This window comes from Muntiacus reevesi, chromosome 7 (assembly GCF_963930625.1).
Source record: "Muntiacus reevesi chromosome 7, mMunRee1.1, whole genome shotgun sequence".
Lineage (NCBI taxonomy): Eukaryota > Metazoa > Chordata > Mammalia > Artiodactyla > Cervidae > Muntiacus > Muntiacus reevesi.
In genome coordinates this window covers 57,254,674-57,315,621 of record NC_089255.1, presented here as the reverse complement: position 1 = coordinate 57,315,621, position 60,948 = coordinate 57,254,674, and the positions used below count along the sequence as shown (strand labels likewise).

At 44.2% G+C, this 60,948-nt stretch overlaps 1 protein-coding gene across 1 annotated transcript; it reads right to left on the bottom strand.

The window, feature by feature from the left end:
- Positions 1–389: 389 nt before the first annotated feature.
- On the bottom strand, positions 390–44,819 carry TNFAIP8L3 (TNF alpha induced protein 8 like 3). Its single transcript, XM_065940044.1, has 2 exons — positions 44,526–44,819; positions 390–1,886 (listed from the first exon to the last, which is right to left on the bottom strand). The coding sequence occupies exons 1-2, from the start codon at positions 44,575–44,577 to the stop codon at positions 1,324–1,326; spliced, it is 615 nt and encodes a 204-aa protein (XP_065796116.1). The 5' UTR covers positions 44,578–44,819; the 3' UTR covers positions 390–1,323.
- Between the last annotated feature and the right edge of the window lie 16,129 nt (positions 44,820–60,948).

The following is a 60,948-nucleotide window of genomic DNA, read 5'->3' as shown; positions in this document are numbered from 1 at the left end:
GGCTTGAGCTAATGTAGTATTTTTGCATTATCATCAGATACCAGAGAAGCATAACAGGACAGAGGTGATGCTGAATGGGCAAGTCTCTTAAGGTGATATCTTCCAGACAACATTATAAGGCAGTAAATACTTTGTGTGAAAGTGAGGCTTTAAGACACATGGGGAAGGAGGTCACAATGTCCATAACTAGCTCCCCACTGAGCAGGGGCACAGGTCTCAGCTTATACCTGCTCCCCAGGGGTACTTTGCCTTAGGGTCTGAGTGCAAAGCTCTTACTCTTTATTTTCTTCCTCGTTTCAATCCCATCATTCTTAATACCATATCTAACTCCAAGGAATTTGATTTTTGAATCACAACTCAAAAACCTCTTGTTTGAAGGATAATTCCAATTTATTAACAAACCAGAATAAACAGCACAAAATGACTGTGAAAGACCAAGAAAGACAGACAGGGGTTCATTCAGCCCAACTCTCCTGTGCATGCTGGGATAAACCTTCCCTGTGCCTCTTGGATGGTGCCCCTTAGATGGGGAAGGCCTGTCCTGCAGGAGCAGGGTGAGCACGGTTCTTCTCTGCTTCTGCCTCCTGTGTGGGAAACTCTCTCTCTACTACCCCACCCCCCAGAAAGTTCCCCTCTGCAGGACCATAAACCTGCACATCTAAGACTTGAAAAACATTTTTCCACTTTGCTGCTATAGTTTTTCACACCTTTGGATTAATTTTTGTGAATGAAATTGTGTGTTTGAAACAGCACATCTCGACACATTGCAAACCCAGCCTGTTAGAAACTATTGTTCTTTCCTCCACTGCCTCATAGTCTAGATGCAGGTTGATCCCCACAACATGCCAAAGAGAAACTAGTAAGACCTCATATTAGAGTTATTAAAAGCATGAACATGGTCTCATTTGATCCTCACAGCAACCTGGGAGGTAGGCAGGTGGGCACAATGGTTCCAGGATCCAGAGAACAAAGTCATAACTGATGGAGTTGGGAACCAAATCTATGTACTCTGACCCCTGGTCCAGGGCTCCTTCCACTCCACAAGGTGAACTGGGCTCACCCTGGTGAGCAGGGTGGTTTTTCTGCTCAGGAGAGGTGAGATGTCCTTTGGACTTGCAAACAGAGGAGATTTTAAGTACATACCTCAGCAGATAGCTCAGAAGATAAACACACCTGAGCTCAATCTAGCATCAACATCAGAGGGATGAACAAGACAGACATAGGCATCTTTGACAAGGGTTTCTTCTTGTTTCCTGATTCTCATGTGGAACACACTGGGTGCTGTAACATGAATGCAGCGAAGTCCAGGAGGAGGGAAGGCATTCAGAGGACTTTTTCATCTATCAGTTTATTGATTCCCTCACAGATCTTCTTGAGGTTGGGCCTACAGTCTCCATCAAGGCTATAAAGGGTGGAAAGGAACTCCACATCGGCAAAGTGGTTGAAGACATGATTGATGCGTCCGTGGGTCCTGGGTGTCAGGTGTCGCTGCACCAGTTCATGCACCAGGTCCTTGCACTCGTGTAGGAGCTTGGAGAGCACGTTTCGATCGAAGGTGTATTCCACCTCATAGAAGCTGACGATGGTCATGGCGGTCTGGTTCAGCTTCTTCCTAAACTTCTCCACTATAACAACTTCCTCTGGGCTGAACTGGTTGTTCCGGTAGAGGATCCCGATTTTGATTGCCACCTTGATTAAGTCTTTCATGATCTTGTGGGCTTCCTTCTTGTTATGTATGTGCTCTTTGGTGACTTTGTAGAGCTCATCAAAGATCTCGCTGCTGGTATCATCAATCAGCATGTTGGCCACAGTTTTGCTGGCTATTTTGCTCAGAATTTTTTTCTGGGCTTGAAGGGCAAGGTTCTTTGAACTAAAAACATCAGGACCTATGGGAAGAAAAAAAATAAAAGTTATATAAATAGGAGAACCTTTGATTAAGTTTCTAGAAGTGAAATATGCTAACTTGAACTTATGTTCTTAGGGCAAAAATTCAAAAATTCATGCCTTCATAACCCATGACCACCCTAGCCTGGTTACTCCATTATCCTTGCCACATGATATGCCTGTTTACCTTCTTGAACCTTTTAAATCATGCTTTTTCCTTTCTGGACATGGTCTTCTCGTGTCCAGGCCAGATCTCATCCTTTTGACCTACTTTATGCAGAAAGACTCCTTGAATCTATTTGCTCATGGAGAATTCCCTACAATAATTATTCTGCTGGAAACCATTCAGTTTTGCAAATTTACAGGAGGAAATTATTGCTTAGTGATAAGAATGTAGCACCAGTGCCAACCCCATTCCTAGGACAGACCTGGGTGGTTAATCATGGGAGTGTTTTTCGACTGAGTCTTAGAATCTGTATTCATTGAGTCTAAGATGTATTTTTTTCACATTTGATATTTTAGAAGTAGTGATCTGTCTTATAGTCACTGTTGCCAGGTGGTAGTTGTGCTGTAGTTGCATTACCTGTGTGTGCATCAATTTACACAATAGGAGAGAGATTTGAAATAAAAGTCATGAGTACTCTTGAAAGAAATATTGCCTCACCAATGTTCTTGATGACAGAGAACTACACTGTGTGGGAAACACAGACATCAATGCTCCGAGCAAAGATGCTTCAGCCAAATAGTATCCTGAATATGAGGAAACTTAGAAAAACAAAATCCAGTTTATTTCCCATACTTTCCACTTTATAAACGAATGAGAACAATATATGTTAAAGGAAATAACACGATGTATGTGTGAAGTCTCTCAGTCATGTCCGACTCTTTGTGACCCCGTGGACTGTAGCCCATCAGGTTCCTCTGTCCATGGGATTCTCTAGGCAAGAATACTGGAGTGGGATGCCATTTCCTTCTCCAGGGGATCTTCTCGACCCAGGGATCAAACCCAGGTCTCCCGCATTGCAGGCAAATGCTTTAACCTCTGAGCCACCAGGGAAGCTTAACACTATGTATAAGTAAGTCTAAAAAGAATCTTCTAATAAGAAATTGGACAGAAAACTCTAAACTGTAAGAAAGCAATCATTTGTAATTTAATTGGAAATATTTTCTTCTTTCTTAAGAGCATATAAAATGGCCTCTTATAATTGATGGGGTCTTAGATTGGATGGAATACTCCATGAAGTTACCAGTTAGCTGAAACTGGTATATGAAATGAAACCCATTGGCCATCTTCATTCAACAGTACATATGTGTATCATTCTTATCTTCCCAAGGAGAGTCAAGTTGCCTAAGGACAGAGATAGCATTTCCCACAGCACCTAGCTCAGTTCTGGGCACAGGGATGGTATGGCATTTGTTAAGTTAAATACTAGAGAAATTCTGCAGAATAAATTTCCCTTTGAGAACTGAGGGCCCTCTAGGATCCCAAGAGTTCTCTTCCAGCACTCTGTGGCTACATGGAAGTGACAGGCAGCATGGACAGACAGATGGCCACACACACCAGCTTTTGCAGTCCTCTCTGGCCCCTCCACATCTCAATCCCACCCCCTCTGCTCACCCTGATTCATCCCCTCAATGGAATGTCATTAATCCCTGGGAGAGTAAGTCTCACAAACATGGACTCAGTAAATAGTCAAACACAATTCACACACAGGCCCCAGCTCTTCCTCCACCCGTATGCCCCCTCATGGACTGGCTCCTTCCCTCCCAGCTCAGCCCTGGGTTTTCCCAGGACAGCTACTCCTGCTCACGGACCTCTTCCAGCTGTCAGCCCCAGGGGCATGGCCTAGAGTGGGGTCGCTAAAGTGGGATCAGTAGGACTAAGAAGCAGGGACCATGGGTCTCCCACGGCCCCAGGAGGCTCTCCTGAATGTCTGAGAACATAGATTCTTCAAGTAACTTCAGAGAAAGTGACCCTGACACAGCCAGGATTTTCCCTTCAGCCTCAGTGTGAAGGGAAGAAACATCGATTTTTGACTTTTCCTTACTCTGAGATTAATGCTCTTCCAGAGCTGGAGACAGAGAATATTCCTGCCCAGTCTGATCATCTACCATGGTCATCAGACCTTTGTGTAGATAACCTTTGTCCCCAAAACATCACATTCCTCCTCCCCATACAAATATTTACCAGCATTAAGGATGTTTAAAAGATTGTGCTGCAGGCTTTGAAGTCAATTCCACAGGAGAAACTTAAAGACTTTTAAGCTTTGGCTTTGTCACCAAAATAAGTGTATGCCTCTTTAGGTGGACATTCTATTGGGAAACAATGGAATCCAGATGGATCTGTTCTGGAATATCAAAAAACGAGTCATTTCTTTGTAGACACAGTTCCCCAAAATTGAGAAGATATTTGAAGAAGCACTCTAGAAATACAGCACAGAAGCAACTGACCAACTAACTATGTGTCTGATGGAATAAAAGCTCTATGGGAGCAGGGCTTTGTGTCCAAGGCCCACTGGACTCAGTGGGCCCCCTGGACCCAGGTGGCCCTTGGCAGCTATTGTTGAATGAGGGAAGACTGGCTCTGAGCCAGGCACTTCATGGTTTTATCCCTGAGAGCTGCGGGAAGCTGATGTTTTTACCAAGGCTTTCTTGCTAGCCAGATTCCAAACCCTGTTCTTTTTACCACTAGCATTCTTAATAGTTTTTCCCAGAGCAGGGGTCATCATACCTTTTGCTCGTATATCCCCATAAGAATTTTGAAAAGCGAGTACCTCCTTGCATATTTTTTAACTTGACAGTGAGTTATTTTTCACCTTATGGTTAAACAGTTATAATTTCAAAATATATTACATGTCTAGATATTTTAAATATTGATACCTTAAAATCAATGTGTTAAATTATTCTTTTGAAAGTGTCCAGTATACACAGGACACACCACAGTGATATAACATCCATTATTGTCCATTTGAAAATGACAGGAGCAAGCTCTCCTTTAAAAATGAGAGCTGCAACATTGTTCTTTTTTCTACTTAAAATTGTATATCTATGACATCTAAAGAACTTTTAACTTAGTATCTGTTTTTATGCTTGAAAATGTTTTATTTGATCAAGACATCATAATTCTCTATAACCAAAGGATACATAAAAATTTAAATTTAAATTAAAAGATAATTCTAGTGATCAAAATCGCCAATCCTTAAAAAAATTCCTTAAAAAGTTATCATTCTAATTATTTTGGGTAGAAGTATTAAGCTGTTATAAATACTAAACGTAGAAAATAGTTTTATTGGACATGTACCTCCAAGTGAGATCAGTAGGGGCACGTCATCACTTTGTTTGACCAGGTTTTGCACCCCAGTGAAATGTATTGATATTTGTTCCAATAAGATTCTTTACGAGTGGGAACTCCATGATGGAACGAGTGGAAAGAAGGAAGGATCACTGCGCTTTGACCTCAAATTGTTGTTCTGACAGTTGAATTTAGAAGAGCATTGAAGTGAGAAAGAGGAGTTGGACTTAGATATTGATTCCCTCAAAACTCTCCTCATCTGCTCATCGCATGGCAAGTTTCTGGACTCACCATGGTGCACACACCAATTTGAATCCTGCTCTTTTGTAAGAGCAGTGTTGTTCCATGAGATGTTAAGTGCTATTCCTTTTGGAGGAATAACGAGTTTCTTTTTTTTTTTTTTTTAAGTTTTACTCCATAATTATAAAATATTGGTTAAATTTCCTGTGTTGTGCAATATATCCTTGTAGCTTATTTTATACATAATAGTCTATACCTGTTAATCCCCCACCCCTATTTTGTCCCTCCTCTTTCCCTCTCCAGAGGAAGGTTGCTATGGTAACCGATTGTTTGTTCTCTATATCTGTGAGTCTGCTTCTTTTTTGTTATATTCACTAGTTTGTTGTATTTTTTAGATTCCATGTATAATGGGTATCATATAGTATTTGTCTTTCTCTGACTTATTTTACTTAGCATAATACTCCCTGAAGAAAGAATTTCTTGATCAAAAAGGTTTGGAAAACACTAGGTTAAGCAATATTAAACAGATTTCTTTCCTATGAGACTTTAAAAATATTTCTTTAATATATTAAGGTGTTTTATCAGCTGTCAGAGATGGATGGGTATAATTGGTAGAATAATGATCCCCAAAATGTCCACATCCTAATCTTGGAATCTGTGCATGTACTACCTTACCTGGTAAAATAGACTTCTTAGATATGACTAAGTTAAGAATTTGGAGATGGAGAAATTACCCTGGATTAGCCAGTAAGCCTGATGCAATTACAAGACTCTTTATAAGTGAAAGAGGGAGAGAGAGTCAGAAAAAAGACTTGATGATGGGGGCAGAGGATCAAAGGGATGTAATGTCTGGCTTCAAAGATGGGAGAGAGAACTGCATCAGTCAAGGAACACAGCCGGCCTCTAGAAGTTCAAACGGGCAAGGGAACAGATTACCCCCTAGAGCCTTCAGAAAAAATGCAGCCCTGATGACACATTGGTTTTCAGACCTATAAAACTCATTCAGGATGTCTGATCTCCAAAGCTGTGTGACGATAAATTTATATAGTCTTAAATCCTAAAGGAGATCAGTCCTGGGTGTTCAGTGGAAGGACTGATGCTGAAGCTGAAACTCCAATACTTTGGCCACCTCATGTGAAGAGTTGACTCATTGGAAAAGACCCTGATGCTGGGAGGGATTGGGGCAGGAGAAGAAGGGGATGACAGAGGTTGAGATGGCAGGATGTCATCACCGACTCGATGGGCATGAGTTTGAGTAAACTCTGGGAGTTGGTGATGGACAGGGAGGCCTGGCGTGCTGCGATTCATGGGGTCGTAAGGAGTCGGACAGGACTGAGCAACTGAACTGAACTGAAATCATTAAGTTTGTGGTAATTTGTTATAGCAGCTGTAGGAAACTAATTCAGGTGAGTAGAGTGTGGAAATGTTGTTTAGTCACTAAGTTCTATCACTCTTTTGACCCCATGGACTCATTAGGCTCCTCTGAGCATGGGACTTTCCAGGCAAGAATACTGGAGTGGGTTGCCATTTTCTTCTCTAGGGCATCTTCCCAACCCAGTGATTGAACCCATGTCTCCTGCTTGGCAGGTGGATTCTTTATCACTTTAGCCACTAAGGAAGCCCAGAGTGTGGTGAAGCATTTCCCAGTTTTATCTAGCTACCAAACTGTGTTTTTTGAGTAGAGTGACCAACCGCCTTGAGTTGCCAGGACTGAGGAGTTTCCTGTATGGTGGACTTCTGGTGCTAAAATTTGAAAAGCCCAGGGAAAATGGGACAATTTGGTCTCTTCCTGAGCCACTAATGATACATAGATCATTGACCTAAAAAATGAACAATGTTGAAGTTGCTATCATCTCAGCAGGGTAAGATGCTTACTCTTGTTGCCACACATACCACACTTCTCTACTTGCTTTTTAATTCTAGAGTCAATCTTAACCGTTTTTGGTCTCTTTTGGGCCAAGGTTTCTTTTGTTCCTTGGTTTCTCTGCAATTACTGAGCACTTACTCTTTGTTCAACTCTGTAGAAGTGCTATGGGGGACGTCCTCCCCTCTTTCTCCAATATTAATTGAGTCCTACTCTGAATTTGGTCCTGCAGGGAGGCAGGGTAGAGACACATGAAACAAAATACTTTAACAAGTGAAACAGCCCAAATTGCCATGAATGAGAACAGCTGGTGGAAATTCTGGGCTCTGAAGGTGGACTTGAATGTGGATAGGTGGGGATGGCTACAGTATCAGGAGGTGGTTTCTAAAGTCATTGAAATAGGCCAGCAATTTCCCCCAAATCACAAAGGCCTTGGGTGGTTTCCCACATATGTTCTCAGCCATTTCTCTTGTAAAAGAACGTGTTATTTACCTACAAAGGGACTTGTGGTACAAGCTTCTATGCTGAGCCCTCAGGAGGGTCACTGGGGAAAAATCTCTGAAGCCTAACAATCAAGAGGCTAGAGCAGAGGGATTACGAATCATCAAATTAGAAGAGAAGCTTTAAGAAAAAAAACAGCAGCCAGGCAGATTCCCACACCCTACTCCCAACTGTCAGTATTAAAATCTTTAGAAGGAGGGCCAGCACTCACCAAGCTCCCTAACATTTAGCGTGATTCCGACCTACTGAAGGTTGGACCCACCAATCACGGCATGCCCCAACATGTATCTTACAGAACACTGGTCCTGTCAGATGCTGCAGGGGAGAAGGTTTTGTGGTCAGCTAAATGAGTTTGTAGATGACTATATATTGTGGCTGGCTTTTGATGTTGTGCCACACCAGACAACTTATTAAAGGCTCTGAAAAGCCCTGTAGTAAAGATACCTGTGTAGTTTTATTATTTATTTGATGAAATAGCATCAAGACACCAATCTGGTCAACTCTGACAACTCCTAGGGGGAGGGCTGGAGAGCCAATACTCTTTCCAACAGGCACACGATTCAAGGGAGAGTGTGTGCACCAAGGGAGGGCTCGGGGGTGGGGGGGGGGGGGCAGACTTTTTTTTTCAATTTATTTTTAAATGGAGGATAATTTCTTTGGGACAGACTTTTGCATGTGGCTATCTTGGACTTGTTTCCTTCTACCCATCCTTCTGTCTGCATCATTTGCAGAGGGACCATGTTGGCGACTCACCAGGGAGAAGCACTGCCGACTGAGAGGAAGAGCGTGAACTTTGGAAGCCAAGGTCAGGAGTGCCCTGGGAATACCTGGGAAAACAGGTCAAACTAGTGTGCATGTGTTTGTTTGGGGGAAACACCAAGAAGATCTAGGCTAGGTCATGGCAAAAACGATTCTCTTCTTCCTGCATACAAGTCTTAAAAAGGCTCTTTTAGTCAGTGACAATTCTCTTAACCACGTTTAAACAACAGTACCCATTCCCCAGCCATGAAAAGTAATGGATTGTTTACAGTACTTGAGAATCTCTGAGAATGGAAATAGAAAGATGATTACGCAGCTTATGTGACTAGCACAAGGAGATAAGACTGAGACATCTGCAGAGTCCATCCTTATAGAAAAAAACAGGAGCTTCCTTAAACCAAGATTGATAAAGGAACTCAAATAAAAAGATTATGAAGCCAGTGCTCTGAGAATAAGCACCCTTGGAACATTACAAGGAAAGGAGAAGTACCAGAACTCTGCTGGGAGAATGGCATGGCAATGGGAGTGAACTAGCTTGAAGAGAGAATGCCAAAGGTAATTTGAGTGGGCCCTTTACTGGAAAAGTTGCGCGGGCCCCAACATGGAGAAGTGCTGGGGCCAGTCTGAGCTGATGCTTCTGTAAATGATGTTTAGCTGTAGCACAAGTGATGTTTCCACATTTCTAGAAACACTAGGCTCTCCTAGATGGTGAAATGCCAAGCTGGTGGTGATAAACAGCAGGAAGGGTGAGTGGGCAGAAAAGAGGCAGATGTGCTTCATCATGGTGAGAGCAAGGTGATACATTCTGGGAAAAATAAATGATGGTTATGAAAGATGACAGGCTCTCAGCTGTCAGCTACAGCCCAGAGAAGAGCTCTTGAGCATCAACCCAGGATGTGCTGTGGCAGAGAGGGGCTGGGGGACAGACTTGGCTCTTTTCTTCTTACTCTCAGGACTCAGTAACTTCTCTACCTCTGATTAAAGAGTGTGTGTAAAACATGTATGGCTGTATGGATAGCTGTGTCAAAATTATAAAATTATCTGTAATAGCCAGCGCTCACATGATCTCACTTCACTTCTGTAAATAGCTTAGGAAAATGGCAAGGAAGAGAGTAGGCTAAAAATTGTTAAGTAGAAGTTAGGGGTGGAGAGGGGACCATGAGAAAAACAATCTGTGGTGCTTAATAAGCACCATCTGTCAAAGTAGGAGGCCCAGAGTACAAGGAAGGGGGGAGGGGAGTCCCCAGGGCGTGAGGAGGGGTAAGACCTGGGCAGAGGGTGATCTGTGGTTGTCCAGGTTTCTGGCGCTCAATCACTTAACACCTCAATGGGTTTTTGTTTTGTTTTGTTTGCTTTATTTGAGTGTAGTTGATTTACAAAGTTGTGTTAGTTTCAGGTGTATAGCAAAGTGAATCAGTTATCCATACACATATGGCCAATCTTTTTTTAGATTCTTTTCTCATATAGGTCATTACAGAGTACTGAGTAGCATTCCTTGTGCTTTACAGTAGGTCCTTATTAGTTATCTATTTTATATATAATAGCATGTATATGTCAATCCCCATCTCCCAAGTTAGCTGTTGGAAATAAAGTCTGAGCAAGTCTCCTTGAGACGGAGCAGCCCCACATACTACTCTGAATGTTAACTTCCACGATGAGCACCCATCTTCTGCTCACCTTCACAGGCACCCAGAAAAGCTGATGATACTGTCATGTTCTCCTGCCTTGAGGACAGAGCCCCTGGGCTCACTCCTGTGTGCGTGCATGCTCAGTAGCTCAGTCGTGTGCAACTCTTTAGTACCCTATGGACTATAGCCCACCAGGCACCCCTGTCCCTGAGATTTTCCAGGCAAGAATACTGCAGCAGGTTGCCATTTCCTCCTGTAGTGGATCTTCCTGACCCAGGGATTGAACCCATGTCTCCTGCATCTCCTCTACTGGCAGGCAGATTCTTTACCACTTGAGCCAGCTGGGAGGCCCATGAGAAGACCCAAGGTCTCCAAATTTCCACCACCTGCAATAAAAAGCAAGCAGCTTGTGGGTCCCATGGGTGGATCACCATGGCTTGGAAGGGCAGCAGCCTCCACCAGGCACCGGGAAGGGGTGTGAAAAATGAGAACATTAGAATTTTATTTCTGTTTCCTTGTTTTCTAATGAGATAGATTAAGCTTTACTAATGTTTAACATTTAGGCTGACCCTGGGGCCCACTGGTGTGTGGCAGTTTAAGGAAGGAGAAGATGCCCCTATTCCCCAGGGGGTGGGAAAGTATTCAGTATGTATCTCTCATTTCTTTGTTCCATTTCAGCAGTTTTGGCTTATTTTGGCATATGTTTGTGTGTGCTTGCTTAAATAGACTTACTGCTTATATTATTTAGTTCTGACTAAACGAACCATTCAGAGAAGGCAATGGCACCCCACTCCAGTACTCTTGCCTGGAAAATACCATGGACGGAGGAACCTGGTAGGCTGTGGTCCATGGGGTCGCTAAGAGTCGGACACAACTGAGTGACTTCACTCTCATTTTTCACTTTCATGCATTGGAGAAGGAAATGGCAACCCACTCCAGTGTTCTTACCTGGAGAATCCCAGGGACGGGGGAGCCTGGTGGGCTGCCGTCTATGGGGTCGCAGAGTCGGACATGACTGAAGTGACTTAGCAGCAGCAGCAGCAGCAGCAAACTAACCATTATGAAATGGAGCAATGATTTCAAAAGATTCTTGCAAGAAACAAAACTGAGGTCTGAAGACAGTACACCAATCATGCCAGCACAAGTAGCAAGAACATGGCAGAGCTGATGATTATCTTCCTCATCACAAGAGGTTTTCCACAGCCAAATTATAAGGTAAAAGTAATGATTTAATCAGATCAGACAAGAAATGAGCTATAAAAATTTCAAAAATTCTAGTAAGATTTTTTGAAGTATGGATTTCATACACTTGCACTTGCCTCAAGATATCCCCCAGGGCAGTAGGAAGCCATGGCAATTTGCAAGATGCTGAGTGCTGAGTGCTAAGTCGCTTCAGTTGTGTCCAACTCTGTGCAACCCTATGGACTGTAGCCCATCAGGCTCCTCTGTCCATGGGGATTCTCCAGGCAAGATTACTGGAGTGGGTTGCCATGTCCTCCTCCAGGGGATCTTCCCAACCCAGAGATCAAACTTGTGTCTCTTAGGTCCCTTCTCCTACCTTATATCAGGCAGCTTCTTTACCACCAGCGCCACCTGGGAAGCCCAGCAAGACAGACACATTGTGATTTTGATCTTAGCTTGTACTGTGGGTGAGGGTAAGAGGCAAAAGAACAGCCTGGGTAACTTTGGGGGAGATGGATGAGTCAGGGGTGGGGCTGAGTGCTTCTTCTAGCTTGGGAGACGTGGGGTGGGGGACATTAAGGCACCACCAACTCAAACAGGCATCTGGGAGAGTGTGTGTGGGGAGGATGACTTCAGGCCTGAGCATGCTGAGTTCTAGGGGTCCTGGGGGCATCTGGGTGGAGATGGTCACACGAGCCTGTGCAGCAGGCATCTCCGGCTTGACGTGTTCTACCCTGAGCTTCCCATTTCCCCATTCAGACCCAGTCCCTATCCATCAAGCAGTTGACAGTGAAAAGACTTAGCTTCCTTAAATAATTAGCCAATTAAAGATCCTGGGGGATAAATAGGTTCTTCCTTTAAAATGCAAATTCCTCGTTAAAGTGTAGTCTCTATTCACTGCTTACTGGGGATCACATCAGAGCCACATTGTAGCCCTCCTAGGGCTTCTCTCCCTCTTCATGGTCCACCTCCCCACCAAGAAAACGGATTATTTTAGAATGAGGGTAGGAAGTGACAGGTAGGTTTGGGTACAAAGGGCTGAGGTGGAGGGTGGAAGGAAGAAGGAGGAAGGACTGATTTGTCAGAGACAACCAAAAGCAGGGGACAGGGTATCGCAATAGCCCCTCTTTACCCACACTGAGTCCTGCCTCTAGCTTGGGCTTGAAAGAAAGTGAAGTATTATTTGCTCAGTCGTCTCACACTCTTTGAGACCCCATAGACTGTAGCCTGCCAGACTTCTCTGTTCATGGAATTCTCCAGGCAAGAATACTGGTGTAGGTAGCCATTCCCCTCTCCAGTGGATCTTCCCAACCCAGGGATCAAACCTGGGTCTCCCGCATTACAGGCAGATTCTTTAACATCTGAGCCACTAGGGAAGGGGTGCCCTTAAAATCTTGCCCTTGGCTTAGGCCTGGGATCAGTCACAGACTTTTGCTCTGCCCTGGGTGGCTGCTCAGTCCCAGAGATTCATTCATCTAGCAATCAGGAATGAGGATTTGAGTGTTTTGGGGGTGGGGGGCAGACATGATGAAATTTCCTAGTTGTATTGGTTGTTTTAGCGTGCTGAGAAAGAATATACTAAAGCAATGGTGGACAAAACAAGGTGCCTTCATAGGAAAGCAGATTCAGAGTGTTGTAATACCTTACACCGAGTAAGTACACTTTAAAAGCAGCATTTAATGACCTTCAAGATGAAGACTCTTTTTCATTTCCAAAAAAAATCCCTGGGCCTTGAAATAACATCATTTCAGGTGAAGAAATCTGGCAGGGTCAGCTGTAAACTCTTCCAGCTCATTATCTCAGTTTGTCTTCAGTTCAGTTCAGTTCAGTCCAGTTCAGTTCGCTCAGTCATGTCCGACACTTTGTGACCCCATGAATCGCAGCACACCAGGCCTCCCTGTCCATCGCCAACTCCCGGAGTTTACTCAAACTCATGTCCATCGAGTCAGTGATGTCATCCAGCCATCTCATCCTCTGTCATCCCCTTCTCCTGCCCCCAATCCCTCCCAGCATCAGGGTCTTTTCCAATGAGTCAGTTCTTTGCATCAGGTGGCCAAAGTATTGGAGTTTCAGCTTCAACATCAGTCCTTCCAATGAACACCAAGGACTGATCTCCTTTAGGATGGACTGGTTGGATCTCCTTGCAGTCCAAGGACTCTCAAGAGTCTTCTTCAACACCAGACTTCAAAAGCATCAATTCTTTGGTTCTCAGCTTTCTTCACAGTCCAACTCTCATATCCATACATGACCGCTGGAAAAACCATAGCCTTGACTAGACGGACCTTTGTTGGCAAAGTAATGTCTCTGCTTTTTAATATGCTGTCTAGGTTGGTCCTAACTTTCCTTGCAAGGAGGAAGCGTCTTTTAATTTCATGGCTGCAATCACCATCTGCAGTGATTTTAGAGCCCCCCAAAATAAAGTCTGACATTGTTTCCACTGTTTCCCCATCTATTTCCCATGAAGTGATGGGATCAGATGCCATGATCTTAGTTTTCTGAGTGTTGAGCTTTAAGCCAACTTTTTCACTCTCCTCTTTCACTTTCATCAAGAGGCTTTTTAGTTCCTCTTCACTTTCTGCCATAAGGGTGGTGTCATCTGTATATCTGAGGTTATTGATATTTCTCCCGGCAATCTTGATTCCAGCTTGTGCTTTTTTCAGCCCAGCGTTTCTCATGATGTATTCTGCATATAAGTTAAATAAGCAGGGTGACAATATACAGCCTTGACGTAATCCTTTTCCTATTTGGAACCAGTCTGTTGTTCCCTGTCCAGTTCTAACTGTTGCTTCCTGACCTGCATATCCACCCACCCATCAGCACTGAGGAATTCGTAACTCAATTAATTATCATGTCAGAGATAATTAACTACAAGCACCGATTATGTACCCCAGGTAGTGTATACTATGTATTTGATGCTCACAAAAGGGCTGCAAAAGGAAGACTGTGAATCCTATTTTATAGATGAGGAAACTGAGAAACAGCAGATTTAAGTAATTCATTTAAAACTGTGAGATTAGTAAGTAAGACAACTGAATTTGAGCCAAATCAACTCTAGACAAAGCCTGCAATCTTTGCCTCCCTGCATCTGCTTTTAGAAAATTGTTCCTGGTTCCCTAATGACTGTGATTTCTCACTTATTTGGGAAATTAAATAGGTCTCAATTAAAACCATCATCCAGGAATGCAAGGATTCTTTAATATCCGCAAATCGATCAACGTAATACACCACATTAACAAATTGGAAGATAAAAACCATATGATTATCTCAATAGATGCAGAGAAAGCCTTTGACAAAATTCAACACTCATTTATGATTAAAACTCTCCAGAAAGCAGGAATAGAAGGAACATACCTCAACATAATAAAAGCTATATATGACAAACCCACAGCAAGCATCACCCTCAATGGTGAAAAATTGAAAGCATTTCCTCTGAAATCAGGAACAAGACAAGGATGCCCACTCTCACCACTACTATTCAACATAGTGTTGGAAGTTTTGGCCACAGCAATCAGAGCAGAAAAAGACGTAAAAGGAATCCAGATAGGAAAAGAAGAAGTGAAACTCTCGCTGTTTGCAGATGACATGATCCTCTACATAGAAAACCCTAAAGACTCTTCCAGAAAATTACTAGAGCTAATCAATGAATATAGTAAAGTTGCAGGATATAAAATTAACACACAGAAATCCCTTGCATTCCTATATACTAACAATGAAAAAACAGAAAGGGAAATTAAGGAAACAATACCATTCACCATTGCAACAAAAAGAATAAAATACTTAGGAGTATATCTACCTAAAGAAACAAAAGACCTATACACAGAAAACTATAAAACATTGATGAAAGAAATCAAAGAGGACACAAACAGATGGAGAAACATACCGTGTTCATGGATTGGAAGAATCAATATTGTCAAAATGGCTATTCTACCCAAAGCAATCTATAGATTCAATGTAATCCCTATCAAGCTACCAACGGTATTTTTCACAGAACTAGAACAAATAATTTCACAATTTGTATGGAAATACAAAAAACCTCGAATAGCCAAAGTAATCTTGAGAAAGAAGAATGGAACTGGAGGAATCAACCTGCCTGACCTCAGACTCTACTACAAAGCCACAGTCATCAAGACAGTATGGTACTGGCACAAAGACAGAAATATAGATCAATGGAACAGAATAGAAAGCCCAGAGATAAATCCACAAACCTATGGACACCTTATCTTTGACAAAGGAGGCAAGGATATACAATGGAAAAAAGACAATCTCTTTAACAAGTGGTGCTGGGAAAACTGGTCAGCCACTTGTAAAAGAATGAAACTAGAACACTTTCTAACACCATACACAAAAATAAACTCAAAATGGATTAAAGATCTAAACGTAAGACCAGAAACTATAAAACTCCTAGAGGAGAACATAGGCAAAACACTCTCTGACATAAATCACAGCAAGATCTTCTATGACCCACCTCCCAGAATATTGGAAATAAAAGCAAAAATAAACAAATGGGACCTAATGAAACTTAAAAGCTTTTGCACAACAAAGGAAACTATAAGTAAGGTGAAAAGACAGCCCTCAGATTGGGAGAAAATAATAGCAAATGAGGAAACAGACAAAGGATTAATCTCAAAAATATACAAGCAACTCCTGAAGCTCAATTCCAGAAAAATAAATGACCCAATCAAAAAATGGGCCAAAGAACTAAACAGACATTTCTCCAAAGAAGACATACAGATGGCTAACAAACACATGAAAAGATGCTCCACATCACTCATCATCAGAGAAATGCAAATCAAAACCACAATGAGGTACCATTACACGCCAGTCAGGATGGCTGCTATCCAAAAGTCTACAAGCAATAAATGCTGGAGAGGGTGTGGAGAAAAGGGAACCCTCTTACACTGTTGGTGGGAATGCAAACTAGTACAGCCACTATGGAAAACAGTGTGGAGATTTCTTAAAAAACTGGAAATAGAACTGCCATATGACCCAGCAATACCACTTCTGGGCATACACACTGAGGAATCTAGATCTGAAAGAGACACGTGCACCCCAATGTTCATCGCAGCACTGTTTATAATAGCCAGGACATGGAAACAACCTAGATGCCCATCAGCAGATGAATGGATAAGGAAGCTGTGGTACATATACACCATGGAATATTACTCAGCCGTTAAAAAGAATTCATTTGAATCAGTTCTAATGAGATGGATGAAACTGGAGCCCATTATACAGAGTGAGGTGAGCCAGAAAGATAAAGAACATTACAGCATACTAACACATATATACGGAATTTAGAAAGATGGTAACAATGGCCCTATATGCAGGGCAGAAGAAGAGACGCAGAAGTACAGAACAGACTTTTGAACTCTGTGGGAGAAGGGGAGGGTGGGAAGTTTCGAAAGAACAGCATGTATCAAGTGCTCGGGCCTGTTGGGCTGGGAAGATCCAGAGGAATCGGGTGGAGAGGGGGGTGGGATGGGAGACCGGGATGGGGAATCCGTGTAACTCTATGGCTGATTCACATCAATGTATAACAAAACCCACTGAAAAATAAAAAAATTAAAAAAAAAAAAATAAAAAAAATAAAACCATCATCCAGCACTGAGATTTACATTTCATCATTTTTTAAAAATATTATCCAAAAAAAGCCAGTCTTATGATGTGACAGAACAATAGCACCTATTCATCAAAACTTGAAGGTAGATATAGCTGTCATTTTGAGAGGGCATTCTATATATTTGAACAGAGTTACATACTGGCTTTGTTTTTCATATTGATTTTATAGCTAGCTCTGAAAAGTAAATGAGTGACATTTTTACTTAACAGAACTAACTGAAGCAGATATTTGTGAAGTCACTGGGGTGGGGGTGTGTGTGTGTGGTGAATCATCTCCAACTCAACAGGTTAATTTTGGAGATCTGAGAGATATTTTTGTCTCACTGCAATAGAAGAGCAACCATCACTAAAAACAACATCTATGATATATGATTTCTTCAAGCAAAGCTTATTCACCCCTCCCCCAATCTCTCTTGCATCTAACAAATAACTAGTGTGTCTCCCTGAACAGCAGGTCATACTCAGGCATAATAAAATAATAAAAATAGAGTCTATGTATGTAGTGCATTATGCACAGTAACTCATCGTATCCTTGCAACAGTTCAACATGCAGGCACTGATCACCACCATCATCATCATTTTACATACAAGGAAACCACTGCAAAGTGAGGATCAGTAGCTATTTAAATGCACCATTTAGGAAGTGGCAGAGTTGGATTCGGGCTGCCCTAGAGTCTTGTGCTTCAACCCGCCACACTAACCTGCCATTCATGAGGTGATAAACACCAATTAGTTTAAATGCTTTTTTGAATTACTGCCCACTTTAACATGGAGATTGAGCTGATTTTCTCCTCAGAAGAATTAATTTTTTACAAGCCCATGGAGCATTTCAAATATATAGACAAAACAGAAGATAATATAATAAATTCTACTTGTATCGGTCACCACACAGATGGAACAAATCTTGATATTTTGCCCTCAAAGACAGGGAGATGAAGCCCTCTTTGTTTTCAACTTTCTTTCCCTTCTGTCTCCTCAGATCTAACTGCAGCTTCAAAAGTCCATGTGTCTTTTTCTCATCCATGTTTTTATATGTTTACCTCATGAATATGCACACATCAGCATTATACTGTTCAGAGTGTTTTTAAACTTCAGATGAAGGTATCACATCACACAGATCCTTCTGCATCTCTTCATTCAACCTCATTCTTGCAAGATTGATCTAATTAGTCATTTCATTGCTTACACGAATATATTCTATATCCATGTTTCATGTTGATGGACATTTACATTATTTCCACTTTCTGTAAGAAAGTAAGTCCACAGTCGCATCTCCTTGTGCACACACACAATAGCCTCCTGGGTTCTAAACCTAGACCAGCACTGCCAGATCCTGCACCACAGCTGCCAATTGCTTCCAGCGAGACTGTGCTAATTTTCACTCCCAGCCGCAGTGTATGAATTTCCTGTGGATCCACTTCCCCATCAACACTTCAGATAATCCACATTTAAAATTTTTGCCTATTTGTTAAGAACAAAATGGTATCTTGTTTTAATATGCATTTCCCTGATTGCCACTGAAAGTTAATTTATTTTGTGTATATTGAGCATTTAGGTCTTTCTTATCTGTGAATTGCTTATTCATATAGTCATTTCCCACTTCCCCGGTGGCTCAGCTGGGAAAGTATCCGCCTGCAATGTGGTAGACCTGGGTTTGATCCCTGGCTTGGGAAGATCCCTGGAGAAGGGAATGGCTGCCCACTGCAGTATTCTGGCCTGGAGAGTTCCATACACTATACAGTCCATGGGGTTGCAAAGAGTCAGACACGACTGAGCAACTTTCACTTTCTTTTCATGGTCATTTCCCACCCAATTGGATTGTGTGTTTTTTCCCTGTTAATTTGTAGGAGTTTTTATGTATTATGGATTCTAAATCTCTGCTGATCACATTACTTGTGAAAATTTCCCCCCAGTCTGTAGCATTACCCTTTAATTTTATCTATGGTGTCTTCAGCTATATAGAAATTCAAGCTTTTATTATAGTTAAATTTATCAGTCTTTCCCTTTATGGTTAGTGGTTTTTGTGAAAGTGAAGTGAAAGTGTTAGTAGCTCAGTCATGTCCAACTCTTTGTGACCCCATGGACTGTAGCCCACCAGGCTCCTCTGTCCATGGAATTCTCCAGACAAGATAGGGGAGTGGGTTGCCATTCCCTTCTCCAGGGGATTTTCCTGACCCAGGGATAGAACCCAAGTCTCCTGCATTGCAGGCAGATTCTTTACCATCTGAGCCACCAGGGAAGTGGTTTTTATTTTGTGTTAAAAAAAAATTCTTTCCTGCCATGAGGCAATAAGTGAGTCTCATATATTTACCAAAAGTTTTAAAGTTTTGTTTTTCACATTAAGGTCTTTAATCCATTTGGAATTTATTTGTGGGTGCTGTAGAAGGTATATTTTTCTCCTCATAATTTATTCAATTTATTGAATAGCTCATCTGCCTGCTGCTCATCTGCCAGGCCACCTTTTTCTTATCAAGTTCCATATTGCAGAGGTTTGAGTCTTTTGCTCTCTTCTATTGATCATTTTGTCTATTTCAACACCAATACAACATTGTCTTAATTACTGTTACTCATAGTAAGTCTTGACTGGCCATAGGGAAGTTCCCCCCATTTTATTTTTCTTAGAAATTGTTTTTATTACTCTTGCCTTTACTCTTCCAAATGAATTTTAGTGTCATTTAACCAAATGAACACCTTGTATTCATCTGAAGTAAACTGATATGTTTATGATAGTAAGCTTCCCATTCATGATGTATCTCTCCATTTAATCAGAATATCTTCTCTGTCTTTCAATAAGGTCTTACAGTCACACCCATAAAGCTCTTGCATATCTTTCATTAACTTCTAGGTACCATATAGTTTTGGTTGCTACTCTAAGTGTAATTTTTTCCACTATATTTTCTAAGTGGTTATTGATAATGCATGGGAACCCAACTGATTCCTGTATTGTTGCTGTTGTTCAATCGCTAAGTTGTGTCTCACTCTTTGTGACCCCCAAGGGCTGTAGCACATCAGGCTCCTCTGTCCTTCACTATCTCTTGGAGTTAGCTCAAATTCATGTCCATTGATCCCTGTATATTTGTCTCCAATTGAAAAACTTTGTTGAGTTCTGAGTCCTAATAGATTTTATGTAGCACTGCTTTTATTTTTTTAATGTGGATCGCTACACTGCCTACATAGAATGATTGCGTCTACCTCCTATTTAATTTTCTTGCCTTACTGCCTTGGTAGGAAACTGTAGTACAATACTGAATAGTAAGAGTGGTATTTGGCATCCCTGTCTCATTTCTGACTTTAACAGAGTTGCTTCTAATAATACTTCCCACCACATATACTGTCTGCTGTAGATTTTTGATGGATACTGCTTATGAAGTTAAGGAACCTTCCTTCTCTTTCTAGTTTACTAAGGCTTTGTTTAAGGTAAAAATATGTATCCAATATTATCAAACACTTTCTTTGTACCCACTGAGATGATTATATGGTTTGTCTCTCTTAATATGTGAATTTAACCAATTATTAAGAGACTTTTTAACTTAAATCATCACTGCATTCCTAGGATAAGCTACTTAACTTGGTCATGTATTTAATATACTGTAGAAATCTATTAGGAAATATCACAGTCAGCATTTTGCAATCATGCTCAAAGGTGAGACTGGTCTATATAACCTTCTTCTAGTATAGTCTTTGTCTTATTTTGATGTCAGAGTAAACTAACCTCATAAAATGGATTGGGTTGCTTTCTCTTTTTCTGTTTTCTGAGACTGTATGTGTCAGACAAGGATGAATGGTCTTTTGAAGGGTTAGTAAAATGTGTCCATAAAAGCTACTTGTGACTAGTGTTTATTCTGAGAGTAGGGATGAATGAAGAGTCACTTTCCTTAATGTTTCCAGGTATAGAAGAGCAATACTTCCCTAAAACAGCACATTCTTATAATTTTTTTATTTAACAACTACTTTAAGCTCTTGAGAGCTTAAAATCTAAAATCTTAATTTAAAATCTTTAGAGTTTTATTACTTTCCCTAGAGCATCCGCAAAGTAGGTAGTCATTCTGAATGGTAGATCACTCTCAGGAGTAAAGAGACAAACACCACCCACTGGCATAATTTTTAATACTGTTCTCCTTGTTTTGTTTTAAGAGGGGAGACTGAGGAGCTGTTTCTCAAAATATTTTCTTTCTTTAATAAGTTTATTATAAAAATGATACATGAACACTGAGAACCATCAGAAAAGGCAGGTAAGCTAAAGGAAGAAAGTAAGCACCCCATGATCCCATCGTGCATAATGGTTAGCATGTATATATATTCTTCCAAACACTCTCCCAGGCATATGCACTTTCATATTCACAAACATGGGAACAATGAACACTATTTTCTAATCTGCATTTTCACTCAACATTCTGAGGATATTTTTCTCTGTCAATAATTAGATTTTATATATATATATATATATATATATATATATATATATATATGATATAATTTCCCCCTGCTCTGATTTTCCCATTTCCTCTCCCAGTTCTCTCTTGATAGACTTTAATTTGTTCACAGGTTTTGCTACAAAGGGCCTGGAGACAGTAACAAATAACCCAGCACCAGGGAGCAGGAAGAGGGGAAGGGTGTCTGAAGGTGTCTCTTGGCAAATGGCAGTATTCCCTCCTAGTGCTCCTTCCTGAGCCAGGATATAGCAGGTGACAACAGAGGCAGCCCCACAAGCAGACCCCTTGGCTCCGCTTCCCCCCATTCCAGCCCTCCCACGGGAGGCCTGTTGGCCTGTGTCAGTCAGCAGTCATACTGAAATCAGAACCACAGGGTGGCTCACCCCTTCACTAGGATGGCTGTGCCCTAGCCCAGCTGGCTGAAGAAAGCCAGGTAGATGAGAGCCAAACTGCACCAGAAACACAGCTGACTCTCCATGAGGGTGGAGCCCTGGGCCCCGCACGCCCACAGGTGAGTCCAAGGGACCCCTGTCGGGGCAGAAGGGGCAGAGCCCCAGCTTGTCTGTCCCAGCTGAAGGCCTCCTCCCACCCAGGGACGGTGGCCTGCACACCTGAGTGCAGCCCGCCTGCAGTCCTTTCCCTGGACTGCTGTGCTGTGACTGGCCCTGGGCGCTAAGAGGGCTGATGCTCGGGAGGGTGTGAACCTCACACCTGGGGCCGTGTCCATCAAGCAGAAGTAGTCCAATAAGTGTTATGTGAATGTCTGGATGAATAATTTAGCTTGTTCTTTTCTCACACTTGGAGGCCTAGATTCTATCTGTTCAAGATACATTCTGGAATAAGGTATGTATGCACAAAGTGCAGGCTGAACTGATCTCACTAAAAAAAAAAAAGTACTGAATTCAGCTGAGGGACTGAGTTCCATCCCTTGCCTGTCACGCAGAGCTGTCTGCCTGGCCCAGTCAGGCTCTGTCTGTGCCCCACAAGCAGCAGCAGCACCTGGGGGCCACGATGCGTCACCCCATCATACCCTCAGCGCTCAATTCCAGCAGGAATCCTCTCTCCACGGCAGCAGCATCCACCCCTCCTGCCACCCCTGAGCCTCTCCCCATTCACGGCCCTTCACACTCACAGGCTATTTTAATACTCAGGAGCTGTTGGGGATCAGAATAGCACAGGCCATGTCTGTCTCTCCGGGTGATTCTCTTTCTCTGCTGGCAGCTCCCAAACTGTTCACCAAGGCAGGTGCTCAAACACTCAGGCTCAGGCCACCAGACTGCTAACAAGGATGCCAGTAGGATGCCACATTCAGAGCCGTGGGAGGATGCCAACTTGGTAATATGTGAAATTAGTAAACAGACCGATGCAGTAAAAACGGCAGTCTTCAGAATTCTCCAATTTTTGGATAGCTATAAAGCTAAAAATTTTTTTTTTTTTTTAAAGCAGGCAATAAAATGAAACAAACTCTTATCTATATTGGAAAAATAAACAAAATGTGGGCTGAGACAGTGGGTATTTAAGCCCAAAGCACTGATGCTCTTAGAAGGTGCTATAATGAGATTAATACAGTAATATGTTAACCCTCAGTTTAGTGAGCTTAAAAAAGATGAACAATTTGCTGTACTAGGGAGGTTGAATCACACGAGGGTGAAGAAACCAGAAGGTAATTCTGGATGGGAGATGATTTGGCAGCCAATATTATGCCTTGCTTAATGTTCTACTTAATTTTTTGGTTTTTTTTTTTCATGAAATAAGAATTTTGTACAATGACCTTTTTGGATTTCAGTCAATATGAACAGGAAAGGGGCATATGTAATATGACTTATAGTACCCCTTAAGGGTATTCTAGAGTAACTGGTTTTTTCTTGTTCATGGATCTGAGATTTGAGACATGAGTTGAGACACATTTTGGATATCCATTGGTGCCACGGTCATATCTGGCCCAGTTTGTGGAGGGGAGTTGGGATGGTGGATAGCTTGCTTTCCTGCCAGGTCCCTGGAGGTTGGGTGCCTTAGTTCTGCTGGTATCCCACCTCTGAAGGAATCACTCTGAACAAGAGAGTAGCTGTGGAGACTTGCCTTTCTGGAAGTTGCCCCTAAGTGTGTCTTTCTCTGAGGCTTCCTTTCTAAATTAAACTTTCGCCATACTTGTCTCAAAGGCAGTAAAAGCCTCCAAGGAAAGTTATTTATACTTCATGATAATATAAGACAGTACCACCAAAAAGTTTCACTGTTTCAAATCAAGTCACTAGGCACCAGTCACTCTAAGATGCTGATAACTGCTATCTTGGGGAGCCAGGATGGCAGGGCTGTGCCATGAAGTTGATCCCCAAGTCTGGGGAAAATCCCCATTATGGGGAAAACTGGGTCCTGTCTCTCCATGAGCCCACAGCAGAGGAGTGGAGGCAAGAGCCCCAGGGCACTCCCCGTGTGCTGTGGGCCCAAGTCTTCACCTTCCTGGTTTCTATGTCTGGGAGCTGGACTAGATGATTCCGCTCATTTGTTTTATATTCTCAATTTAATAACAACCTCGTCAGAATCAGAAACTGAGTTTTTAAGTCCATTAAAAAATCCCACTGGGCATTCTTGAGATAGAGCCCCTGCCTATGGGAGAGACTCTCAGCTTTCCTTCTTTCACACTGGTTTCCCTCCAGCCTCCAAGCTCTCTGTCAGCTCTGCACTGACAGTGGTTTCCGCAGTGGAATGCCTCCTGCTTTTCTGTCCTTCTGAAAACCTGGGGCATGGGCCTTGGAGCCTCCAGCTTCCTTTCCTGTGGCTTTCCTCCAAAATTACACCTTCCCTCTCCCCTCTCCCCCCTCCAGCCCCAGGGCCCTTGACTTCTCTGTCAGACGTCAGTCTGTGCTCGCCACAGAGCAGCGGTCAGCAGGCTCTCTCCCAGGCTTCTCCCGGTGCTGACCTCAGCACCCGCAGACCAAGCCGCAGACAGCCAGCGCCGGCGGGCTGCCCTGTGCTGACGCAGCTGCACGCGGGAGCTGTGTCCCACACGCCAGGCCCTGTTCCTCTCACCAGGCCCACAGCCCTGTCATCCCACCTCTTTGCCCCCAAGAGAGATTGGCTCATTCTTTCCGTGGTTTCACCCATGGCTTAGTGCATCTTCTCCCCAGATCTAAGCATCCCTTGCTGTCCTCCTTCCCCCTCTCCTCTGAGCCCTCCTTCTCTCCAGAACAAACTTGGTTCTTGGGGCCTGTTCAGGGACCTTCCATTTGGCGTCACGTGTTTGTTCACTGCAAGTTCCAGGAGAGGGGGACCGGGACTGCTGTGTCCGCCATGGTGTCCCCAGCACATAGAAGGAGCTCGATGATAGATTTAAGCCTCAAACCCCAACACTGACTGGTCAGCACAGGAAGTGATGTCATGGGGAAGAGGGTGAGCCCGGGGACCCAGGAAGAGGCCCGAGGCAGGTCAGCCGCAAGAGGACAGAGGAGCTGCGGTCCTGTCCTACCCTGGCTTTCACCCCAGACTCAATGGCATCAACTCTCACGAGGCCACCCTCTAGTTGTCCCCAGGGAGTGACTGGATATGGGAGGACACTTTGTTGTCATAGCGTGGGAGTGGGGGGGTTCTATGGGGCATCAGTGGGTGTGGCCAGATATGTTACCTCTGCTGTAATTTCTGGGACAGGGAATGCCTGTTGCACCCTGCGACACACACTCGGGCCTTGGCTCATCTGACCTCTAGCAGCCCACGACGCTCCTTCGGTCTCTGCTTTCTGGATTCCCCCGTCTTGGTTCTTCACAGCCTCTTCCAGGTCTCCTCTTCCCTCTGCCCAGGCCTGAGGCCTAGGTGTTCTCCGTTTGCTCAGGGCCCTTTACACTCTTGCCACACACTCTCCCAGAGTGTGAGATGTCACCCCTTGCTCTTCCCAATATGCCTCCCAGCCCAGGTGTCTCTGCTGAGGCCTAGCCCCACATGTTCCTGCTTGCCAGCCCTTTCCACCTAGATTCCCAGGCCTCTCACCCTCCACGTGCTCAGAGCTTGCCTCAGCCTCTATCTCCCACCCCTTGGCAGCCTCCTCCTTGTATTATATGTGGCTTTGCTGCCTGCCCAGTGTCTGGACAAGAATGTGGGGGCCGTCCTTGCCTTCTTTCTCTCTCTTACCTCTAGCATCTAAGGGGGCATCAGATTGTCGATTCAGTCTCCTTTACATCTTCAAATGTATCCGCCTTTCTCTGTCTCACTGACACCACCTTAGTACCGATCCTCATCATTTCTCACCCAAATGATTATTTGTCTCCTCACTCATCTCTCTGCCCCAGCTTTCTTTCTGTTTTCCACACTGGGCTTGACAGTTGGCTTTCATGATGCTCCTCCACCAGGGAGAACACTGATCGACTGGCTGGCTTCCCATGGCCTTGAAGATAGAGGCCAGACTCTTCAGCATGGGATGCTGGTTGCTGAGCTCACCTCTCCAGCTTCATCCTCCACAGACTCTGAACTCCTGATTCCAGGCAATGCGCAGCAGTCATCTGTCCGGCTCCATCATGTCTGGGTCCCCTCTGCACCTTTATATATTCTGTTCCCCTGTGCTTGAACTTTATATATTCTGTTCCCCTGTGCTTGAACTTTGGCTCTGCCCTTACCACCAGTTCCTCTTCAATAACCTTCGGGGCTCCCCTAAAGGATTTCTGACATCTCAGCAACATTTCTCTGCAACCACTCTTCCCTCTGTTATATTCTTATCACCATGGAGAGCAATCATCCATTGGTTGAATGAGGGACTTTATATCTCACCAGTCTGTGAACAACTTGAGGACAGGGATTGTCATTAATTTAATACTGCAACTTTAGCCAGGGATTGAAACATAGAGACTGTTGCATGAATGAATGGCTAACAGTCTTGACATTTAATTGAAATCCACTCACACTCACGTCAGGAACAATAATGATAACTGAGGCAGGTAGGGTCTCAGGACACTGATGCCTACTTCCTCCATACAGGGGCCTGAGGTTGCCACACTGCCCCCTCCCCACCTGGGCATGGTCACCCTGAGCTGACCAGTTACTTTTCTTTTTAATTTTATTTATAAAAATCTTTTTTCAAAGTAATACAGGTACATTATTAAAAATGTTAAATCCTGCTATAAGGCTCATAATGCTGTAGCCTCTGGCCTACTTCTGATGCTGGCTTTTTGGAGGCAGAACACTTTATAACAGTTGCAACTAATAATTACTAATTATTAGTGATTACTAATAATTATGTTTAACTTCCTTTCACAGAAGGTGAGAATTTAGCTGTCTTCTCCATTCATTTCTCCTTCTACCTTCCGATTTGGTTCTATTTCAATATTTGGTTAAATCAAACTTAAGCGATTACATTGCTGTGATAGAGATACCATTCACAGCTGAGTCATGTATGTTCTGTCACTTCTATGACAGCATTTCCTTTCTTATTCATCTTGTTTTCCCAGGAGTTAAGCACTGCCTTGTATTTCTCTTGGTTAGTTTTCTATCTACCGGGCAGTAATTCACTCTGCTGCTGCTGAGTCACTTCAGTCATGTCCGACTCTGTGCGACCCCATAGACAGCAGCCCACCAGGCTCCCCTATTCCTGGGATTCTCCAGGCAAGAACACTGGAGTGGGTTGCCATTTCCTTCTCCAAGTAATTCACTCTACCGGGCAATAATTCACTCTCAAAGTTCTAAGCAGAATATAAAGTGTTTCACAACAGGTTCAGACAAATCAACTAATCTTTCTTGGAGACTCCTCTGGTAGCGCTGTGTGCCCTGGCTCAAATCTGGGTGCAAAGGTCTCTTAGCCTGCAAAGGTCTCTTAGCTCAATTCTCCCTTCATTTTTGATTCCTTCTTTCTTGTATCCATCTCCTGTTTCTTGGTTCTCACAGCTTCCTCTTTCTTAACTTGCTCCCCATTTCGGTGTAACGCTTTGTCTGGTATATGCATCAGCAAACTACCTTAAAGGGCCAGAGAATTAAGGGCCAAAAGTACAAAAAATATCTATAAAACCATTTACAATGTAACCATTAAGAAAAGTAACAATGCTTCTAGCTTGTGGGACCCACAGAAACAGGTGACAGATTCATCTTGGACTGGGGATGTCAGTTGGCTGACTCCTGGTCTAGCAGCTCCCTAAGGAAGGGAGCACAGTGAGGTAATTTTTTTTGAGATCTACTTTATCATACAATGATTTAGTCTACCTCACACACTTGACTGATAGTCTGACTGAGTTCAGAACTCTGTTTCACCAGTCACTGGCCTTGAGAATTCAAAGATACTGCAACACTGTTGTTTAGTCCTCAGCAGTTGCTATATGGAAAACTAGTGCCTTGTTTTTTGTTTGTCTTTCATTTTTATTGCAGTATATTTGCTTTACAATGTTGTGTTACAGCAAAATGAACTCGTCATATGTATACATGTACCTTGTCCCTTTTGGACTTCTTTCCCACTCAGGTCCCCACAGGGCATTAAATAGAGTTCCTTGTGCTATATAGTATGTTCTCATCAGGTACATATATATATATTTTTTCCAGTGGGTTTTGTCATACATTGATATGAATCAGCCATAGAGTTACACGTATTCCCCATCCCGATCCCCCCTCCCGCCTCCCTGTCCACCGTACATATTTTACACATAGTATCAGTAGTGTATATGTGTCGATCCCAGGTATCCATAAATTTGTCCTCTACCTTTGTGTCTCTATTTCTGCTCTACAAATATGACCATCTATACTGTTTTTCTAGATTCCACATATGCATTAATAGACGATATTGGTTTTTCTCTTTCTGACTTACTTCACTCTGTATGAGACACTTTGGGACCATCCATGTCTCTGCAAATGACCCCACTTTGTTCCTTTTTAATGGCTGAGTAGTAGTCCACTCTCTGTATGTGCCACCTCTTTTCCCATGCCTCTGGTGATGGACACTTAGGCTGTTTCCGTGTTCTGGCTATTGTAAATAGTGCTGCTATGAACACTGGGATGCATGTATCTTTTTGAATTATGGTTTTCTCTGACTAGTGCATTGTTAAGAGCCTGGTTTTTCCCTTTGGAAGCTTTTAATACCTTTGCTTCATGACAAGTCTTCAGTCACAGCCACTTATCTTGGCGTTTCCACTGCCATAGTCCCTCTAGTACTCAGGAGGGCTTGTGGGATGGGTGGAAGGATCAATGCAGAGGAAATGGAGAGGAACACCTAGCCGGGAAGGGGCTGCAGGGAAGCGAAGCACTAAGGATGAAGCAGAGATCTGGGGTCAAGGAAACAGGCTGGAAGGGAAGTTAGAAGGACTTGCTCCTGGGGTGGAGGTAAGAGGTCAGAAACCCAGCTGGAAGCCAGCTTTTCTCAAAGTTCTGGGCTCTTTAATATTAAAGGGGATTACTCTCCAGGTGGTAAGGCTCAAGAAGGCTGGGGCAGCCATGTCTGTCTGGCTGCTGCAAGCCAAGTGACCCTCAGGAGGTATCACCTCATACCATCCAGAATGGCTATCATCAAAAAATCCACAAAAACAAAAAAACAAAAAAACAAAACAAAACAAACAAACAAACAAAATCCACAAACAATAAATGCTGGAAAGGGTATAGAGAGAAAGGAACCCTCCTACACTGTTGGTGAGAATGTAAATTGGTACAGCCACTATGGAGAATAGTATGAAGGATTCTTAAAAAACTAAAAATAGAGCTACCATATGACCCTGTAATCCCACTCCTGAGTACATATCTGGAGAAAAACATGATCCAAAATGATACATGCATCCCAATGTTTATGGCAGCACTGTTTACAATAGCCAAGATGTGGAAGCAATCTAAATGTTCATTGGCAGAGTAATGGATAAGGATGATGTGGTACAAATATAAAATGGAATATTACTCGGCCATTAAAGAGAATGAAATAATGTCATTTGCAGCCACATGGATGGACCTAGCGAATGTTACACTGAGTGAAGTAAATCAGACAAAGAAGGAGATATATGACATCCTTTATATGCGGAATCTAAAAAGAAATACAAATGCACTTACTTATAAAACAGAAAGAGACTCACAGACTTTGAGAACAAACTTAGGGGTGCTGGGAAGAAGGATGAGAGGAAGGGATAGTAACGGAGTTGGGGATGGACATGTACACACTGCTATATTTAAAATGAATATAACCAAAAAGGTCCTACTGTATAGCACATGGAACTCTGCTCAATATTATGTGGCAGCCTGGATGGGAGGGGTGTTTGGGGGAGAATGGATACATGTACATGTGTGGCTGAGTCCCTCCGCTGTTCACCTGAAACTATCACAACACTATTAATCAGCTATATTCCAATACAAAATATAAAGTTAAAAAAAAGAGAATCGGCCAGACCTATGGCCCCTCTGGCTTCCCTGCCACATGACCTGACTCCTCAACCACCTGACTCCTCAACCACAGGACAAAGCTGTGCTTGGTCCTCGTCCCTGGTCTTTATCCTGCCTATATGACAGTCTCAGACCCTAATGACCACTGACCTTCACCCCTCTTCAGACTTGGCTCAGACTTCAGCCACTCTCCTTGGGTTGTAACAATACTGCAGAGCTTTTTTTTTTTTTTTAATAATTTTATTTTTGGCTTGAATTTATTTATTTTTGGCTGTGCTGAGTCTTCATTGCTGTGTGGGCTTTTCTCTCCTTTCGGCAAATGGGGGCTACTCTCTAGTTGTCGTTCGCAGGCTTCTCATTGTGGTGACTTCTCTTGCTTCGGAGCATGGGCTCTAGGCTGCTTGGGCTTCAGTAGATACGGCTCCCAAGCTCTAGAGCACAGGCTCGATAGTTTGTGGCGCACGAGCTTAGTTGTTTTTAGGCATGTGGGATCTTCCTGGGTCAGGTATCAAACCTGTGTCTCCTGCATGGCAGGGAGATTCTTTACCACTAAGCCACCAAGAAGCCCTGCAGAGCTATTTTTATGTGGAGAGGTTTTTTTTTGTTTTTTTTTTTTTTTAATAAAAATGAAATAAAGAAAACCAAGGATGGTTGGAACCAAACTTCTTTACCCATGAAAGCGTGCTAGCCCATCACTGACTTCCCTCCTAGGGTGAAGGGAAAGACAGGTGATAGTCTTTAGAGATCCTGCTTGGGTGCTTATAGAACCTGCTGGTCTTAGGATATGCCATCCATCACTCTTGATATAAACACCTGCTTTCTCTAGGAATGTACTCCTCTCTCAATTATTCTTCCTCTCATATTCTCTGATCTCTCCTTTAAAATCCACAGTCGTCATATTTACCCACTTGCAATTAATAACATATGGCTTTTCAATAAGGAAACTGATACTGCTTTCCACTTAAAGATTAAGAAAGTGATTTTTTTAATGGAAGGGGGAACTTTTCTGGCAGGGTGAAAATGCTTAGTTACTATATGTTTTTATATCTGAGAATGAGTAAAATAATCATCAGTATCTCTAAGTTCAGTTCAGTCGCTCAGTTGGGTCCAACTCTTTGCGACCTCATAAAATAATCATATTTTATAATATAAATCAAGAAAGTAAAGATAGACAAAATGCTAGCTGATGGGGAATATCAGTCACTAAGGGTGAATGGGGCTAATTTAAAACTAGGTTAAAAACTAATTAATGTGAGTCTAAAGGGTGAACACCTTTGTTTCCTATAAGTTTCCTGACTGGGCTTATCCCTATTTGATGGACTTGAGTAAAATAAGGTGGAGATAGGGAGGCAGCAAATAATACTGGGACCATGATATCTCTTATTTTCAGCTCCAAGATACACACAAAATCCAATACATTTTTTCTTTTTCTTTTATTAAAGTATAGTTAATTTACAGTGTTATGTTAGTTTCAAGTGTTCAGCAAAGTGATTCAGTTATATATATATTTTTTCTGATTCTTTTCCATTATAGGTTATTACAAGACCTCAATAATTTCTAATTCCTTCAGAAATAGATACATATAATACTTAATATCATATTAACTTTTCAATGGGCTTCCCAGGCAGCTCAGTGGTAAAGAATCTGCCTGCCAATGCAGGAGATGTGGGTTTCAATCCTTGGGTTGGGAAGATCCCCAAGAGAAGGGAATGGCAACCCATTCTAGTATTCTTGCCTGGGAAATCCCATGGACAGAGGAGCCTGGTGGGCTGCAGTCCACGGGGCCACAAAGAGTTGGACATGACTGAGCGACTAAACAACAACAACATTTCAATAATGAACTTTTTTGGAAAGACAGATCAAACTTGGGGGTGGACGATCAATACCTCCTAAAAGCTAATAATCCTGTTAAAACAAAATTTTAAATGCCTCTTCTTTTTTTCAAATTGTAAAAGTAATAAAGACAAAGTCAATGTGAGGATGAACAAGTGGAAACTGAAAGTCACTCATGTTTGGGATGGGGGTCGGGAGGGAGCATGGTCAGGGATAGAGGATGTACACACTGCTGGTCAGTAAGCAACAGCAAGGCCACAGTCTAGAGCCAAAATGGCTAAGTCAGCAAGCTCACCCAGCAGGTCCCTTTGGCTTGCAAGGTTCTGCTGCCCTTGGCCTCAAATCTATAAGCTCATTATCCACCCTGACTATTCATACTTCCTATACCTGGCATGGAGGCTTAGACCAGGTGGGCTCAGAAGAGAGTGTGTGATAAGGTGGAGGTGCAGAACTGAAGCCAGGGCAGTGGGTAAGTAGGAAGGGGGCTGAGGAGAGAAGCCTCATACAGAAGTGTGAACATATGCCCATTTGACCCCAAAGTCTGGGCTTATATATTTTTAGGTTGCACATTTAGATTTGTTTCTGTCCCTCCATTATTTTTTGGAGGGGGATGCAGCTTTAAATAGTGGAAATCTACCACTTATTTTGTGATTTGGGGTAAATAATCTCTGTGGATGTGTATCTTTATCTATAAACTGGGAATAATTCCTGCTTTCTCCATGTCCTGGTTTTGCTCTGAGATCACGTGTATAGGAGATTTCACTCTTCTTATGACTTCACAATTTGATTTTGAATGACTTGGTGGCTGGTGAGGTCGCCGAAGAGCTGAGAGAGGGTGATGGCAAGGTAACAGTCCAGGTGTAGCTGTGCTGAGTTGGGGTGTCTCCTGGACAGTAAGGAGATGAAGCCCAGATGACTTTGAAGGGCAGGATTCTTGCTCTGGAGAAAGGACCAGGTTAGACCACAGCTTTGGGAACTTTTAGCTTCATGCTGGAAAAATGGGTGGGCTTTTCCAAATGAAAAAGGGCTTCCCTGGTGGCTTAGAGGGTAAAGCGTCCGCCTGCAATGTGGGAGACCTAGGTTCAATCCCTGAGCTGGGAAGATCCCCTGGAGAAGGAAATGGCAACCCACTCCAGTACTCTTGCCTGGAAAATCCCATGGACGGAGGAGCCTGGGAGGCTGCAGTCCATGGGGTCACAAAGAGTTGGACACAACTGAGCAACTTCACTTTTCCACTTCCCAAATGAAAAGTGGGCAGGCTTTTCCAAATAAAAGTGTATTGTTAGAAAAGAACAAGGCCAAGAGCAAAGCCTTAGGAGACACAGGTAGAAAAAGGTATTAATGAGGGATGGCAGAAGGGGAAATTAGGGATACAGGGAAAAGGAAGTGGAAGAGGAACCAGAGATCAAACTGCCAACATTCGCTGGATCATAGAGAAAGCAAGGGAATTCCATAAAAACATCTACCTCTGTTTCATTGGCTACTCTAAAGCCTTTGACTGTGTGGATCATAACAAACTGTGGAAAGCTCTTAAAGAGATGGGAATACCAGAATCTTAGTCTCCTGAGGAATCTGTATGCAGGTCAAGAAGCAACAGTTAGAATCCTGCATGAAACAACTGATTGGTTCAAGATCAAGAAAGAAGTATGACAGGGCTGTCTGCTGTCACCCTGTTTGTTTAACCTATATGCTGAGCAAATCATGAGAAATGCCAGGCTGGATGAGTTACAAGCTGGAATCAAGATAGGTGGGAGAAACATCAACAACCTCAGATATGCGGATGATGCCAGTGTAATGGCAGAAAGCAAAGAGGAACTAAAGAGCCTCTTGATGAAGGTGAAGAAGGAGAGTGAAAGAGCCGGCTTAAAACTAAACATGAAAAGATAAGATCATGGCATCCAGCCCCATTTCCTTTTTTTGGGCTCTAAAATCACTATGGATGGTGACTGCACATATGAAATCAGAAGATGATTGCTTCTTGGCAGGAAAGCTATGACAAACCTAGCCAGTGTGTTGAAAAGCAAGGTCTGTATAGTCAAGGCTGTGGTCTTCCCAGTGGTCATGTACAGTTAAGAGAGCTGGACTATAAAGAAGGCAGAATGCCAAAGAATTGATGCCTTTGAACTGTGGTGCTGGAGAAGACTCCTCAAAGTCTCTTGGACAGCAAAGAGATCAAACCAGTCAATCTTAAGGGAAATCAACCCTGAATACTCATTGGAAGGACTGATGCTGAAGCTGAAGCTCCAGTATTTTGGTCATCTGATGTGAACAGTGGATTCATTGCAAAAGTCTCTGATGCTGGGAAAGATTGAGGGCAGGAGGAGAAGAGGGCATCAGAGGATGAGAGGGCTGGATGGCATCACTGATGCAATGGACTTGAATTTGGACAGACTTCAGGAGATGGTGAGGGACAGGGAGGCCTGGCATGCTGCAGTCCATGGGGTCTCAAACAGTTGGACACGACTGGGCAACTCAACAACAACAACAACAGGGAAAATCAGGATTACATATGATCAGAGAAACCAAAATTTTAAAAAGTCAAGAAAATTCACATTTAATTCCCATCATGTACTGCTTTGAGCTCACTAAAAGTTGACTGTATTAACTTAGCTCTGCCTGCTTTGTTTGACTGAGACTGAATCTATGAATTAAATCTTAAGAGTGAGAGAGAGGCTAACACAGGTGAACAAATTTCCCTCCTTCCTTATAAAGTAAAAAATCAATCTAAACAAAGAGTAAAAGCATAATTGGAGAACTAGAAACCAATAAATGTATTCCCGAAGCTGGAAGTTATTAAACTCAAAGTAAATTAACCTTTGCAATTGTCGCCATGCATCTATAAAACCTACCAAATTCCTCTTGGGTATTTAAAAAAAATGTAAAAATATTCTTAGGGCTCCATGTAGGGCTCTCCTGACTGGTGAAGTGGGCCCGGTACATGGGAAGGGCCTGGTTTGGGCCTGTGGTGTCTGACTTCTGGGCACTGTGCTGGGGGAGGAGAAAGCTCAGGAGAGGAAAAGGGGAGGGGGATGGCAAGAACACGGTGGAAGGTGTCAAAAGGAAACATGGAAGTGGTCCTTTTGATATCCCAACACCCAGAATAACTCTGATCCTTTTTTAAAATTATATATGTTTTTGCGGAGCAACAGAGCCAGAGTATCTGGTTTCCAGCTCTGATGCTGATGCTGTCTGGCAATGTAGCCAATGTTCTTACTAAACATTTCAGAAGCGGGGATCTTGTTCTCTTACAAAACTTCCTTCCTCTCTAAATAAAGGTCTCTTGCATTTTTTAGGATGGCTTTTGGACTACACTCTTTTGGAAAAGCCCATCTATTCTTGGGACTCAATCTAATTTTCTTCTTTGTACTGTTTTTGCATATTCTATCATGAGCTTGCATTCCTTTGGTTGGAAAATAATGTTACTGAAAAGCAATAAGTAAGAAACCCAAACCCAAGTTGTTCAGCTCAGTATCTCGTCATTGTGCTATAGTCTCAACTTTGAGTTTTTTCTTGCCCTTGAGTCCAACTGGTCACCATGTCCTGGTGATTCTATATCTAGAATGATTCTAAATACTGGAGTGCAAAAACTGCCTAAGCGCACTCTCATCGAGGGAACATTTGTTTGGCACCTCTCTTGACGCTGCTTTTCAACCCTCTCTCCTCTCTGTCTCCTCTTCTACCACGTTGCCAGGTCCCTAGACATACACATGGCTGCAGGGTCCTTCCAGGACCTTCTCTCCCTGACAGCTGCTTTGTGCTACTCTCCTCTTCTTTCCTCCTAAACCAACCCTTACTAGCTCCTGTTTTGGAACCCATGACAGCCCCTCCTTGCCCATGTATTATTGGGCCACTGCAGGAAATGTCTGCAGCTTAAAACTGGGCCTTCTGTAGGTAGAATGTCCTAACCTACCAGTAGAAGCCTGAAGAAGGAACCTTAGCATCCCAGGGCCCTGTGGGAGCTGGTGGCGGATGTAAAGGAGCCTGGTGGCATCTACTGACCTAATGACAGAGTTTACCATGGTAAAGAGCACCGTGTTTGGAGTTTAGACTGGCTCCATATCCACCGAGAAACTGAACATCCCTGAGCAACTAACTTAACCTCCCCATGCCTCAGTTTCCTGGCCTATACGATGGGGCTATTTATAGTACCTAACCTATAAGGCCTGTGTAAATCTTTCAGTTCAGTTCAGTTCAGTTACTCAGTCGTGTCTGACTCTTTGTGACCCCATGAATCGCAGCACGCCAGGCCTCCCTGTCCATCACCAACTCCCGGAGTCCACCCAGAGCCATGTCCATTGAGTCAGTATGCCATCCAGCCATCTCATCTTCTGTCATCCCCCTCTCCTCCTGCCCTCAATCTTTCCCAGCATCAGGGTCTTTTCCAGAGTCAGCTCTTTGCATGAGTTGGCCAAAGTATTGGAGTTTCAGCTTCAACATCAGTCCTTCCAATGAACACCCAGGACTGATCTTTAGGATGGACTGGTTGGATCTCCTTGCAGTCCAAGGGACTCTCAAGAGTCTTCTCCAACACCACAGTTCAAAAGCATCTTAAATACCATATAAATAGTTAACCTGGTCTCAAATACATTGTATGTGCTTAGATAATATAAAATTAAGTACAAATTCAAAACATCACTATTATTTTACATTCAGTGCCAGCCCTCTCGGACTGGACTCTGGCTGGCAAAGACCATTTCTCATCTTGTTTAGTATATGCCACAACTTCTTAAATCTACTTTCTCTACCTTGTGACCTGAACCCCAGTCTTCTCTCCCCGACTTTCTTAATGTCATTCCAAGCAAACCAAGGAACCAGACTCAAGTGTGGTAGGGAAGAGCTGCTGCAGAGGCCTGCCAGGCAGACAGCCTCCTTCATTTCCCTCCCATATTATTCCCCCAAAATCTGGTTATATCTTCCTAGCATAACCCTCGGGCCCCAAATTAGGAATGCGGGATGTATGTGCTCACCAGAACAACCCTTTACAGAATTTCCTCCTGCACATGAAACTGGATGCCTCTACCATAAAAACATCAACTGCGAGTTTCCATAAAGCTGTGTATCACCAAAATGCTTCCTTTCCAGGCTAGAAAATTTTCTCAGAAAGCATATTTTACTTTCAAGAAGACAATCTAGAAACTAGTGGCTGCTCCTGTGGTTTTTCAGCTGTTTAAACCAGTATTTGGACACCACCAAAGTGTCTCTCTCTCTTTTTTTTTCCTGGAGAACTGAATTACAAAATACTGGTTTCTATTAGGGTGTGTCTAGCACTTTCTTTGCGGCCAAGCCTTCCATTTTTATAATCTGCACACTAGATTGTCCATGAACAAGCTCAATTTTATTCCCAGGCAATGATGTTTAGGAAATCCAATATGAACATGAAGACTTCTAAGGCAGTTTCAGAATTTGTGCTATGCTGTTGCCTAAAAAGAGCACTTCTGATGTATAAAAAATATGTTTTGGGAGCATGTCATAATATATGTTGGGGAAAAGGGTACTCACTACTCTTTATATTTTCTTAGATTGGGCTATCTCAGAGAACTTATCTGCTAAATTCTTCTTCTCAAGCCTTTATTTCTATACTTGTACAGAGTACAGCCCAAACACCCACCTACACAGGCATTTTACAGTAAGAGTTAGAAGCCAAGTGACTGAAAAACAAAACAAAATTATGTATATAGTGTCTTTACAGAGATTTACATGTGAATTCAGATGGGAGCCAATGGTAACTCTGGAGGAAATGAACCAATTAAAGAAAAGTGCTAATGGAAAGTGTAACTATAATTTGGTTTTGCTGACAAATAAAAAAGCAGGTGCCATATTTTTAGAGAAAAATAATGTAGAAAATAGCTTTATATTTACATACACATACACATTTTCTCTCCATCTCCAGAAATTTACACATTGGCCACACCACCACAACACCCAGTTTTACATTCTGAATATGTCCACCCTCTCCTCCTTTTAGCCCTCTAAGGGGGCCCTACTGGGCTACGCCAGGCTTCTCACAGACTCCTTTCTGTCCCACCTTCTCTGTGTCCCTTGGCTCATTCTTCTCCCCACTGAAATCCTTCACTCCTTCAAGGCTATCATCAAGGCCCATCTTCTCCATGAAGCCTTCCCACCAGAACCCCAAACCATTATGCCCCATGCTCCAAATCTGACACTATTTAAAAAATTTATTTCAATTAATTTATTTGGCTGCACTGGGTCTTACTTGTGGCATGTGGGTTCTAGTTCCCCAACCAGGGATTCAATCTGGGCCTTCTGCATTGGGAGTGCAGAGTCTTAGCTACTGGACCACCAGAGAAGTCCCTGAATCCTCCACTATTTATTGCTGATGCTGTCAATTTTACAGATTCATTTTGGGTAGGCATTTTGTCTCCCCATGGCTGCAAGTCTCTTGAGGGCAGGACCACATCTAATTCCATTTCTTAAAAAAAAAAAAAACCCACAAAAACCAAGTTTTATTTAATTTTTGGCCACAACCTATGACATGTGGGATGGATCTTAGTTCCCCTACCAGGGATCCAACCCACACTTCCTCCATTGGAAAGTGGAATTTTAACCACTGGACCACCAGGGAGGTCCCTAATCCCATTTCTGTCTATTACCATAGTACCCCCCACATACTGAACACAAAACAGATGATGAACCAGTATCTATTAGGTGGTATGGGTTGAACAGCTGGGTGCAGATCTGTGAGATCTAGAATGGCTAATTTCATCTGGCTATCTAAATTGTTCTAATGAGGTCCAGATAATGTTCATAGCTGCCCATAGACAGGGCTGCTACCCCTCATGAAGCATTCCTAGAAAACAATGGAGGCCACCCATGGTAGATGCCATGGTGTACGTCCCAGGTCCCCCTTCAGGAATGAAAGGCCAAGCACTCCACAAGCTGCTGGAAGTGCTGCCTGCAGACAGCTCTCAGCTGAAGGGGACAGCTTTGTCCAAGACGCAGGGATGGGCTGCATCTAATGACTGATCATTATGTCAGGGGATATAAAAGCCTTATCTCAGCTCAGTTCTGTAGGGCTTTCCACCTTCAACTTGTTGTTGGGCCTGCTCTGCAGCTCAGCTCCTCCCTCTGCCCAGCCTGGCATCCCTCCCCTCTGTTTGTCTTCCCCAGGTATTGATCCCAAGTCCCTCTCCCAGTAAACACACTGCATGCTAACCTCCATCTCAGAGTCTGCTTCCTGGAGAAGTGACTTATAACAGAATTTGTAGATCTATCCATCTATCCAAGCAGCCAGCCAGCCAGGCAGTAACCTACCACTGTGTTGGTGAGAGGTGATACAGAGGAAAAAGGCCCAGTTTTTACCCTTGGGAGCCAAGGCCAATACCAGAGATGAGACATGTACAGGAATAACTGTAAAACACACAATGGAAAGTGGCTGGTGTCAAGAGAGAACATATAAACAGAGACGTGGCCAGGATGTAACCTTGGGGCAATGGTGTGAGTCTTCCTGCACTGGCTTAAGCTGTGGCCATCAGTACCTGTGTCCTATCTGCCCATCTGATCCCAAGCCCTCCTAGAGACAGAATGGACTATGTCCTTATATTTCTTTTCATGCCCCCATACTTTCCAACACAGAGTCCCAGATAGTGCAAGTGATCTTAAAACACTGAAGCAAAGCACTGAAGGAAAGCGTTGGCAGTCCTCCTTTATAGGACAGGTTTTTGGCTGCCTATCTGGCCTGTTAGTGCAGAGTTCTCAGGAGGCTTCTCAAATTTCTCATTCATTTATTAGGTCCATAGAACCTTGGAAACATGAAAGTGTGAGGCAAGGTCCTGATCCTCAAAGCAGCCCACTGTGTGGATGGGGCCAAAGCCCCTGAAAATGTCCACAAATAAGAATGAGACCTGGGACTGTGACTAATAACCGAGTAGTTCATCATCCCCAGGTGGTGTCCTTGCCCATGGTTGTGTGGTTGTTCAGTCCTTTAATTGTTAATTTGTCAGGCGACAAAGGTTACTGAATAGCCTCCACAAATAACCCAACAACAAGAATCAACAAACTCCAGAACCTCATGATCCTCCAAAACCAATGTCCCAGCATAATTTACTATGGGTGGGGGGAGGTGTCTGTAAGCAAAACTTTGTTGTTATTCACTCACTAAGTCATTTACCACTCTTTGTGACCCCATGGACTGCAGCATGCCAGGCTTCCCTGTCCTCCACCATCTCCCGGAGCTTGCTCAAATTCATGTCCATTGAGTTGATGATGCCATCCAGCCATCTCATCCTCTGTCATCCCCTTCTCCTCCTGCCTTTAATCTTTCCTGTCATCAGGGTCTTTCCCTCACTATTAAGTATCTGATGGAAAGAAAGGAAGCGCTGGTAGGGTGGGGAAGCCTGTCTCCTGCATTTCCCTGCCTTAGCCCAATGCAACACGCCAGTCCCCTTCCACTGTCCCTCTCCTTTTACTGCTTTTGTTCAATCTGTCACCAACTTCTGTTGTTTGTTTCTCTGAAATGGCATTTGCATCCTTCCTCTTCTGCTTCGCTTAGGGATACCATCCCCTCTGACTGTGTGGTCACACCCTGGTAGCTGAGACTCCAAGCCTAGGCCATCTCCCTACTTCATGTCTGTCAGATGTGGCTTCTGAAAACACAGCTCTTAGTCAGGGACATCTCTGCTCTGCTATCTGCTCAACTGGGGCTCCTTCAGCGCCGTCAGGACCAAGTTATTAAGACCCCCTCTAGTAAGTGGCTCTCCCTACATTCATCTATATTTCCCAGTACACCTTAGTATCCCAGAGGAGGGCATGGCAACCCACTCCAGTATTCTTGCCTGGAGAATCCCACAGACGAGTAGCCTGCAGGCTACAGTCCGTGGGGTCCCAAAGAGTCGGGCACGACTGAGGTGACTTAGCGCACACACATGCACACCTTAGTATACGCCCTCCACTCCAAGTGCTTCCCTGTTTGTCTGTGCCTTTGCTCAATGGTGTCTGACTTCTGGAACACCTTATCTCCTCCTGGCTAACTACTGAATCCTACCCACCTCTTTGCCACTCTGTCTACCTGGACCAAGCTTAGGACCTAGGGAATGGGAAAGACAGAGAGGGCAACGTCAGGAGCCTGCTGTTTTCCTACTTCTTTTATTATCTTGAGGTTTCCTTACCACAACCCGACTCCATCGCATAGAAACGCTTTTCTGTGGCACCTACCCAGCCACAGGGATGCTCCATCAGTGTGACTGCTCGCCGCTAGCTCTGGGTAGAGGGAGCTTGTCTGTTTCAGCTGGGGTAGACGTCTCAGTTTTACAAGCCAGAAAGGAAAAAAACTGACACTGCTAATGTTTACTCACTTGTTGCTTCTTAGGAAAGATTTTCAGTCTGCTGAGTTAATATACCAAGCTCTAAGATTTCTGAGAGATGGATGGTGGGTTTCTCAAAGGAGAGACTGCCAAGTTGGGTCTCTGGAAAGAATCCAGTGTTCCATAAACGCTGTCTCTTTCCTAATCATAGACAGAACCATAAAACTACAGAGAGGCAAAGGAGAGCTGCAGGCAGCAGAATGACATAGAAGCACCATCCTCTGCTTCTTGAAAAACAGAAAATGCAGATTAGGACAGATCTTGTCCACACTCCCCCCTTGACCTTCCGATGCAGGGACTGCACCATGAGAGAGCAGTATGGCAGACACTATGGAGCTCTTTGGAAAAGGCTCTTGAAAGGGGTACAGTAAAGACATTTCCTCACTCCTCTGCCAGTTTTTGACCAGGAAAGTTACGAGATGGGCAAAAACGGAGAGCAGACTAGTGACTATCTCCCCTGTCTCCTGTTACCTTGAAGGGAAAAGGTGAACCAGTGTGTGTGGGGATTAACCCCTGTTCTATCGGAAGTGGCATAAAAATGGCTAACCTCCAGGTTAGAAGGTAGACTGGATAAGGTGTTCTCTACTTTGTGCAACTTTCTCCAGAGTTAGAAGAGATGGATGGTGAAAGCAGTAGTTTTGAAGGTCCCTGTCTTTATGCCTTGAACTAGAAGATGAGGATGAGAAGAGGTAACTTAAAAATAGCTTCTCCCAAACAAACACATCTGTGTGTGTGTGTGTGCACATACACATGAGACAGAGTGAAAAGGAGAAAATTCAAAACAAATCTTCTCAGGCAATTACATTAATGTAATAATAGTGACAATAATACTAATTGTTTTATATATGTTATAAATGTTTTATACATGTTATAAATGTTTTATACATGTTTTATAAATGGTATAAAATGTTATTCCCATTTTACAGATGGGGAAGTTAACTTGCCCATCAGGTGGCGCTAGTGATAAAGAACCCGCCTGCCAATGTAGGAGATGTAAGAGATACTGGTTAGATCTCTGAGTTGGGAAGAACCCCTGGAGAAGGGAATGGCAACCCACACCAGTATTCTTGCCTGGAGAATCCCATAGACAGAGGAGCCTGGTGGGATATACGGTCCATGGGGTCGCAAAGAGTCGGACATGACTGAAGCAACTTAGAACACACAGGGGTAGAGATTGAGACCCAGGTCTTTCTGATTCCAGAGTCTAGGCTCAGGACTTTAATAAGGTACATCTTGCAGCAGGGCTTTTCTACAAGTTCAGGAAGGAGAGGGCATTGAGGAGGAAGCAGCCCCCCTCTCAACTCCCTGTGAGGTGCGTACACACAAATACACACATTAATACTCTAAGTTGTCCCACTTCCTCTGCTGTCCTCAGTTACAAACCCACCCAGCTTGCACAGGTCCACAGATGGATGTCATGTTACTTACAGGGACAATGATCACCCCTATGGATAATTTAACCTGTATCTGAAGCTGCAACAGGAGTTTCCTTTTGATAGGATGTAGCCACAGCTAGATGATGAATTAACACTTAGTTTTGAAGATGTCACGAAGACTTTAAGATTGAAAATAATGAGTGAGACTGAATGTCATTTAGCAGAATGACTTGTGACATTCAAATAAATGTTCAACTAGTGAGATTCAAGCACACAGAGGAATGACTGTAGAAAACAGTAAGGCACAAACAAATGGTGACAGCTCATAGAACTGGCTGCCCTATTCTTCACCGGATCCATCCAACCTCGGTAGTCACGGCTCAGCTGCTGTTAGCCGTGTAGAGGTCTTCCACACAAACAGACATGAACCCCCAGGGATATTCCTTGCTGAGCAGGCTGCAGGGAGAAGCAACCAGACCCTTCAGAACTCTTTTCCTCCCCTGTCATCCAAGTACCAACTCTTCTCAGTGTCTCCTGCCACACCCCCCTTCTCCCCCCCTCCTCTTTCTCAGAGCCTCCTTATCCTCCTCCCCTTCTCCATCAACCAACATAAAAGATCTGAGGGTGGGAGCCCGGAGAGCATGTTAGTTCCTGAGATTTTGAGAGAGTAAAGTTTCAGTGTCAATGTATCCACCTCCCCTCCTCCTTCTGAACTCTAGAGATATACTTAGATACACACAGAACACCCACTGGAACTTTTAAATGATGGGAAGAGATCCACAAGCCACCTGTGAAACAAAAGCTTGGTGCTTCATAGTCATGGGAACATACAGGTTGGAGAAGAGCTCATGTTTATTAATCAGGTCCACACATACCTACACAAAGCAGGTGGCCCTTGCACAGAGATAGGAGTCCACACACACAGGCATCTTGACAATGCCACCTTGCTTCTCCACCATCCTCCTCTCTTCCCACCGAGCTGTAGGTATTTACCACAGCTGCCTTGTGAGGTGCAACAGAAAGGCAGTCACTCCGCCCTTGGCTATGCCCTGGCTATGATTTATGGGTAAGGCACCTAACCCAGTTCTGGAATATGGAGATAGTAACCACCATGCTAGGTGCTGTGAGGATGAAGGAGAATAATATATGCAGGGCCTTTGGCACAGCTTCTGGTGCTGACTTGCCTGATTCCCGAGCCTGTCTTTCCTACATGCATGCCTGGGCTGATGGTGTCTTCTGACACTTGGTCCCCACCCTGGGGACCCTGGTCTGACACTGGGAAGAGTGGGAACTAGTCTGGGACCTCGGATCTGTACCCGAGGACCCCAGCTCTCAGGTCACAGGTCTGCTGACCACGGCCAGCCTGCAGGGCGGCGTGGAGCGCGGGGAGCCACGGGGTACTTGCGAGTGCCATAGGTCTTCGGCCTCTGGACCCGTGGGCGGTGGGCGGAGCGGGCCAGTGGAGGTGGGCAGAGCCCGGCGGTAAGTCGACTCAAGGCTGTGGGTGGCTTTCTCCTGTTGCTCAGTATCAGGAAGAGGCGGGGGAGGACATTCATTTTTTCCTAATTGCTAATTCCACCCATTGCTTCGATTAACTATCGATTGTGAAAAGCTGGCGGCTCCCCTTAAAGGCCAAGCTCGGCCTCCGCGCGCCACCGTGTCTGTCTCCCTGGACCCTTCGTGGGGGACCTCCTCCGCGTGTGCAGGGCAGCGATGGGCCAACGCTTCTGCACCGGCTCATCTAGCAACCTCGGGAATCGCAACCGCGAGCTGTGGTTTGAGTCCTGCCTGGCCACCCGCGGGGGCATTTTCTTCCTCGAGTGTCCTGTCACGCCCTCGGAGCCGGTCATCTGTTCCGCAGCGTCCCTGGAGTCCGGGGTTCGAGGACCTGGCCGGCTCTTGGAAAGTTATTTCAAAAAGCAGATGTGTTGCAACCCTCACTGCAGCAAACTACAGGACACAGATTTCCCGAACCTTGTCACTCCCCCGGCCCAACACCTCCCCACCCCCTGCCCCGGCCCGACGACCCGAGCCCTGCAGCGCGGAAAGCCACCTTCAAACGCACCTACTCTCCCTCCAGCGCCCAAATGCAATGGGGAAGAAAACCCCAAAGCAAAGTCAGAGCGCAGAGTCGTCCCAGTCCCGGCCTGGAAAGGATCGGACTGTTGGGGATCGGCCTCCCGCCCGGCAGCTCCGAGAAATACTCGCGATTTCCCGCCCGGGCCTCCCCTCCTCGATGCCCCAGTGTTCCTGGCGGGGCTGCCCCGACCCCTCGTACCTGCGGCGGTCCCGGGCTCGCCCTCGCTCTGCTCGCCGGAATCTGAATCCATGCCGCCGGCTGGCGTTCACAGCCGTCCGCCCGTCCCCGGGGCACCCGGGGCCGGCGTCCGGACTCAGGCAGCCGCGTCGCACTCCGGCCGGGCAATGCGCGGCGGTTCGGCAGAGGCCAGCGCGGCCCGCTCTCCGCTCCCCGCGCCCGCCGGCCGGTGCCTGCGCGCGAGGCGAGCGCGGGGCGGAGGGTGGGGCGCGCCGGGAGAGCCGGGAGGAGGGCGGGGAGCCGCGAGCTGGGAGGAGCAGGAGCGTCCGGCGCCCCGCGGGCTCCAGACTGGGGTTAAATACCCGGGGGAGGCGCCGCTCCTCCACCCGCGCTCCGCGTCTGGCACCCGCAGCCCTGGACTTGCGGAGCCGGGCGAGGTCGTGCGTGCGAGTTGGCGAGGCCGAGCCCCTTCCCTTGGGGGTGGCCAAGTTTGGAGAATTCTTAAATGAAAAAGCGCCTCTACCCAAGTTGGAAAAGAAGAGGTTCCGAGTGGGAATGCTGGGGCTGCCCGGGTTCGAGTCTGACTTCACAGTTCGGAGATCTTGGGCGAGTGACTTAACTTCTCTGTGCCTATTTCCTCACTTGGAAAATGGGGAAAATGAGAGTTCCCTTTTGTCCCGGATGGTGTGAGGGGAGTATATAAATCATGCGTGCGAGGGGCCAAGAGCAGGGCCTGGCACCTAGAGAGGAAGTAAACAGCGTGCGGCAGGTAAAACTAATTAACGCCGGTGGCTCTTCTCCTGGCGTGGGTGCGGGCAGCCGTGGTCTGGAGCCCTAGCTGCGGTCCAAGGCAGGACTCCCCCTCCTGCTGGCCAAGGAGCCAAGCCACTTCCAGGCACAGACTCGGGCAAGAATGGATTTAAAAGCCTTTACTTTAACACAGAGTGTTAAACTTCCTCAATACCCTCCTCCTTCCACTTTCTAAAAGAAAAAAAAAAAAGAGAGAGAGAGAGAAGCAGTCTATACTGATTTAGTAATTGAGACTAAACCGGGGGGAATGCACGGAGCACTAAGGCCTGAGGGGCTCCTTTGTTGTTAATTCCTGATTATCCACGCAGTCTTATTTTCTTCCTGAATTGTCAGCTCCAACACTTACATAACCTTAAGCCGGGTTCTCTACATGTAAAGTGTGGGCAGAGAACAGGGACACGCTTTATTGACCTGAGCGAAATGAAATTGGAAAGAGAGAAGTCTGTCCAAAAGAGCCATTTATTGTTTCCTGTGTGCTCTCATTTTAATCTCTACAACGACCCTGCGAGGAATTTGAAAAAAATATTTTGTTTTGGAGGTCAAAAATGGTTGAAAGTTGGCAGTTTCGAAGAATTGAACTTAAACTGTCATCTCCGTTTTGAGATGTGGAAACAGTCTCTGAGCCTTTGGCCTCAGGCTCAGTATGTGGGTGAGTTGGGCCTTGAAATCTGACCTGATGTCTGAACTTTCTATTGACCGCTAAGGTAGTGTCACAAGTGAGTTTGGCCTCTTGACTGCCTGGAGTCTGCCTCTTTTGGAGGAGGTCTGGACTTTTCAGAGTGCAAATATAGTTCTCCTTTGGGTTCTCAGAAAACGTTTTCTGGATGGCGAAACTCACAGACTTAAGCTACTAAGAGCTGAATGGATTTCCTTGGAAAGGTCTAAAGAACCCTCACTAGACATAAGATCTTGGGCAAATGGTTTAACTTCTCTCAGTTTTCTCAGGTGATGGCATCTCCTTCATCGGGTGGTTGTTAGGGAGTGAGTGAAATAATGATTGTGGAAGCTAGTTAGTACCCAATGCCTGGCACACAGTTCATGTTTGATAAATGGAAAGAACATTCTTAGATCTAATGGATCCCATTTAGAAAAACAAAATATTTTAAAATCACAATTTTAAGTGAAAAGAAAAAACTCACAGCAGTCACAGTGATAAAAGTTGATACTCAAAAAACAAATAGCTGGGTCATTTTAAAAGTTTGGCATCATGGCTTTGTAGTCTTAAGGAAAAACAAGGATGATAGCATCAGAGAACAGAGCATATTGGATTGAAAAGTCGTCCAGCTTCCTCTAAGGGCCATGCCTAAATTCAGCAATAGGAAATGTGAAACTTTCTCTGTCTCTCTAGACCTACTTTTCTGGCACTTGGTGGAAGCTCTTTTTGTTTTTCTTGTTTGTTTTAATGGACAGGTGATCGATCTGGGTTGAAGACAGAAATACCACTGAGACATCTACACATCTTAGTGCAAACAGGGTAACTCACTATTGGAACTTGATCAACAGTAAACAAAGTACTGGGAGTGCAGTTAACAACAGAGATATGTCCATCAGTCATCAGCTCTTTACTGAATACGTAGTACATTTTAGACCAGAGATAGGATTCCAAGGGCAGAGGATGTGTGTGTGTGTGTTCAGTCATGTCTGACTCTTTGCAACTCTGGGGAGGGAGAGGGCTGATCAGAATGCTCCTGAGAAGTCTATGAGGTGAGCCGTCAATAAGCAACGCCAACTCGTTTAGCCATTCCTGTATTTAATCGTAGTATATGTCTGCAAAAGGAGGCAGATGTAGAATGAAAAACTGAATGTGGAATTAAACAATGGAGAAGAGAGATCCAAACCAAATAAAATCTCCATTCCAATTTCCTATGATATGCAATCTGTTGTCATGGGATAGCAAGACAAAGGGAAATGACTGCTGGCACGCATGTGGGTTTAATGAGGAACATTAGTGGAACATACCTTATCTGTCCTCCCAGTGTGGAAAAATCTGTATAAGAGAAGGAAGTCCTTAAAATAGTATCGGCTGACCATCATCCCGACAAAAAAGGGGAAATCTGAGGTGGGTGAATCTCAGGTATACAAACCAATCCTAGTGTGTTTCTTTAAAAGAAAGAGAGAAAACTCTTAGAAAAGGGGAAAGGACTTCCGTGGTTCCTCTGTATATTTTTAGAAGAATGGCATCACTTTGCAGACTTGAATCTAGACTTATAAACCACTTTCCTCAGTGTTTCCACTACATCTTTTCAGCTTGGCTACTCTTCAGAAATGAACATTTCTAACTCTTATTGGTCATTTCTTAGCTTCAGCTAATGAAATCGGTGGCTTTTAAGGAACTTTATCTGGTGGGAAAAGCATATTTATTTGTAAGGTGACAAGAAATGGATAATAAGATAGATCCATTTCTTCTAACACGATAATATTCCTTTAATCCAAGCCAGTGCTATGACTCATCTGCCTGTCTCCTCTTGTGGGATGGAAAGGGAGCCGTCTGCAACCTTCGGCAGGCAGCCGGGAGGAGTGAGGGAGGGAGGTTCCTCTCCAAAAGCTAGGGCTGCTGTTCTGCTTCAAAAATTCACAGAGTTCTGGAACTGCCATTTCTTTGGGCTGAAGTGGCCCTTGGTACTTTGGAACCAGATCTCGCCTGGGACAGCTTCATTTTTAATAACTCGTCTCGAGGTGGTTGCTGGCACCAAGGAAGCTTCTGCCCAGAGCCAAGGTGACCTCCATGGGGCTCTCAGCAAGCTGGACCAGTGGGGTTTGAGCTTGCTTCCTATCCATCTGGCAGAACAAGATGCTGGAAGACAGCCTTGAAATAGGGGGATTTTCCTTTTTTTTCCCCTGGCTAACAAAATAATTTTTATTGTTACCCATCCTACCTTGCCTTATTTCAAAAGCAATGCACATCACTGTAGAAAAAAATGGGAAAAATTTACAAGCAAAAGAAGATTTTAAAATCCATTTATAAGTCCACCAGTGGCAGTAACTATTAGCATATCTTTTGAAAAATTTCCTTCTTTGTGTGTATAGCAGTCTGCTTTTGTAACGTGTTTTTTCCTTCAAACAGTGTTGAACATCACTCCATCTGACAATATGATTTTTAAAAGCTGCACAATATTCTTTTATATGGGTGTACCATAGGTATTTAAACATTCTCTATTGTTGGGCATACAGGTTGTTTCCAATTTTCTGCTAAAATAGTATCAGTGAATATCTTCATGTTGAAATCTTTGCACATGTCTTTAATCAGTGTCTATCAACCTTCAGCAGCCTTCATTGTTCTTAGGAGGAAAAAACAAGACAGAAAATTATAGATAACAAAATAATAGCTGTATCTATCCTGAAACATTAAGGTTATCAAGAATTTTAATGAGCATGATCTGTCTTGGCAGAGGATGGGTTAGTTGAGTTCATTCTTGAATTTATCAAGCATTGATTGAGCCCAGAGGGCATTTTTATGGGTTGAGGTGAGGAATAGAAAACATTCTTCTGCATTTTTTGGCGGGCACTGTGTCCTCTGCACAGGCCCATCCAAGTCCAGACACCTGTGGGGAGTCAGGGGTGGAAGACGCTGGTCATTTGGGCATTAGGCTGTTCTCCCAGGCTTTTAGTTCTGCCCTCATGAGCTGCCTACAGGACAACTTCCTGAGCAGCTAATGCAATGATAGTGACTCTAAAGCACAGATTCAGAGGGAGAGGGAAGTTGAAAAAGAGGGAAGAGAAAGAGAGATAAAGAGGGAAACTCCATGGCCCCAATCTCTGTTGTGTTTTGGCTCAGCTTCCTATGGGGCTGCTTGTAAGCCTTTTAAACAGAAGGACCAGGATCATAGGTTTGGCCCCACTGGGAGTCCACCTGATTACATATGGTATCTTGGGCCCCCTGTGGCATTCTGTCTGGGGGCTGCAGGATGTGAGGGTGCTGTATTGGAGCTGTTCTTATAACCATCCGCAAGGTTTGTATATGGGCACCCTAATTGACTGATTTTGCTGTGCTGTATGTCTTCCCATCTTTCTGGATCTTTCCTGGTGAGGAAAGGGTCAATTTATTCCTACTGGGGAGAAGGGTGGGCTCAAGACCCATGATTCAAGCAGCAGCTAGAATCCTTCCAGTTTAGGAAGATAAGAGTGTACCCAAAGACTGTATAGGGGCAATGTTACCCCAGTTTTCTAAAGTAAGAAAGGAGTCGATTTCAAGAATCACAGATCCATAACAGGCCTTTTTGGCCACTCTTTAGAAAAAGTCTGGAACAAGTAGGTTTATATGTGTTTAAAGAAGAAAGTGGTGATCACCAGCAGCAAACATGGGTTCGTTATGATGTCCCATTAAGATAACCATGTTAACTTTCTTTAAACAGTATCATTAGGTGAATCAAGATAATTTTATTTAACTTAGAGGCAGCAAGTATTAGTTAAGCACTCTGTCCTTGAAGTGAAGAGCGCTGACTGCCACGGATGTTATACGTTGTGATATAAGTAAAGAATTTGATGAAGTCTTGCGTAATTCCTTTGCTCTTAGGTGGATCTAGAACTGGTTGAGCAGCACTACCCAGTGAGGCTTGATTCATAGTTCTGAGTTAACTTGAAGGGAGATCTCCGGTGGAGTGACACAGAGCTTTGTCCTTGTTTCTGGTCTATTCTATTCTTCTTTTTCTTCCTCCTCCTCCTCTTCTTTTTAATCCAGCACTTTGGAGGATGAATTTGGTTGTGCTTATCAAATGTGTGGTTACCCTGCTAAGACAGGTCAGGAAAGACTTGAAATCACATAGTAAAAAAGTAGATGGGTCTTGATAGTCCATGGACTCCACATGAGTCAGCAGGGGAATGACTGCTGCATTGCTCCAAGAAGGGCGGGATTAGTCTTCTGTTTCTGAGCTGGTGTTAGGGTCACCATGGGTCTTGTGAACATCTGGTACCACATCCCAGGGAGCTCCCAGAAGTAGGGATACCAGAACAGTGAGGGAGGTTTGGGAAATATTCTGTATAAGGAAGTTTGAATGTCAGACTTGGGAAAGAAAGAAAACAAGACATAACAGGATGGATGTCCTCAGATGTGTAAAGACCTAGACGCTAGGCTGATAGAGAACTAGAGATCAGTGTTATAAGTTATACACTGTTATAAGTTATACACAATATTATACGTTATACACTGATCTATAACACTATGGATCAGTGTTATAAGAAAGTAGAATTTGTATTTAGGGCCATTCCTGGCCTGCTTGTCCTCAGATCCATCCTTGAACTTTCTCTGCTCTGTATGGAGGAAGAGCTGACCGTTGCGGGCTGCATTTGCCATCCTGTGATGTGAGCTAGTTGCTAGCTGGATCTAGCAATGTGAAGCACTGGCAGAAGACTGGAGGACAGGGCAAGAAAGAGCTGGGATATTCTCTCCAGCCCTCCTTCCCTCAGTCCTGTGACCATTGCTGTATCTCCTCCGTGGCTCCAGCTCCCACTAATGGACCCACTGTAGTTCCACCTTCCATCAGGTGACCATGGCCTCTGGGTTCCAGTAATAGCACCTTCTCTCTTTTTTCCATCCAGCCCAGGATGGCAGTGGATTCCTGCTGTTGCTAATATCTAGGCTTCCTTGGGGTTTCCCCGGTGGTTCTAATGGTAAAGAATCCATCTGCCAAGCAGGAGACACAAGAGATGTGGGTTTAATCCCTAGGTGGTAAAGATCCCCTGGAATAGGAAATAGCAACCTGCTCTTCCCTGGACAATCTTATGGACAAAGGAGCCTGGTGGGCTACAGTCTATGGTGTCACAAAGAGTCGGACATGACTGAGCACAAACACTACAGCCTGCCATACTGCCCTCTGGCTTCTCAGCTCTTCCATCCCCCTGTAACTGGTTCCCTGTATTATTCTGTTAGAAATTATATATTTTCAGAGTTGGGATTAGAACTCAAGGCTCCTGACCTGAGATCAGCACTCTTTTCATTTCGTGTTGGCTGTCTCCCCCTGTATAGATTTTTATTAACCATCCACCCATGGTTTCTATTAGTCACTCTTTTGATCTATGGGAGGGAAAATTGAGTCTCCTAAAGCATTTTTAAAAAAAATTCTCTTGTGATTATGTGACAACCTAGTTCAATAACACTTACTCGCTAATTATTTTACAGAACAAATACTGCTCGCTAAGTGTTGAGTGGAACCTTTTTTTCCTCCCTTCAAAGCATTTTGTACTTAGAAAAGCTAAATACACATTCCAATCTGGAAGATTCCATTTATATAAGTCTCTGATTTCATAATGTCTATGTTGAATTGAGGGCTGTAGAAAAGGAAAGGAATGCTCAAGGCCACCTAGTCTAATCCCATCACTTTAGATGTAAAGAAACAGGTTCAGAAAGATGGAGTGGCTTTCCCAACTTTAGGGGCAGAGTGGGGCAAGAACCCAGGTCTCAGTTCAAGGTTCTGGGTTCAAGATACTTATACCGTCATGCTTGTTTGTGGGCATCTTTATTATTGTTTATTACTGTCATTCACTGCATCCAGTTTTCAATCTGCTTCTGCCTTCAGTTCCCAAATTTCTTCCCAGTGCTGTCTTTCCCTTCTTTTCAACTCCTGCTTACCAGGGTTTCAGTAGCCCATCTCCACTTGGAATGGAGTTATCAAAGTAGGAGTTAACTAAGTCCTTTTAAAAATTTCTTTATCTCATCGACAACTGCCTTCGGCTCCTTCCCCTTTCCTTCTTTCTCCTCCACTCCCCTTCTTTCCTGGATTCTCAGATTTTCCATTCTTCTCTCCACTCTAGCCAACATTTTTCCTTCCCACCAAGTCTTCTCTTGGCATGGCCCTTTAATTGGTCTCTCCCTTTTGTGTCCAGTCATCCTGGTTGAAGCCATCAACACTTCTAAGAGAGGAATCTTTCAAGCCCTGGATCTGATTCCTGGTTGCCATAAACCTTTGATCATTCTCTGAGGAAAGCCATAAATTAATGTCATTCCTTGGCAGGCCCCCTGGGCCTATCCCAGATCACTTCCCTGGTCTCTCAGTTTTGGATGTGATCATCTTAACACCTCAAACACTATAGCATAGATGGGAAATCCTCCCCTAGCCAAGAATGTAATATTTATTCTAGGTCAAACTATTAACATGTATCATCCCATGGGAATTTCCATTGTTTCAACAACTTTCTCTTTTGGCTGTCAGTATCAATCTTAGCTGGTTTTTAGATCTTTCCAAATTTATGTTATCTGGACGTTCATGAGTGATTAGATTTACTGAAGCTCTTTCAGGATAACATCATTACAATATAATATTTGAGTCACTGTGACCCTGTTCAAATGAACTAATCCTACCCCCAAACAGACACGTTGACAACATATTTCCAGTTGGCTTAATTATATTCTTCTATCCTTCCAAATTTTGTGTTACTTTCTTCCAATGTGGATTTTGTCAAGTCACATACTTATCAAAAATCCAGGAACTCACTTTACCCTGCACATTCCTATAATTCATACTTCAATTTCTCTTGATGAAGTTGATAAGTCCAAGGATCAAGTATTGGATTTCTGTCTCAGGAAGCAAGCGCAGGAAACACCCATCTCCTTCGTTGGTCCAGGTGATAGTGCTTTAAGAGTTAGCAGGAACAGGAAGTGGTCCAGAGAAAAGAGGCAGCCTTGGACACCAGAGTCCTAACCCCATCATGCTCTCCTCTCCTAGAGAGGATTGGATGGCGGGTCAGAGCAACACTAACTCTCAGTTCCAGAAATCACATCTTTCCAAAATCTCCACAGTTACCTAAGGTGCCAACAGCCTCCCAGTTCCCCACATTTGTCTTCAAATTAGTTGTGATTTTTTTTTTTTTTTTTGGTCTTACTTCCACTTTGGTGTTCACAGTTCTATCAAATTCTAATGTTATTTCTTCCACAAATCTCTTGATTTTATTCTTTCATTTCCAAATCCACAGTCTCCCTCCTCCCAGCTCTTTACCTGTGTCTTGAATGCTGCAACAACACACTTCCTCCAGCCTTGCACAAATAAATCCCCCTGTACCCAAGCCAAGCCAGAGTTCAGCCTCCCTCAACCGTCACTCTTTTTCATCTGAGAGCTTGTGTCTTCACCATCCTGCTCTGCTCCCTGTGCCCAGGAGAGCCTTGAATATGTGTCAAAACAAGGAACTTGCCAGAGTATCAGCAATGATGGTTTGTCCCAGTGCACCCCGTTTCAGTCTCTTTCTGCTTCCTGCCTTAATTTCTCTGACTCTCTACTTGCTGATGTGCTGGCCCCTTTTCCTTCTTCCCCCAGCAGAAGGCCTGCCTCCTTCCGGCCAGCTGGGATGCCTTGCTCTGACAGCTAGAGGTTTTGACTCTCTGGCTTGGCCTTAGGCCCTTGTCCCTAGAATTGCCCTCATGGGAACTTTGGGCCAGCAATCCCTGGTGTTCCTGGAACCCACATCTTCTTGGCTTTGCTTCTGGACCACTAAGTGTTGGGTAATTTCTGGCATGTCAGAGTGAAGACACCTGGATTTTTGTCATGAACTTGATGTGTGAGTTTAAATAAGTCAGGGGTGCCTGCCTCAGCCCTCTTCAGATGCCAGTTCTGAGGACCTTCAGCTTGCCATCTTGCATGCCTTGAACACATCCACCACTTCCCTGCTAATGCCCGAACCTGTCCTGACCAAGCCCCTTTCTCCCACCACAAGATGAGGAGGGGGATGAAGCTTGTCTGTAACTCGGCACTCAGCATACCCTGGGTCTCTGCATATTCACTGACCCACAGTTTCTCCTTTGGCTCTGTCCTCCAGACCGTGTAAACAGTGTGCTTGGGTCTTACCCCCGTGTAAGAGGTAAGAGGTGAATGGTTTGATGTTAAAACTCCAACTAAAACTCTTATTTTATCTACTTAAAAAAAATCATTGTAATATATAGTGGAAGTATATGTAACCTTGTTCTGTATTTTCCAAGTCTCCTGTAAATGTGCTATCATAGTTTCATAATATAAAAAATTAAAATTAAAATAAAAAAATAAAGTATGCCTTCCCACAGGAGCCCCTCCCCACTGCCTGGTCATTCTAATAGCCCTTCTTGTGTACCATTGTCTCATTCTTGGGGTATGGGAATACTGTGTTCAGTATTCCAAGAGCTAGTGCACTGAGATTTGTACTTCTGTTTTGTTTCCAATCCAAATTGATTATTTTTTTCAGTTTTCATCCAGATGTTTGATATCATGTAAACACAGCTTGAAAGTGTTCCTGAACTGCTTACAGATGTACACCAGTGAAATCCTTTCCAAATTATATATAATGATGCTCTATTTATATCTGTGCCATAGTCTCTGGCTTGAGTTTTAACTATAAGACTAAATTGGAAAAAAAGTAAAAAACTCACATATGTGGATGATTTGTCTACTTGATTAAAGACTCCAGATATTTGGACATATTCAGGAATTGACATTGTTTCCTACTGAATGCAGGTGTATCTGTAGCCATGGTATTCTGAACTGAATGTTTGTGCCTCCCATTCATATGTGGAAGCCCAAAATTGTAATGTGAAGGTGTTTAGAGATGAGTTCTTTGGGAGGTGACTAGGGTTAGATGAGGTTATGAAGGTGGGGCCCTTATAATGGGATTAGTGTCTTTATAGGAAGAGATAGAAGTAGACTCTCTCTGTCTATGAGCTCACACAAAGGAAGGGTCATATGAACACACAGTGAGAAGGTACTGTGCTGGGCTGTGCTTCGTTGCTCAGTCGTGACCCCATGGACTGTCCCCCGCCAGGCTGCTCTGTCCATGGGGGTTCTCCAGGCAAGAACACTGGACTGGGTTGCCATGCCTTCCTCCAGGGGATCTTCCCAACCCAGGGATCAAACCCAGGTCTCCCACATTGCAGGTGGATTCTTTACTATCTGAGCCACCAGGGAAGCCCAAGCATACTGGAATGGGTAGCCTATCCCTTCTCCAGGGGATCTTCCTGACCTAGGAATTGAACTGGGGTCTTCTGCATTGCAGGAGGATTCTTTACCAGCTGAGCTACCAGGGAAGTGAGAAGGTGGCCACCTGCAATTCAAGAGAAAACCTCTCAGAACCTGACCATGCTGGCACTTTGATCTCAGACTTCTAGCTTCCAGACTGTGAGTAAATAGCATTTCTTTTGTTTAAGCACCCAGTCTATGGTATCTTGTTGTGGAGACTGAGTGGAATAATATGCATGGGGACCAAGAATATGTTGCTTCATTCAGTGTATATTCACTGTGTCTCTCGAACCTGCTGTATATAAGCCAAGACCTTCTTCCTTGATGTTTGACATCAGAAGGACACCCTGTAAGCCCTTTAGATCTACTTAATTCTCCTCAAGGCTTAGTTGCAGATACAGTATTTATGGGTGATTGCATAAAAGGTATTATAGCAGATTGTATTATCCAAAGATGTTACAGTCTGGCCAAATTTCTGGCCCATAAAATTGTAAGGAAAATAAAATGGTAGTTGTAGGTCACTAAATTTGGGGGTAATTTGTTATGCATCTATAGTAACTGTAAGAGATATACATTTCATTGATTCCTGTCAGTAAAATCCCACCCCTGAATTAAGCCCAACCAACAGAAAGTCTACCTTGGTTGGATTGTTTTTGAGTAGCCCTCAGGTGTGGTGCCCTGGTTTGTACCAACAGACAGGATCAGAGACAGCTGCTCTGTGAAGATACTGTTGAGATGGGATCTAGGTCACTTAGAGCTTAGTGCAGGAAAGGTTGTGTTTCTTGGGAGCAGTTGGTATCTTACAGACACTGTGAATCTTATTTTTGCTCACCTTTTCCTCTTTGCTTTGGCTTCTAGGAAGCTCAGGACTAATTCTGTGATCAATCTGTAACTATCTTATTTCTTTGTATCCTTCTGTATCTATTTTTGTAAGCCCCTTAAAAATACTTTTGGAAAAAGTGTTTTGATGCAGTTGGGCCATAAATGAATTAATGCAAGAATGAATGTCCCTCAAATCACCTTAGAATTTGAGAGTGTTATTAGATTGGGCTAGTTCCAACATAAAGCTTTATTATGACTTTATTAAAAACGAAACATATCTTGTGTGCATGCATGCTAAGTGACTTCAGTTGTCCAACTCTTTGTGATCCCATGAATTGTAGCCCCCTAGGCTCCTCTGACCATGGAATTCTCCGGGCAAGAATACTGTCATGGGTTCCCATGCCCTCCTCCAGGGGATCTTCCTGGCCCAGGTACTGAACCTGTATCTCTCATGTCTCTTGAATTGGCTGGCAGGTGACTAGCACCACCTGGGTAGCCCACAAAATTGTAAGCAAAATAAAATGGTAAGATAAAACATATCTTACATTATCTAAAACAAAACTACAAGAAACTAAAAGGGACCATCTAGACTGGAAGTTGAAAGAAATAATAATCCACTGCAAAGTAATATAACATCATTTAGTAAGTTAAACAATGAGGCATTTCAACAGGAAAAGTGTGTTTATTGAGCACCCATTAGCTCGCGGGCATTTTCTAGATCCTCTATGTATTAAATTGCATTTCAGTTCAGTTCAGTCACTCAGTTGTGTCTGACTCTTTGTGACCCCATGGAGTGCAGCACTCCAGGTTTCCCTGTCCATCACCAACTCCCGGAGCTTGCTCAAACTCATGTCCATTGAGTCGGTGATGCCATCCAACCATCTCATTCTCTGTTGTCCTCTTCTCCTGCCTTCAATCTTTCCCAGCATCACAGTCTTTTTCAATGAGTCAGTTCTTTGCATCAGGTGGCTGAAGTATTGGACCAAAGTAATGGATTAAATTGCATTTAGTCATGTTTCATCCAGATCGCCCCGTGGATGTAAAGTTACCTTAGGTTCAAATGAAAAAACTGATTGCTGCTGCTGCTGCTGCTAAGTCGCTTCAGTCGCGTCCGACTCTGTGTGACCCCATAGACGGCAGCCCACCAGGCTCCCCCGTCCCTGGGATTCTCCAGGCAAGAACACTGGAGTGGGGAAAAAACTGATTAGAGAGGTTGAAAAGCTTGTCCTGGTCACACAACTAAATGGGAGAGCTAAGCTTTGGACTCCATGCCCTTTCTGGTTACAGTGGGAATTGATGACCACCCTGAGGTACACATAGGTTAGAGTACTTCTCCAGGCATAGGTCAAATCCTCTTCAAGTGCAGATGCATCTCTTTGGGATGGGGTTTTGCTGCAACTAGTCCTGCTGGAGGAAGGAACCAGTGGCCTGGGGTACAGCAGGAGAGGATGGATAGGAAGCAGATGGATGCCCCCAGGGGACAGCCTCTTACACAATCTTCACTTTCTGAGCTGTTTTCTTTTCCCCCTTCCATATTATCACCACCACTCCCCACCCTCCTCAGAAGAATATCATTGCTTCTTCAAAGAGACTCCTGAAAAACTCAGATGTTGGCCACCACTGTGGGTGAGGTTTCTGCTTGTTTCTGGGCACTGGCACATAGAGAGGCATTTGCCTTTTCTCTTCATATCTGGATGGAAGGGGCTTCCCTGGTGGTTCAGAAGATAAAGAATCTGCCTGCAACGCAGGAGACCTGAGTTTGACCCCTGGGTCAGAAAGATCCCCTGGAGAAGGAAATAGCAACCTACTCCACTATTCTTTGGAGAAGGAAATGGCAATCCATTCCAGTATTCTTGCCTGGAGAATTACATGGACAGAGAAGGCTGGCAGGCTACAGTTCATGGGATCGCAAAGAGTCAGACATGACTAAGCAAGTAACACACACCAGTATTCTTGCCTGAAGAATTCCATGGACAGAAGAGTCTGGCGAGCTACAGTCCATGGGGTCACAAAGAGTTGGATATGATTGAGCGACTAACACTTTGAATTTCGTGGACAGAAACTGGAAAAAGGTGTTCTTGGTACTGACATAATTCCTTTCAATGGATTCAGCGAGTAGATCAGGCAAGCATCATGACCATGGGCTTCTAGGCAGTGCCTGGACATTCTTGCATTTCATGTCAAGAAGGGTTCGGTAATGATCCCCTGCTGGCTGCATCCTCTGCCAGGCAGTGATTTTAAGCAGCAGAGAGAAGAAACCCAGACCTGTGGGCAAGAAGTCTATCCAAGCCCTGACTGCATGCTGTCATTTGTCTGGATGATGCTCCTGGAACTATGACCTAAATTCTCAAATCTCTCTAATGGCTTGCCTGCATAAATGGACTTTTAGCTGCTATTAGAGTTAGCCTTCTAAGTAGGCATGAGGTGATTTAAGGGGTGTGGTTTGGGTAAGCCAAACAACTCCACACCTTCTCTCCTGCTGGGCACGTGCCTGAAGTCCCACCATCAGGGATTCAGATCACAGAACCAAGAGGAAGCTTTTAGTGTACAAGAGCCTCTTAACAAAAACATCCCTAGATGGATATTTGGAGCAGATCCAGGGGAGTCCCAGGCTGAACTGCTGCCCTCTCTACGCTCAGCCCCTTCTCCCTGTTCCAGTAGCTAGTACCTTCATTAGGCCATATGTACTCAGTCCTGGTTGGTTCTGGAGCCAATTCAGTATGTTAGTGTCTTTCACCTACCAGCAGATGGGGTTTAGCAGTTGACTCACTCACTCGCTCATTCACACAGTTTTTGTTGAGCAGCTCCATGCTCAGGTGCTAGACATTTGGCTGGACTCTGAGGATATTGGCAGGAGCATAGTCCTGGCCATCATGGGGTGTCCATTATGCTGGAGGAGGCAGATAAGTTCACTAATAAATGTGCCATGGGTCAGATGGTGATGAGCACTGTGGAGAAAATAAGGGGCTGGATGTGTGATATTTCACATGCAAAGTTCTCTTGGATGAAGTGACAGTGGGACAGGAGCTGTGTGCAGTGAGCCAACAAATGAGCCAGCGACATGGGGAAGGGTGTCCCAGGCAGAGGGGCACAGTGTGTGCTGGAGGACCCCCCAGGGGCCTGGGGGAGCTGGGAGAGGCATGGGGAGGGAGTCAATGAGGAGGACAGAGTGGGAGGCGGGTAGGAGTGGTCACTCCACATTCCCAGTCTGAGTGCCTGGAAAGCTTGAAGTAAACCCTGGTAGACAGCACCGGCCAAGTCACAGCGTCTCTCCCAGAGAGCCAGGGACCTGCATCCCAAGCCGCAGCTTATCTGAACGACACCCTGGCAACTGCCTGCCAATTCCCCTGGAGCAGTAACCCTGCCCCTCCCTCTGCATCAGCAAGGACCATCCTTCTGCTGGCTCCTGTAGCCTCCCCCGCCCCCGACTGTGGCCCCTGTAACCTCCCCTGGGTCATCCCCATCCCCCACCCCTGACATCAGGGTGGGAGCAGGCACCTTGCAGGTTGGTTCTCCTTAACTCTAGCTCAGCCACCTACTGGCTTCTGTGCCATCCACTGTGTGCGAGGCCAGTCCTCCCACCGCATTCCTGGGGCTGGCTTGTTTGCACAGAATCACTGCTCAGAGCTATAAGATGCTTTGTGGACAAACACCTTCCACCTTGTGATTTTGTCCAGGGCTCACCCTGGGCAAGCCCTTTCCTGCCCTTGGGAAATTTATTTAGTACTTGGTGTGTGCTAGGCACTGTGCTTTACATGTGTCAAGATTGTCAAGATTTTCCAATAAGATAGATATTACTAAATTTTATCCCTATTTTACAGGTGAGAAAAATGGAGGCTCAGAAAGGCTAAAGTGTTTGCTGAAGATCATATACAGCTGGTGAGTGAAATTTCAGTTGAAACCAAATCTGTCTTTCCCCAGAGCCCTTCCTATAAAAATGAAAAGAGTTGAATGTATTCAGAAAGAGGTTTTGAACTGAGAATTGTAACAAGGACAGCCCTGCAGCTCCAGCATGGAGGAGCTGATCTATGCATCTTGCCTGGGTTGTTCACCCAGCAGGAATGAAGATCCTGGAAATTGTCCTGCCATTCCTCACCAGTGATAGCTCTGCCACGCCAGCATCCCAAACCATGCTGCTCCTCTGGCCCAGAACTCCCTGACTGCAAGTGAAAAATGCCTGCATTTATAGTACTTCCCCTGATGCATAAATGTTCTTTTTTCTGGCCCGCATGCCTGGCCTCTTACATCAAACGTTTGCCCTCTGGGTACCGTGGATTGGGAACACAAAGCTAATTATGGCTCAGTCTCTGCTGTCGTGGGCACCCCAAAGAGACGCTCTTTTGAGATGGCTGCTTCCTGCCCCTGTTTTTCTGAGGAGAAGCCCGTGCTGCTGCCTTTCCCCACAGTTCCACTCAGGTCTGCAAGTTCTTAATGAGCACCTATTAACTGTGAGGTTTGGTCTTGGGCCTACTTAGTGAGAAATGAGACCTTTTTAGTCTTAAGGAATCAATTAGCAAGATTAGGGGGTGTGGGGAGAAACAGGGTACATGGAAGACAATAACCCATAAAACTCTATTAGCAGGCAGAGCAGAGCCTTTTTCTTGCTTAACTACATGCCTAAAAACAAAACAAAAATGAAAGACAATGTTATTTTAACAAGATGAGCCTGAAATGAAAATGGACATGATATAAAAATTTTTTCCTAGAACATTCAAACTGAAAATTATGTTTTGGTAAACTTTCCTTTTTGAAAACTTCCACATTTACCTCAATTTTTTGAGGAATATTTAGGAGATTATGAAGTTTCCATGCAATTGTGTAGGTCTGTTTTTGTTCAGTCTCCAGATGTAAACCTCATTGGGAAAGTCAACCCTCATTTTTAGAAATAATGGCAAAAGCATATA

Bases quoted from the DNA above. Each gene is read 5' to 3' on its own strand.
- TNFAIP8L3 (XM_065940044.1), bottom strand. From the start codon at position 44,577: ATGGATTCAGATTCCGGCGAGCAGAGCGAGGGCGAGCCCGGGACCGCC. The intron at 1,887-44,525 runs GTACGAGGGGTC...TTCTTCCCATAG, and splicing joins CGAGCCCGGGACCGCCGCAG to GTCCTGATGTTTTTAGTTCA.